Genomic DNA, 71,852 nt, shown 5'->3' with positions numbered 1-71,852 from the left:
TTGCCGCATCAAAAAGCTGCTGCCCGGCACCGTTCCTACAGTATTCTATCATATCCCCTCCGACACGGCGCCTAGCCCGAAAAAGCCTCGCCCCGAATCTGCTCTTCCAAATGCGCTGCCTTCTCAAAAACACACTAAAGTGAAGGACGAACCAGTTGAATTGCTCGACGAAGGTTCGATCGAGGTGGACAATTTCGTCAAGGGAACCGCTAGCATCGGCACTCAAGCAACGAGCAGTGACGCTCGACGAGCAAGTATCTACCTTTGTATGGTCGCAAGACTTCGCTCTCAGGTGGCGTACCTCCGTTCAGAAAGAAAGAAATTACGTCAACAGCTCGCAGCGGTCGCAGCGGAACAAGAGGTGACAGAGTTCTACGACGGAGATGAACACCATGCCTCGCTGGAAAAAATCGTGGCAGACGCTCAGCGAGGCGACATTACCGCAATTTCCCTCCTCTACCAAATAGATAGGTACGCAAAAAGTACGTAGCCGAAACTGAAGATTTAATTTGAGAGCACTTCCTTTCACGAAAAGGCTAATGCCTAGCTCAAGCTTAGCCGTGCTGACGAAAGGCCGGCCTCGTCCAGTATTGTTGACAAGCAGCACTCGCTGTCAACAAAGGTGTGGTGCTCCGTCCCGAAGATGACCCCTTCAGCAGCACGACACACATTTCGAAAGTGTTCACAAATAAACGTTTTGCATCGAGTGACCAGATGTTACAGGTAAACCCGCCCATATTACTTCACGGGGCAACTCTGTGGAAAAGACCTCCTCTGTGAAAAAAGAAAGGAAGCACTCACCATTGTCAAATTGTGCAGTTTCGTCATTGTTGGCCAACACTGACCTTGTAGTGTACTGGTACACTGTACCGCAGTATTTACGCTATTGGGAAGTGGGTTCTTGCACACCAACTGCATATCCCCAGACTGAGCCATCTGACACTATGTTGCACCAACGCCACCTGTACAACATTGTCTGCTGCGTCAGCCGAAAGTGGCCAAACAGCCATTTTCCTGTTGCTTTCTCCTGCCCTTCGTGTGTGCTCCTATCTTGGCCACTGTGCTGCTTGGCAGCACCACTTTGCAGAAACTTCAAGGAACAGTTCACAGGGTTTGTCCAGCTTTTGCAACGAGGTGCTCCTACACATCCATGTTTTCTCAGTGTCTGCCTGTGAAGCTCGAACAGTGAAGTAAGGCAGGACGCCCGTTTCCACACACCACACCTCGGATGAGTGACCAAACTAGGCGTCACTACTGTTCCCATTGAGAAGCGGGTGACACGACAGGCAGATATAGAGGTGGCATGGGCTAGACAAAAGTTTCGTGAAATAAAGCTTAAAAATGCTAGATGGTTGCTTTTAAATGCTCAAGTTACACTAATAAAAGTTCTAACTGCATGGGATTGCTCAGAATTGTAATTTATTGGAGTTTATTTGAATTAACTTTTAACTGCTAGAAACTACATACCCCCACCCAGGATAGTCATGACGGCCGCACTTGTGTGTGCATAGCATTTCTGTTCAGGGTCAGACAAACGTTTTGTGAAATCTGGATGGAGCAGGAAACTAAATATTTGCCCCCCCATCTCCTTCAAATATTCTAGTTAAAGAGTCAATTTTACACCAACACGTGCTCTTAAAGTGAAGGGCCTATCAGCCTCTACACACCACGCTATCAGCTAAAGATAATGTCAAGCTGCAATGGCAAGGCTGAAGGAATCCTTCTGAAAGGTTGTCGATGGTATCATCTACGTGTAAAGGTAGTACCAGGACTGCACTGCAGTGAGGTGGTTTTTTGATGCAGGGTGGGGCCAAGACCGGAGAGAGGCCAATGTGCATAATCATCGTAGCTTCTGAAACACTGCTACCTTGGCTTACTCTATAAAGATCGTTTGCTAAACTCATGGAAATTGGGTATTTGGAAAATTTTAGGTTCACTTCATTTATGAGTGCATTCCAGGTAATTGCGAAGTGTTCTAAGCATAAGGATACTCAAGCCGACATTTTTCACCCCGTATCCCAAATGGGCATGTGACCTTTTTTGTAGCTGCAAACTCTCTGAATAAGTCGCGATGCCAGTCCAAGAAGTGACCTGTTCTCTTGCACCACCCACAATAAAATCTCACAAACTTCAACATAACGAAGTTATGAATTGGAAGCCATGTAGACAGAATCTGAATGTACTGAAGTAGGTGTTGATGTAACACCCAGCTCTGGACTCAAACTGACCCAGAAGTAAAACCTTGCCACGGCAATGACTGCCAAGGGGAAATCATTGGCAGCACAAGTGACTTGGGTAACCGATGCCGACGGGTCTCCCGAAGCGCCCGGCACTTGCTCGAGAAGGGTGACATGCGTGCACTCTCTTCCCTCGTTGCCCCTTTGCTGGGGCCTAAACCAGCCTCCCTCTTTTTTGTGCCAGTGTGCATGCCTGTCTGTTATTGGTGTGTATCTGTCAACCTGTTATCGTTGCGTGGCCACAGCTGGTGCAGTTGCTGTTTCTCTGCTGTTTGCACTGTGCTGGGTGCATCGACTTTCCTTGGTTGCCCACATGCGCTGCTGCCGCGAGTGGTTGTAAACCGAAAGCCCTTTCACCCTAAAGAAGAGCTGTGATTGTAGAGCCGATTACATAGACGCGGAGCTGACAAGCATCAAACAACGACCTTTACCACAAACTGCACTTCACTGGTTCAGCCGGTGGACAAAGGAATCAACAGTGTGAAATGTGCACATTGTTGGCAGCTGATCAAGCTACTGCTTGATCTCAGCTTGAAACCCCGCCAAGGTGGACATTTTTCAAGCGTTGGAGATGTGCTCTGCTCCCTGGAAAGTGACATCGAAGGACACCGTAGAGAACTGCTCTCGGAAAGCCAGGTTCGGGAACAGTGTGGCTGCAGCAGCAAGTGCCCCTGGATGCATAGATAGATAGAAACTTTACTGGTGACAGGATGGTGGGGATCAATCAGCAACCTGGGTCCAAGCAGCCGCTGAGGCCCCTGATGATGTGGGCTGCCAGTTCCCATTCACTCTCCAGTGTAATTGTGTGCTTGGGTAGAGTTGTAAGGGCACTCCCACAGAATGTGGTCCTGGGTAGGGGGATAAGGCAGTGGGGACACGGGTGTCTGCCGTGCCTTGGAATAGATGGAGCCGAGTGGGTGTGGGCCTGGAGAATGGGACAGTGCGGAGGCTAATGAAGGGCTTCAGTCACTGCTCATGCAGTCGGATACAATGAGAAGACAGAAGTATTGTGAGGCAAAGAAAAGACATTAAAAATAAAATGCCTCTGCCTGCGCCACTAAGTATAGCAGGATGACGATGAGGAAGACCATGGAGATGCCTGCGAGTAATGGGATAATTTCTGACGGTGTTGTTTCAGAAAACGTCCTCTATGCCATCTTTTGCATGTTTGTTACCAAGGAAGTCATGGGCGACTCCACCATGCAGGACATACTGACACATTCTCAAGGCGACCCAGGTAGTGACACTGTCGCCAAGGGCAGCCGACATATACGGCCGTCCAAGGCCACACACCTGGGTGATATGTGAAATGATGCCGCTCCGGTGAGTTTCTGGTGGCCCTTTTCTGGTGCAGTAAACAAGGAGTGCATCAGTGGAAGACAATGTGTGCAACCCCACGCTCTCTGTTGTGCAGTCCGAACTCTGAAGGCCTGGAGTGTAGACGTAATATTTTGTACACCGCTTCAATAAATCGCCAGCTGCTATAGGGCTCCTGCGATGGAGTTATGGCAACATTCAGCGCCCCCTCGTGTCCAACGCCTCTGGGTAGTACAAAAGCAGACGATCCTTGCCGCCCTCCATGTGTTTTCAATTACAAGCAAGAGCAAAGTTTCGTTGTACATAATTTAATTGCTATGTGGTGCGTTTAAATGACGGCATACTGAATAATACAGCCCTTAGTGTAGCTGCAGAGGCTAAGCAAAATAATGTCCGCTACAACAAGCCCCGGCTTTTTTTTGAGCGAGCTGTCGCGAGGATCACGACGTGGGACAGCATCGCCAGGTCGGGTGGTTAACTTCCTGATGACAATTATCATTCTTCTTGCCTACGGTCTACAAAGGGACAGTTCACAGGTAGCATAAACGCAGTGTGCTGTTTATCCTACAACCTGAGGTAACCGTAAATAGTTGCTTCAGCGGGAGCATGCAAGCGGACACGAGAATCGCAACCGGCTCGGCTGACACTAATGGGCCAGCAATGCTCGCCTGGGACCACCTTGAAAACAAGTGCATAGTTTTGTATTTTCGCAAACTAAATGATTCTTACTTAACATTTTACGCCCCACGATTTACGAATGGCAGGTTACATGTATACTAGCGAATAGGTGAGGCAACATCGTCAAATGAACTAATTAAGCACCATTAAAGGACACAAAACAAGCACCCAATTGCACGTTCACTGCCTGCAAAGATGTGGACTTCTATATTTACAAAACATAACACAGCCACGAACACGGTGCTCGGCCCATATAGTATTTACATACGATCGTCACTGCGTTGGTTATCTTCTACTGCAGGGGTCAGCAACCAACGGCCCACGAGCCGAATGTGGGCTGCGGGGCTGTATTACACGGCCCCCAGCACGTCGTCGGAATCTACACCCCTCCTCCTGTCACTAACAATCTGAACGCCAACACACCAGTTTTGACCTCAATGGGGTTAGACGAGGAGACAAGAACAGAGAATAGATCGGTTCCAGTTGCATTGTCCCAGATCTTCACACTTAGCCAGATTATTGTCAATTATTGCCAAATATTATTGGAAATTCGCTGAATTTTTTCTCTTTGCCTTCAAAGCCCCCTGCCCTTCCCATCCAATTTGCCGTTCAGCCCTCTGCCATGTCGACTTCATGCAACTTGGCACTAGTACACCTCAAAAGGTTGCCAACCCTTATTCTAGTCTATTAAGCACAAACTGTGAATATATGATGCAAGAGCCACTTAGTTCGCCCGACCACTTTGTTTTTACGGCCACTACTTTCGGAATCATAAAACAGATTTCAGGCTTCTGACTCGCTGCTTTTTGTCACTGAGCCACACAATAAAACGGTAAGCTAGCGCTGCACCATGTATTTGTAACGGCGACGCAAACCAGCAGTGTTTAATGAAAGTGCACGCATAGTGTGCATGTACGAAAAAGTGCAGCACACCGCCGCAGATGAGCCCGCGGTCCACCAGACTCGCTGACTTTTACGCACGATTATCGCCGATTGCATTACTCTTTTGTTTTGTTTTGATCGGCTGTAGTTGAAAAGTCCTTGTCACCAAGTGTATAAGTTTAAACAAGAAGCTTTCACTTTAAATTTCATGTCATAAGACCATCGATAGGTGAACCTGCGAGTGCCAGAGCACTATCACCGTCCCAGCACTTATGCGGGCTTTGTAAACGTACTAAGTGCTGCAAAGCTTTTTTTTTTTTCTAATGCCAAGTTGATCGCCGGAAGAGATCGGACGCATCGGGCATGGGCTGGAGACCATGTTGCAAAACAATCGGGAGTATGGAGCTCATTTTGCTTCTGTCAACATGGCATCCTATGGGATCCCCACAGCTTCGCACTACTCGGAAGTACTGCCCAAAAGTTGGTTGCGCAGCGCCCCCTGCGCAGTGCAGGAGCCCTATTACGACTATGAGAACATTACAACCACCTTGAAGTGCTCAATGCAATCGGCGTGCTGCGGCGCTATGAGAGTTTCACTGGGCAGCATGATGTGATTGAGTCCCTAAGCCTATGAACGCAGTGTGAGGCCATCTCTGATGCAAAAGGAAGTTTCAGAAAAAATAAAGGGTGTCCTGAATGAGTCCTTACAATTGGGATGTATGCTGGTAATGTTTCTGCATGCTAAGTAGAAAATTTCAACGCAACGAAATTTGATTATAGCAAAGTAAAGTGTCATTATTTACAAATTCGTCATTTCGAGGTTTACCTCTATGAGAAAGCGTTCTCGTCATCCTTCGAATGCTTATGTTCTGTTATTGATGCTGCTCGAGTGCGTAAAGGGTGAATCACTGCAAGCTTGCAATAGGAGCTAAAACGACAGACTGGGTGACGTGGTAAGAGACAGGTAGAGGGGGTGTGTCATTAAATAACGTTCTTTCATTTTTTTTATAAAAACAGTTATGACACTTGTGGGGACTGCAAGGAGTACTACAAGTCCTCCACACTCCACTTGTACGCAATCTCTTCCGTTGCTTTTCGATTGTTCTTCAAATCGACCAGCTTCTTCTCAAAACCGTTGGAGCGGTCCACTCCATCCCAGCGGTATCCAGGACGGATGCCATAGCGATTAGGGGGAGGCTCAGGCCCACTGTATTGGGGAACACCTGCAAAACAAGAACAAAGCAAATGCACTGAGGGAAAAGCTAGCAGATACAAAGCAACTAGAGTGATAGTGTGATACTTAGAGCAGTAAATTTAAAAAATACTTTCACTATCGAAACCTCGCTAATGCGGGAACAGGAAAGCCCACACTGGTCTCTTATGAGGAAAAGGGACTTTCAATCCCTTTACATCACTCCTCTCATCACGCCACCAAATAGAGTGTTGTGATGAAGACAACACATCGTTCTGTACATGTGGGCAAACTTGCGTGAAGTCTGGCGTGCTTCATACTCCGTGGCAAAAGATCGCGTTACCATGACACTGGTTTTCTGAAGCTCCATCTTTGATTAAACCTTCTTTTGAAAGAATTTGATACATAGTGTGATGTGAGCACACGCAACATACACAAGCAAAAAGGCAATAATACTTATCTATGGATAGGGTGACAGGTATAGCGTGGGGCAGTGTGTGTCTCCTAGCCTTGCTATAACACCTCAATTCGACAACCAGCACTTGAGACGTACGGCACGCGGCAAGAATGTCATGTTGCAATACCATCATAAACAGCGACAAAGGCAGTCTTTAAAAAATATAGTGATTATGACGTAGTTAAACCTTCATAAATGGTATTCATCAGAATATAATTACCGTAATAATTTCAAACAAACCAAACTGGTAACCTAAAATCAAAACAACCAATTTCCCTAACACCACATACACAAGCACAAGCTGTCGACATCACAACGCAAAATCAGCAAAGCTATGCGCAGATCCTTTTCAGTTGTTTATTATGTTTAAATTAGCACAAACAAAAACAAAGCTAATGGGGCCTGCTGCACTACACAGCTTGCTTCAACACCTCTGAACAAAAGCAATAGACCACTTGCGTTCACAAGTCGCTTAAAATGGCCAAATATCCAGAACATTACCAGAAAGTGGCACCATAATTTGTTTTATGGTGGTGAGAGCCACAATGCAAGCCATAGGCACGTTGCACAGATGTCTTCTGCTTGTACAGCAGTGCCTTTTCACACATCATGGTGATGTGGGGCGTAAGTTATTGTAGGAAAGACTGCATCCCTTGCTGCCTCTGTTCATAAGATCCAGCCACTGCCCCACTAGAGTCATCAATAGCCACATTTACCACAAATAAAGCTGCAGCCCACCACAAAGAGAAGGCATCTAAAATAACAGGGTGGCAACAAAAGCTGCAAGCAAATAATGGTAAGTGGCAGAGATCCCAAGGAGCCAGTGGTGGATTTTCTAACCAGCCAATCAGGTTGTAAATATAAAAAAATCCGGTGCCACATTCCACTCCATGAGGGTGGATGACCAGAAAAGCAGTCTGTTGGTCATTGGTTGGCCACAGACTCTCGCTCAAACCACGCCGTCGTGCCGGGGAAGCAACCTAATCTGGCACTGGAAGTGCAGAGGCTTCAAGAAGAAAAAAAGGCCTCGTCATGCAGTACCTTGCTTCACTAGAGCGGAAGTCAGACATCATCCTCTTGCAGGAAACGATATTAACTTGGCACATCTCTGGATACACGACCTACGCAAAAATGAAGTAACTATCACAAAAGTAATTAGCACGGCCCTCACTGCGCAGGAACCCCAATTTGACCATGAGAAAGGCGCAACAGCGATTACTGTCAGTATTCTGCCACAAAATCCAAGACAAGGAATGCTCCAGATCGCCAATGTGTACAGCCCTCCGAGGGCATATGGGGCCACCTTTAAGAAGGTCTCTGAACGTGCCGAAGAGAGAGGAGTTACCAGCGTAATCACCAGAGATCCGAATGGGGTAACCTTAATGGAGGAACCCTGAATGTGGTTACTCTAGAACGTCTGCAAAAGGGTGTAAACTAGAGATGCAAATTTTTAACTTCAGCTATACCATACTCAACAATGTAAATGACCTTCCAAGAGAAGGATATTCCGTGGAACGGGATTCTAATCCACGCTTTACGCTTTATAAAGGGAAGCAGACCTGCCTATGGACAAACACCAGGGATACGCTAAACAGCGACCATGCTATTCTAGCAACAGACATAGACATCAATGGCCTTAATTAAGAAAGAATGCAGACAAGTCCGCATCACAAACTGGACCGAATTCAGAAAAACAAGCAAAGGAGGAAAAGCCTCCCGAGGACATGGATGAATGGCTCAGGCAAGTTTTGGAACGAATGAACAGAAACACATCCAGTGTGTACACTGATGATAGGCACCCAGGTGTCGATGCACACTTCACTTGGCCCACTTATGGAACGCAAGGGCAGGTCTAGTAAAACGATGGGAGAAGCGAAAACGCAACAAAAAGCTCAAAGAAAATATACACAAAATCTTGAAATAAGGCAAAGAGTATGTGGCACACTGAGCACTGTTACATTCAGGAAGACGAACCGGGCTTCGTCGCCTCCGTCATGTGAGGTAGCGTGGTGGTCGGGCGGTCAGCAAAAGTTGCTGCCTTGGAGATGATAAGAAGCTGAAGGCAAACTTAACTGGTTTACTGCATGGCGAGAGATGAGCCGAGGCAAAACAGAAACAATGCCCTTACAAGCGAGATTACAGTACAGGACTCGAGCTGAGCAACAGCATTGAGTCACTGCTCCAAAACGAATAATCTTCTGCACTCGGGGCCCCGCATATTTATTCCCAAAGCACTAATGGTCAAACAGTACTCCTAGTGCTTTTGACACAGCACAAACATAGTACAGACACACACAACGCTGTTTCCAGAGTTCGTGAGGGGTCGGTAGTAGCAATGCACGTTGAGTCTCTGAGAGGGGGGAGAGGAGATCTCGGCTGCCGCGTCTGCGTCCTTCAGCCAGGTCGCTGCACGCCGCGTCTGCAGCTGCCGAAGTTTGAATCACGCCAACAGCGAAGCGCCCGCAATCAGGCCATTCCCAGGCATGTTGTGACTTGTCCGAGGCAGGCTTGCACTCGCAACTTGCAGGATGCACGGACAAGGTTGCGGCGCGCAGAATTGTAAGAGCACCACAACTACCTCGGCGTTGCTCAGAAGCCTGATACAGTCTAACCAATCCAAGACCGGCAAAGCGAAAGACATAACGTGTCTTCTCGCCAAGCAGAAGGGGAGAGCAGGACAATCTCTTGAGAAGCTAGTGGAACCCGTCGCGGTGGCTCAGTGGCTAAGGCGTTGCGCTGCTGAGCACGAGGACGCGGGTTCGATTTCCGGCCGCGGCAGCCGCTTTTCTGATAGAGGCGAAAAGCAAAAATGCCTGTGTGTACGAGATTTCGGCGCACGTTAAAGATTCCCTGCAGGTGGTCAAAATTAATCTGGAGCCCTCCACTACGGCGCGCCTCATCCCCTGCGTTGCGTCGGCACGCTAAACCCTACAATCAAATCAATCAGAAGCTAGCGGATCGATATTCCCCAAGAAACGACAACTCCTTCTACAAAGACAGTGTAGGGCCTCCAAACAGCCTCGAATAGCTCAACGGACCCATCACCATAGAGGAAATCAAAGCAGCTCTTGACAAAATGAAGCGGAACACCCTGCCAGAACAGCATGGGATGTCGTATAAGCTCCTGCAACATCTCTCCGAAAAGGACTTTGAAAGGATGGCAACATTCATGAACCAAGTCTTGGACCATGGTGACGTGCTGATAGCATGGAAATCTGCAAAAGTAATACTGATACAGAAACAAGGCAAAAAGCTTAGCCTGGAAAATCTGAGACCAATTTCTCTGACCTCCTGTATGGGCAAAACTCATGGCAAAAGTGGTTCAGACACATTTATTGAAGATACAGGAGCGTTCCCTCCTACACACATCGGTTACAGGAACAGAATTTTAGATGCGACTGCATCTCATTCACTCGCCTTGTCCCTCCATACGGCGTTGTTGTCCATCCACACCCCTCCCCCATTCTCCTCGACGCGCGAGCTGCGCTCTCCGTCGCTCACCCCCTCTCCTCTCCGATAGCGAACACTCTCTCGCGAGTGGCATTGGATTGGATTCGATTGGGTTGGCTTGGATTGGATTAAGTGGATTGTGCTGGATTGTGTTGCGTCATAGCCACACCACGTTGCGTCATAGCCGCGGTCGTTCCAGCACCGGCATTCCGATTTCGGGCACGTGCATAGATTTGATCTTCGCTGCAAATTGCACGGTGGTCCCGTTACTTCACCAGCTACTATCCGTGCACTTCAGCGGCCACAAGGCCGTCATCGTTAACGTTACGCCGCGTGTTAAATAAAGAATACATCATACGCGTTCCTCACACGTTTCACGCAATTAGAGAATCAACCCAACGGAAACACCAAGTGAACCCCCAAGATGCATCGCATCTCCACAGGGTTCCCCTCGCAGGAAGGTGGGGTAATTTTAGCCTAAGACTGTCTTCTACAACTCAAGGAGGACATACCCCAGTATGACCCAATTACGAGCTATCCTTGTAGTCGACATGTTGAAAGCATTCAGCTTTGTGTCGCATGACCTCATCTTAACAAACTTACAATCAATATGATTTTAAGAAAAAATGGACAACTACGTGAGGAGCTATCTAAAAGACCAGCGCATGACACTAACACTTGACCCCCTCAAATCGCAAGAAAGACGCACTGGGAACAGAGGTATACCTCGGGATTCGATAATTTCACTGCTCCTGTTCAACATAGTGATGACGGATCTCTCGAAAATTCTCAATAGCACAGAGGGTACGAAACATGCGACATACATGGACGTCGCGGTTTCTATGAAAAGCAGTGTCACCGGGAGATGCTGAAGAGCAACTGCAAAAAGTGAAGCATGCAATCCAGAGCTATGCCTCGAAAGGAAGAATGATCTGTTCACCAGAAAAATCTGAGCTACTGGTCATCACCAAACATAACAAAAATCAAGCGCAGGAACAACTAAAGGTCTATATAATAAATGACACATTTGTTTCTCAAAGGCAATACATTAAGGCTCTGGGATTGACCATTCAGAGAATGGCAAAGCTAACCTAATAATACACAAGCTTGTGATTCATTGCAACCAAGTTATTCACATGCTGGCTATGATCACCAACAGACACAGGGGTCTTAGGGAAGAAGACTCCATGCAGGTCAAAGAGGTTCTTATCCGTTCCAGAATCTTGCACCATCTACCATATCAAAATCCAAGTAAAACAGAACAAAAAACTAGAAACTGTTTTACGCGAAATACACAGTTGCGCTAGACGTTCCTGCCCACAAGTCAAAGCAAGTGACGGAATACATGGGCACCACGAACACGCTCGACAAATTGATCGACTGTGCACAAGATCAGCCGGCTTCAGCGACTGCACGACTTCAAACACAGCATCCAAATTTTGAGAAGTGTAGGGTATGAAGTGACAGAAGAAGAATATCAGCACAAGATGCAGCTCACTCCAAAGACCAGAGAAAGGATAAATATAGTCCCCCTACCAACTAGCATGAGCACCATAAGGCACAGGGGCTGGAGAACTCTGCGCGCGAAGGCCCTCCTGAAAATTATTGAAAAAATGAATCCAGACACTGGCATAGTGTACACGGATGCCAGTCTCTCCAACGGAACAGGTGTCACAACAGTTGTCAACCGGGAATCGGAACTTGTCACAGCAGCCACAGAAAATAAACTGCATAAAGCAGCTGACCTCAAATCCACGATAACAGAGCTGCACAGAGAAAGACTGGGCAATAAGCTTCAGCGACTCACAAGCAGCATGTCACCAGCTCATTCACAACCAGCTGAACAAAACTACGGCACCGGTAATAGAAAAGGCAATGCAAAGCAGCTCAACTCGATACAGGCTGCTCTGGCTTCTTGGGCATGGACACATCCCTGGATATTGAGCGACGAAATGCGCTCGACCATTGAATCAGCACCCGGGCACTAGACAGTCGTCCGAGGATGATGATGATGATGATTTCAGGTTTAATGGCGCAAAGCCGACAAAGGCAAAGAGCGCCATGACAATCATGAATGCAATGAGAAAGAGTCGTCCGAGGACACTGCCCTTCTTATGCAGCTGCTATTTGACGCAAGAGAAGCACTTTGGGAGGCACACCTTTCCAGACAGCTGTTTCCAGCACCTCACAGTCCACTAACACAACAGCACTCACCTATACTAATACAAATACAGACCCGGCTCCTTCCAACTCCTCAAAATACACAAATTCCGAAAAATGGAGGGTACCCCCAATGCCCACACTGCAGGGAATACCCGAGCATATGCCACACAATTTGGACTTGCACCCAGAATTCCGCCCTCCCGCCCATACCTCACGCCACCTTCGCCAAGTGGGAGGAGTGGCTGGCCAACTCCCAACTCAAGTGCTCAAGGCTAGCAACAGCTGACTGAATTAATGGCAGAGTTAGCCCTCAGCTCCATACCCGGGGCCCCGGACGAGGGGGCACCTTCTGTTAATGAGGTTACTTCTCTCTCTTTTCACTGTGCAACACACCATGTTGGAAAGCCAGCTTACAAAGACTAAAATTACAATGGTCTTCTAGACACAAATGCATCGCTGGAAAGAGCAATACATGCCGTCTTATATCAAAATATGAAGCACTGGAGGTGAACAGGTGGCCGAAGTGAATAGGAGGGATGCGGCTTTTCTCAGTCTATGCACGCAAAAAAAAAAAAAGAAGCGAGAATTAGCCTATAACAGGCTATAAAAATAAAATGAGACAACAATGTACAATTTTTTCTTTTTCGGTTGTCCCGTGCAGCAGCACTGCACGGGACAACCTGCTGAGGTGGCTCAGTGGCTAAAGCGTTGTGCTGTTGGGCCCAAGGACACGTTTTCGATTTCTCAACGTTGTGGTTGCTTTAAGATAGAAGCAAAAGGCAAATGTGCCTGCGTGTCGAGATTTTGGTGCATGCCAAAGATCCCCAGGTGGTCAAAATTAATCCATCCAGAGCCTTCCACTACGGAGTGTTAAATTCCGAAATTTGAGTTTTTTTTCCTTTTGGGGTCGGGAATAGACATTGTAAATGATAATCTAATTCTGTTCAGAAAAGGACACTTTTAGTATCAGGGAACAAGCCCTTAAGCCTTTGTGGAAGCTCATGTAATTTCCGAGTACTAAGCAGTACGTACACATTTGCCACAATTTCGAAATGTCTTTCAAAGTCATTTCGGCACAATCGCACGTAGACACTACTAGCAACAATTCAGTGCCTTTCCACTCTGTAAAGAAGGGGTGACCAGCGAAGCTGGGCGCAGTGCAAGAAGTGCATGAAGCAAAATGTTTCTTTGTAATTTGTGATTGGGCACAATTCCTAGCTAATTAGCTGAATGAAACTTGGAAGGACTAGAGTTTTACTCTAGCGGACAAACACAGGGCTGTTTGTTTTCCTCTTACGCCATAGACATTTTACTGTGTAACACGTCAACCCAAACCGCTTGACCGTGGAGAACAGCAGTCCCGCCGAATCGGGCTACGAGACGTCCATGTTGAAATCTCCCAGCAGCACAACAGGCATGTCATGGGTGACTGGGTGACTGCGTGTATCCTGACTGCGCATGCATGCCCCCCAACCCTTTCCACAACAACCCTGTCCCCATCTGTGCATGCATAAACGGGCAATTGGTAATGTGTGTGTGCTTAGAAAGAAAGACAACGACCAAAATGTCACTACAGGATCTCTTGAAGAATAAAGGACAAAGTACTAGCTCGTGGGTGCGAAATATTTCTGTTCAAAGCCGATTTTTTATAATACGTGAAAACCAAGGCATATACACCTTCGCTACAGAAGCCAGAAACTGAGTTAAGCTCCAAATTAAGCATCTCAGTGACAGCGTGCAACACGAAGGCATTGTGTGCCCCGAGAAAAAAGCAAAAAGCCACGGTAATCAAAGCAGCAACTCCAGTGACATATTGCTGTACTCGAGATGCTACGACAAAGAAAAGCAAACAAATGTTGATGCCGTCGGCTGTGTCATCAGCGGTAGGTGCGGAGAGGAAACCCTTTTTAATGTTTGCGTGAAGCGCATCCGGTCTGTTACTCAAGCCAGCATTAGCGTGACTTTTGTCCCCTTAAAGGAGAACTGACACCAATTTTCGGCGTTAAGATTATTGCACAGTTCGCTTCCTTCACTCAACAGAATACCCTGGCTGAAATATGAGCGGCCTGCGACGCGAAGAACATAGTTCAATCGGATCGCATTTATCGCGCCGACGGAGCAGCGCGCGGAGCGGCACTCAGCAAATGGACATCAGCGTGACATCACTCCAGGAGAGGAAAAAGAAGTGACGCGACAGCGCTCGCCAAAAACTCGTGACGTCCCTTCACGCGCGTGGCCCCACGAGCGGCGAGCGGGCGCAGCACCCTCTCAAGCGGGCACCGGTGACGTCCGCACAAAGCGGTGACGTCAAACCGGGAGGCTGTCATATGCGCCGTTCGGGAGGAAAGCGCGGGAATTTGAAACAAACGATTTTCAAGCCGTTCAATGTAATTAACTATCGCGAACTGATGTATTTGAAGTGCTGTTTCAGGTTCGCCAGACCATTAAGCATCGATAAAAGCAATAAAAGTGTAACATAAAATTTTCGTGTCAGTGCTCCTTTAAGAGATTACAGCTAATTTTCCCTAATAGAATCACAAATCCCCTGAGTTTTTCCTGTTTTTCCAGACCCTTCCAAAGCCTTGACAATTCCCGGTCTTCCCACTTCGTAGACACTGCGTTTGACACGTGTTTCTGGTACACTTCTGTTTAAGGAATGTTTAGCCACCCCTTGACGTTTTCCATGAGGTTCCAGCGAGTAGATCATTAAAATTTCTAGACCTGAGGCCAACATACTGCAGAAATCATCTTTGTCGGGAGTATGAGCTATGCCCCAACAAGCTGCTTCTACTATATTATTCGGATACTCCGAGCTGGTAATGAGAGGAATAATTAAATTGTACATTTTGGAAGGTTTAAAGGAGCCATGAAGACAAAATACAAGTTCGGTTTGTTAGAAAGACTGCAAGGTCCCGATAACAATGATACCAATATCATCTCAATCTTCGAACAAATAACGGAGATATTAAATAAAACGTGTGAAGCAGTCGCTACCCCTAGCCAATTTCCCGCAACTTTTCTATGACGCCACGGAACCTTGTTAGTGCGATTGGCGGCCGCCTAACTGACCTGTCGTGACGACACATGACTGGACGTCTGTAATGGGGCCTCTAGTTCCATTTGACCGCATCACTTGAATGCTAACGTGCAGTTAAGGCACTGAAATTTATGTTTTATTGTTGGCCCGTATGACGTCATTCTTGCTCATAACACGTCACTGTGGCGCAAAATTTGGAAGTTTTTAAATACTTGTTGCTTTTTTTTCATTAAAAAAAAAACATCTTTTTTGGCTGTAATGGAGCTGAGTGAGATATTGAATCCTAGTTCTTTTAAATTAAACGAAGTTGTATTTCCTCGTCATGGCTCCTTTAAGCAAGTCGCGGCCTATGCTATGCAAACCTCATTCAATAAGGAAGTTAAATAGTACAACACGGAAGGCTATCCAAATTTGGGGATTTTATGTGCCGAAGCTACACCAGGGGCATGAGGCAAGCTGTAGTGCAGAGCTCCGGATTAACTTAGCAGAGCACCTGTATGCATCAAAATCCTGTACACACAAGCATTTTCGTTTCCCGCCCCCCCATAAGAACGGTCACTGCGGATGAGATCGAATCCGCATCCTTGGACTCAGCAGCACAACTTCTTAGCCACTGGGCCACCACGGTGGGTCGAGGCTAGATATCCACTGCCCCTGATTGCATCTGTGACAGGGCATACCCAGAAACTTGAAATCTTGCTGTAGTAAGCATGGGCATGATGAGCCTCTACAGGAGAGCAGTAAAAAAAAGCTTGCCATTGTGCTATACCTTGATGGCACGTCGCCTGGATTTTTTCCTATTTTGGCTACTGTATTTAAAAAACCTTCGTAACATTGTGTTGGACGGTCAGCTTTGCTGGCAATAACAGATATTCCTACAGGTAACAAATGGAAAATCAGAGTCAGTACAATAGGAAATTTAATGAAACCTGTTTTAATAAAACTGAGTTTCAACTGTAATAGCTTTCCGAAACCGATTTTTTTCTTTGAATTTTTACACACTTCAACAGTCTCCCCAAGGCTCTAAAAGACAGCAACCGACAGCACTCTTACTACAATGACTAAAATCATCAGCTAAGTATACACCTTTTCAACAGTCTGCAAATTCCCGGCCCAAATTTTTAAGCTTTCTCAGTTTACCTGAACGGTCATTACCGAGTGCACATGCCATGCAATTCTGACACCTCGTTGCCAAGTTCCAAATGACAAGACGCATTAAAGGAGCACTGACACGAATTTTCGGCGTTAATATTATTGCACAGTTCGCTTCCTTCACTCAACAGAATACCCTGGCTGAAATATGAGCGGCCTGCGACGCGAAGAAGATAGTTCAATTGGATCTCATTTATCGCGCCGACAAAGCAGCGCGCGGAGCGGCACTCAGCAAATGGACATCAGCGTGACATCGCCCCGTGAAGCCAAAAGAAGTGACCCGACAGTGTTCGTCAAAAACTCATGACGTCACTTAACGCGCGCGGCCCCACGAGCGGCGAGCAGGCGCAGCACCCTCTCAAGCGGGCGCCGGTGACGTCCGCACAAAGCGGTGAGGTCAGGCCGGGATCCTGTCATATGCGCCGTTCGGGATGAAAGCGCAGAATTCGAAACAAACGATTTTCAAGACGTTCAATGTAATTAACTATCGCGCGCTGAAGTATTTGAAGTGCTGTTTCAGGTTCGCCAGACCATTAAGCATCAATAAAAGCAATAAAAGTGTAACATAAAATTTTCGTGTCAGTGCTCCTTTAACTCTTTCGGGACCACTCCATAGGCCATCGATCACATATGATCGATGGTTTCACGAGCCTGCAGAATACAAATTTTCGCTCGATGGAACACCTAGCGACATCTAGGAGATAGTTTGAAAACTATAGTTTTCTCTTTTGTGAAGTTTCTTTTTTTATCGCCAGGCGGCAACGCATCAGATATTTTATTCTGACGGGCAGTGGTTTCGAATGTAAACAAACATGGCGTCATACTCGCGCGAGCGCGATAAGAAATCCGCCTCATCTCGTCTCGCATATCTTCGCCTTCTACTGTGGATTTTAACGATGAGAGTGGCAGTGAAGAGTCGGAATGCGGCTTTAGAGATCGGACTTCAGCTCGAGTGAGGATTCGGGTGTCGATCAGCCTGGAACATCAAATCGCGCTCAAAGGTGGGTGTTGGTTTCGGTTTCAATTGTCTCTGGAGAAGGTATGTGCGCTCGAAATATGTTCTGGCTGGTTTATATTTGTTCGCTAGGGTGTTAACTACCTATGGTGGTGATCGCCTGCCACCATCTCAGAAACGGATCAAGTTTTCGCCGAGACGAGAGCCCGGCGTGTACCTGGGCGACGACGTAGCCATGGCCCTAGTGCCAAAGAGATCACGCACAAAACAAAAAACCAGTTACACCTAGCCGCATCAAACTTTCGCGATGAAGAAACAAAGCATTGCGTTAGATTTTGTATATCCTGAAATAAGTTTATTCTTTTTTAATATTTTTATATTTACGCTTTTTTCTAGCTTTTTCTGTAGTTTTTTTACAAAGTTCTTACTTTAAGATTTTTTCATGGTTCTATCGTCAGTGTTGAAGTAAAACTTGGTATTGTATGTCAAAGAACATATAAATAGCTGCATTTTGGTATATGCTAAGGTAGTATGGTGCCTTTGCTTTATGTAGTAAAAAATTTGTAGCGAGACCTCCCTTTTTCATCACTTTTTCGGGCGGTCCCGAAAGAGTTAAAGCCGGGCTGCCTGTAAATGACGGAGCATCATTTTGAATGCCAGACTGCTCTAAATGCCATTTCTTTAGCTAAGCCAATGGTGCTGGCATAGTAGAATATAAATACGTAGCATGAGTGGCACGTACTAGAAAATGGCAAGTGTAGGCTGGAGCCTGTAGTAAGGCTTAATTGGCCCAATGGAGGAGTGAACAGCGCAACCAAAAATGAGGAACACTATGTCGGTGAGTGTCCTTCCCACCCTTTGTCTTTGGTTGTGCTATTCACTCCTCGGTTACAATGTACCAACAAGCACAACAACACATTTTATTAGACGTAACTGGCCCATTCCCCAGTGTCAACTGCTCGCCGCTTCCAGTACTATCGAATGCCAAGTGAGATCAACAACAGGTGCCACTCCTCTCGACATCACGCACTGAGTGAATGCCAGAGGGCAGCATTTGCCCACCATTCATGCATCCTCACAACCTGGGCATAAATACTACTGCACTGAAATTCTACTTTTCAGATGACAGACCAGATTGTGTCCCCCTGCAAGCCCTGTTGGACCACAAGACTGACTCCCTAATCACTAAGTTCACAATCTTCCGGTGGCAAAGAGGCCAACACAACTCACTGTTGGCGGTGCCGTCGGGGTTCTTCTTCTGCTTCTTCTTGCGCATGTAGTTGAGCATGGGGTCCCCTTCCCTCTCCTGGTCCTTCAGGTGCCTCTCGAGGTCCTCGTCGTCCTCGTAGCGGCTGAAGGGCTTGGCCATCTCGTGCAGGTGCTCGGCCAGCTTCTGGTCCTGCTGCTCCTGCTGGGCAAGGCTGCAAAAGAGGGAGGGGCACAGAGCCCGTGTTCACACCAAAGCCAGAAGACTCGGCTCTCTTCTTGGCACAAGAGCTCTTTGGGATTTCATCCCGGCATTTCCACGGCAAGGGATCGGGTCAGAGTGACAGCTTGGTGGTTTATCACTGCTCATGGGACGAGCATCCGAGCACTGGGAGATGCCACTGCACCATCACCAACACCAAGATGTGGCGAAGAACTCAAAATAAAAAATCCCGGGCCATCTCCACTAATGTGAAACCTGGGGAGGGGGGCGAAGCGTGTAGTGTAGAAGTGTATTCTTGGTGCCTTAGCGTTTTTGCCCACTAAGATGAAACTGCTGGTGGGTGGAGGTATACAGCTTTGCTGTAAAATTCTCTTGTCTTTGAAGCACAAGGCGTAAACGAGTGTCCCGGTGTTGTTTAGCCCGCGTTCCACTCTAGCACGAGGCGTTAATGAGTTTCCTGGTGTTTCAGTACCATGACTACTACATGAAACGATGATTACGACGACGATTACGACAGTGGCCACGACAACAGACGCCAACAGCCCCAGCCCCTAAGGGGCTTCGCCCCTAATGTATTGTAACAGAATGTCAGTGTACCCATCCAGCCTAATGAAGATAACTTATAGGATGTTAACGTTGTTTTAGTTTTCAAGCTCTGGTCCTCTGGTGATATGGCATGCAGGTTTTACAAGAGACGATTGTGCTTCAGTATTTTCGGAGTCCCAAGACTGTACTGCCAGGGTGTTTTGGTATCACGGTGAGTGACCTCATCACACAGATAAGAGTCCGAGGCAGCCCTGAATGGTATGAACTAGGGGTGTGCGAATATTCGAAACTTCGAATATTCGATTCGAATTTTTTGGTATTCGATTCGATTCGAACGACACTTTTATTGTTCGAAATATTCGAACCACCCAAAACTAAAAAAAAAAAAAAAAATTCAGAGCGTGTCTGTATCGGTGTTTATTTACAGTGGACTCTCGATGATACGATTCTGGGGGTGCGAATTCGCGGGATGATACGAATTTCCGAAAAGTCCCGGCGAAATTGCATCGTTTGCAATGGGAAAAATTTCGGCTGTTACGAACGGACCTGCGCGGCCCGGCGGAAGATACGAACGAGCCGGCGAGGCACCCGACTGCCGAACGAGCAAGTGACGGCTCTCGCTCCCCTGTTTGTCACTCTTTCTCCAGAAACGGCCGGGCTGTTGTTTTCTGCTCGCGAAAACGCTCTGCGCACGCCCAACGCGCTGACACCGCCGTGAAACCACCCCCACGCTGCGCGCGGCGCGGCCGGCGACGTCAACATGGCGTCGGCTCCAGCCGCGAAGTGGCGCGGGCGCTCGAGCGACCGCTTCTAACCGCTCTTTAAAATGCGGCTCAAGGGAGACACGAAGTTGCTTGTGCGGTAAAGGAGCTGATAATGCATGCGAAAACGGTACTATAAAACATCATCTGCGCCGCTAGTGAAAGCGCCCATAAAATATTTGCCGGGGTGCTAAGCCTAACCATCTCTGGCGGAGCCAAGCCGGCTGTCTCGATCTCATCGCAAGTAGTCAGGCTCCTCCATTCTGCCGCGCGCGTCGTGCGTCATTTTCTGACCGAGGTAGGCGCTACCGCGGGCGCGAAATCGTCGATGTGGGCGTGAAAATACAGCGCTCGCAGAGCCGAGGCGAGCGAATCGCGTGCAAAAACGCACCATGCGGTTCACGCTTGGCTGTTGCGGCGTGTAGCTAGCTTGGGCACAGCGAGTGAGGAGACGATCGCGAAGCTTTACGTGCTCCAGTAAGAACTGCTTTGCGACACGGGGGTTAAAAAAAAGCAAAAAAAAAATCACGAATTTCTTCACGTGAAAGTAGGAAAAGAAATAAACGAAAACTTTTTTCAGCGCTAAATTTTTTGGTCTGTGTTGGTTCATACGAATTTCGGATGATACGAATATTTTTCGCAGTCCCGCGAGATTAGTATCATCAAGATTTTACTGTATCAGCGCTCGGCAATGTGTACGGCCTCGGGCATGCCAGCTACTAGTGTCTCAAGTGAGCGGCTGTTTTCGACATCTGGTAAAGTGGTGACGAGCAGGAGGTTGTCACTGCACCCCGAACATGTCGAGCAGTTAACCTTTCTCCATGTTAACATTTAAGTGAGTGCAGACCTTAATCTGTTGAGTGCAATGGTATTGTGTAATTCCTAATTTTACTTTGTGTGATTTGTTGTGCAATAGTTGCAGTTTTTGTGTCTCTAGATGGTGAAAACATTAATTTTACAAAAAACAATAAGTATTCGTATTCGAAAAATATTCGAAAAATATTCGATTCGATTCGAACATTGTTTTTATTATTCGAATTCGCTTCGAAATTAAAAAATTGATATTCGCACACCCCTAGTATGAACGTATCTGCCAACATATGATAGTGCTAAGTTTGCTGCTTGACAATTTTCTACTTGTTTTGGTGTTTCCAACAAAAAACAGGCATTCTATGCAGGACTTGCAAAATATGTATACCGCTGTTTCACTACTCACAAAATTGCTCCACTGGCCGGCAAAGGTGCAATTGGCTGCCAACCTCGCAAGACACTAAAACAATGCCTTACTTAATGTGCTCCAAAAAAAAGGCAGACGCTACAAGTTGTCAATCCAGATTTTTTTAATCAGCGGTTTAGTTGAGTTCAGCATACATTCAGGTTTTGACTCGTCGCTAATGCTCGCTTGCTTCCACTTTCAGAAATTAAACATTGTGTCTTGCTATTACTCATGCATTCATGCATTGTGTCATTCAACGTAGCTTCTAATATGCAACATTTTGATATTTAACTGCATCGCACTTACATATCAAAATTGCAAATTGTGCACTCTATACCATTAGGCCTTTAGAAAAAAATATTCACAATGCCATGCAAGGTCCGGGCTTTTTTGCAAGGTAAGGAAAGAGTTAAGCCATTTGGGAAGCCCACAAACCAGGGCCCGCTTTCTCAAAGCCTAATTAGACCAAACTAGTTGTCAGTCTAATCGAGTTGGCAGACTAATTTCAAGGTCTCGACTTCTCTAATATACTAGAAACTCCTTAGAAACTTACAAGACAGCAAATGAGACTCTCAATTAGACTGTGTTGTATCTCAAAGCTAGCCTGCGCCGAGAAGTCAAGTTCACTGAATTGCAATGACTTAGCCAGCCATTCATGTGATGGGGCCTCTTTCGCCGCTTGCCCGTGGTGCGAGCCAATTTGTCCTTCCACACCCTTCAGAAGGGTGAAGGGCAGAAATGTTAAACTCACCAAGCAGATTTTTCTTGTAGTTAAGGTTTTCTACCCAGCACCGTTCTCGCAGCCAGACACACACCATCTCTGACCTTCACCTTAGATTTTCTTTACAAATGCGCAAACTTAGCGCAGTACACTACCATAATATCACAACAAAAAACCTCACAAAATGTGCAGGCAAGATTTGTACATTTCAGGGGTGTTGCTACCTGCAATATTTCATGCAGACACAAGTGACTAATATCAATTACCAAAGTGAAGGTTGCCAAGTGATTGCGTCAACGAAAAACTTATACCCCTTCTTAAAATGCTTCAAGCTTGCCTAAAAGGTCAGTTCAAAGTTCTTTAACAAGCTGACCCAGTATCAGCGAGAGCTTTGCTGTGGGCCAGTTAATACATTGTTAATCAAGAAAACATTGTGCTAAGCTAACATGGACGAAGCTTTTAGCGAAACACGAGGTGCACGTGCAAAAAAAACACCACACTACCAACTGGCTTTATTATTCGTTTTCATATGCATGCATCTCGTGTCCCTGTGCCCTTCGTTTATGTTAAAGGGCAGTGTTTTCATAATTAACCCTGTATCAGGAACTGAGGAGATTAAAATGTGCTTAAAAATTTTTACTTGAAACATATGCTTTTTTTTTTCTTTTCTGGCAAAAGGGATGTGCACTGGCACAGCTGTAGCGCCTGCCAAAATTACGTTTACTATATCACTGTAAAATCACCACACTCTTCACTCTCTCTGCCATCACTAGTGCTCCAGTGTCCTGCTTTACCACAAGAGTTGTGTATGTGCCCAGTCCTAATTGAGCTATCCAGGAAAACGTGCTATCTGGGAAGAAACATACTAAGGGGCATTTTTAGAGATCACAATTGAAAGCGCTGTAACCGGGAAACCGTATGAACCGAGAATGCATCAACGGGGTTCTACTGTACTTAAATTTTCTGAACTGTGCTACAGAAAAAGAAACGATTGATCCGGTCACAAGCAGTGCAAATGTAGTTGTTTGGTATTCCATCAGAGGAGGGGCAGGAGAGAGAAAAGGACACATACCCTTTCCCCCACTTGCTGTATATCTTTGCCATCTCTGCCTCCTTGGCCGCTTTCTCCTTGGCCCTGTCCGCCTTGGAGGTGTCACGAAGCTTCACGACCTCCTGCACTTTTTCCTGCAAACAAAACATAAAAATTAGGTCGGTAAACACAAGAAAAAGTCTAGCTTACTCACCCTTCTCCCCAATACCTTCTGTGAGCGACTCAACATTCAAAGAAAAACCAGAGCCCTCTTTCCTTCACCAGATAAAAGCTTAGCAGCTGCAGAGCATCAGTCTCTCAGACAAGTACAGACGAACACCTATCCCAACATTCTCAGACTATCGAAGATGTTCCCCGAGAAATTCTCAAATGCATGTAATGAGTGTGGTGAAAAATCCGCTCTATTCCATGCATCCAGGGGTTGTCATATTATATGGCCCTCAGTAAACACCAACACCGAGTTATATGAGCTATGGGAGGCACTCTGACCCTGGGTCAAAAGTATCTGGTCTTTAGGGCCACGACTGGGGCAGAGGAAACAGGGGCCCTGGAAGGAGGGAACCTACCCTAGTTCAATCAAGACCCCCCCTCTCTCTCTCTCTCGGGCATGCGCATAGGGTTGCACTGGAGGAGTTTTCTGCGTACACAGGGCTGCTGGATTTTCCTTTTGCCCAGCCTTTTGGCAAAAAAGCAGACCCGTCCCACACCGTCCCACTTGCCCAGCGCTCATCCTTTTTGTTTGTTCTGCTGTTTTGTGACTGCTGCTGCTTTGTTTTGGGGGATACATTTTTCACTGACTAGTCTATCCCGATTCTCCGCTGCTGGCACTGCTACTCAATCCAGAGGGGTACTGATGTCGACAATTTACAGAGCATCTCCCCAAGAGAGTTCCACCTTTCGCTTCACGTGCCAAATTACCCTTTCGGTCTGTAATCGCACAATCGGTTACAAGATTAGACAATGCAGCGAAGGGAACGACGGAGGAGGGGGTCATGTGTTTATTTCTAGTGATGAACGCATCCATGATAGCCATCTCAAAATGAGCTCCAGTGGTCAGAGCAATAAGGCAGCAATTGAGTGTTAACTAAAGCTTACTTTTAACAAAATTTTAATTTACGTTCTCTAGAGGGTGACTGCTAACAAATTATCACAGGTGACCAAACGACTGAATTCATAGGTGGCATTTATGCGGCTGCTGAAAGATTTTATATTATGCTGTAACCAATGAATAAAAACTACACCGCTGGTGTTTGGACATGTCCCCTCCTAATGTACAGAGGTGATGCACTGGAACGCCACCTAACTCTAGGGGGTCACTGAAGGCACCAGCAGGTTGGTTTCAAACCAAATTGTCATCTTCCCATAGCCATTTCAGTGTTGATTCGGTGCCGAAAGATGATTTAACTGCTGAGAACACTAATCAAATGCTGATCAAACGTGACGCAAACAGCAACTGCAGTTGCTAAACCAGAAGCAAGCAAGGCAGCGGTGACGCATAGTGGTATAGAAGCAACTGAATACAAGGCTTACACAGACCAAGCGGTTTGGTCAGTTTTGGTCAAATCAGTCATATTTTTCCGAACTCCCACATCCTTTGCAGCTCTGGACCACTAAGCACTTTCAGCCCTGAATTTTCTCTTTCTATTGAAAAAAAAAATTTCTGTGTGTGCCTGTAATATTTTCACCCTATATGCTTACCAACAAAAAATTGAGCTTGTGATTCAAGTAATTAGCAATTTACGAGCATGACATCTAATTAGGTCATCAGGCAATTAAAATTTAAAATTACAGCAGAAAAAATTTTTTGCTTGTTTTCATAAATTTTGGACAGCACTGAGCCCACATACAAAAAAAAAAAAAAAAAGAGCTGCTAGTGCAAGTATTTATAGATTCAAAGCTATGTCATCAAACCAAGACTTCGGTCCTTGGGGTCACCCTGACGTCAGTTTCGTCTTCACTGCGATGCCTTTCTCTTTCTAGCACTCAGCTTTAGCAAAAGACGAACAGTGAAAATATCTATCGAAAAAGGCATCCTGTTTTGGTTTTGAATCACTAGAGAAGTTTTTGTTAATGTCCTAAATATAGGACAACGGAGCTGAAAGAGCTAAGTAAAATGTTCCTTTGTGGGCCCCGTAATCAGTATAGACGTTCTGTTCAAGAAAAACATGCTGCTTGTTTGAGGCACCACAAATGTTGCCGTTGAACCAACCGCTTGTGTGTAGCTCGCACGCTTCCTCGCGACACTGTGCCGCCGACCCAAGTGTCGGCAAGTATTGCCATCGACCAGTGGCCAGAGAAAACGTCACCAGACGTTTCAACCACTTCTTTTGCAAGTTTCATGGCATATAGCCTGTGGAGGCAACACTTGTCTTCATGTTTTCACTATTTTCTACCTTATTTTAAAATAAAATGGCATATTATTTTAAAAGAGTGGTATATTCATGTTCTCGGTCAACTAGTCTATCAATATCGAGCAACTTGTATTTTGACTTCAGTGTCCCTCTAAATTACAAAATACTTTTTTGCACTTCACTAATAATTTAACTCATTGAACTGGTTTGCAAACTCGTCCAAACCTTCAAAACCAGTTTGTGAACCAGTTTGGTTTGTGATTTAGTCAAACCGGAACTTCACTGGAATGGAGTGAATTCACCTGAACCCAAACTGTAATCGAACTGGTATATTTTTTGGTTCATCACACTGAATCAAATGGTAACACTACAATAGCCCAGTTGTTTCTTGGTAGTGACGTAGGTCCGCAGCTTCCAATTGTACAAAAAAGTTTCTGTGACATCACAAGTTTCTGTGACATCAAGAAAAATTGCCAGAAAATGACTGGGAATTTGCCACTGCTTTATCTGTTTTCCTTATTATTTCCGTTACTTGTTTGAAGTTAGCAATTAATTGGTATCATTGTTACCAGGACGAAGCAATCTTTTTCATGAACTAAACTTGTATTCTGTATTCATGGCCTCTTTAAATGTCACAATGTTCAAAAGGTTGAAAATCCACCTGTTACAAGTTATATATATGTATACATACTTTACCACCTCTATTACCACTCATTTCTATTACTGCCTCCTGCCTCGTAAACTTGTTACAACCGTTTTCCCAAAAACCAAATTTGATTGCAAAAAAAAAGCAAGCAATCTAAAGCCAAGTGATACTACGTGTATGTAAGGAGAATTTCAATTCACCTGTGTTTCAAAAACACCTGGTATATATTATTGTTCCCTCAGGATACAAGTTTTGTGCTTCCACCACAGAAATGAGCTGCTCATTAGCACAATTACTCATTGTGCTACATTAGTAAAAAGTAGCCTATACTCATACATTTCTGGTTTTTGAGTCGGAACACCACTTAACTCGCACTTCTTTTTTTCAGAATTTCAGAGCTTCGAGTTAACGGCAACAAATGCGAAATAATAAGCCAACAGCCTTACTGGTTCTCTGCCTTTTCTTTTCGGGCTTCCCAATTCCTTTCCGTCGGTGGCACGCGTTGTCGGTCTGTGCTTAGACTTGGGCGGCGAGGACTTGTGGCCCGATTTTTTATCGTGCGATGTCCTGCTCTGCTTGTGGTGCTCCTTCCGTGATGCCACAGGCAATTCCTGGCTCCGTCCAGGCCTTGGTGGTGATAAATCACTATCCGAGCCACGACTTTTTATCGGCACCGGGCTTTCACTGGTTCTGCCTAACCTCACTGGTGACAAATCACTGTCCGACCCACCGCGTCTTTTGGGACGCTTAATAACTGTTCCTGAACGTGGCGGAGAAAGGTCGCTGTCCGTACTATGCCTATTCCTCAGCGCAGGGCTTCCCCCTGTTCTCCGTGGGCGCTTTGGAGAAAGATCGCTGTCGACACTCTCAGCAGCATGTGGAGGGCGAGAGGGTGACAGGTCGCTGTCAGAGTCGTGTCTTAGACGCGGCAATCTCTGCTCATCGTGGTCGTCACGCGGTGAAACTGGTTCCTTCTTGACCACTACCTCTGTATACTGCGGAGAACGGCGCCGCTCTGGGACTTCCTTCCGTCGCTTGTGCTTGCCTGCACCACGATCGGCCTCACTGTGGTCACTTCTCGTCCTCAAAGGTGGGTCTTCCGAATCACTTGGTGATGCACGCCCTCTTCTGCGGTTCTCACTGCTTTTGCTCTGCCTTCCCCTGTTGTCAGGTGAATCAGGTGGTTCCACTTTAACTTTGACTTCATCGGAATAGAATCGTTCAGGTGATGAGCCACAGTGCATGCTTATCTGCTCCTTCCTGTTCTTCAGTGAGGTGGATGATACGTCTGCGTCTGCCCTGTGCAGTGTCGGAGTCGAATGGCGCTTCTTTGGAGATCGTTCCTTGCCGCCTCTGCCCGTGGACGGTAGATTTCTTCTCTGTGGGGACGTCTTACTGCTTGAATGTTGACTCGCCTTCTGTGGGGAGCGTTTATGGCGGGAATTCTTAGGCTCCGGTTCTGAAGGCGGCGTCCCTCGTCCCCGCGAGTTTCTCGCAAGCTCACCGTGCTTGGACGAAGGCTCTGCGACCGCGGCCGGTCGTTCTGGGGACAGGTCGCTGTCGGAATCGTGCCTGCCCCTGTAGCAGGCTTGACGCCGTTTTCGCGGCGGCGATTCGTCACTGTCATTTCTCCTCTGCTTGGGAGATGTGCTCGTTTCGTCTCTATCAGCATCTGGTGAAGTGAAAGCATGCAATAACAACAGTCAGAAAACATGTTGAATAGTTATATGAAACGAGATCAAAGCAGTGCGAGTAACAGCGTAGGTTTCGCACGTTGCCAAATCCTTTCCCCCAGTCTGCAGAGCTTTTTGATGCCTACTTACCTTTGCCTAGTTTCCTCCACTGCCCAGGTGTGTACTGTTCCGCCACACGGGCATGCAGGGGTCGCTCGTCGATAACGATGCCAACAGTGGGTTCGTCCTCTTCGGGAGTCGCCTCGCGACTGTTGGCCAAGGGAATCTGCTTCAGATCAACGTCGTCGTCGAGTATCCTTAACCTGTTAGAGGTGGACGAATAAAGCATTACACGCAGCATACTTTACAATGGTTTGTTTGTCATCTGCACACCAGTCGCACGGTAAAAATAAAAACAAATAGTATGGAGACTGCCCGGCCCACCAACAGTTCGGCGGTTTCTTCCCGAATGCACAATTAAAACGAGAACCTAGGACACAAACTATCACAAATGCTCTCAAGCAAGACGTACCTTTGCACGGTAGAGGGTTTTGTTCGCTTTTTCTTTTTCTTGTCCTTCCCGGACATATATTTCTCCAAATATTTGAGTTTGTCGACCGCTTTCGCCGGAGCAACAGCATCGCCGGACGACGCCATGACCGCAAGCGTTTGTTTCCCTTTCTCTCTCTTTCTCTCGTTCCCGCCTCCTCGCTTGTTTACTCCATGATTTACAATTTGCCTCATAGATGCCGCCACTTTGCACACAGTTGAAGGAAGCACATTTTAGGCGGGAATTTCAAGCGGTGCGGCATTCGCCTAGCTGAACGCAAAGCTCACAAACAAACAAGAAGTGGTGCCAACGACCTCGGCACCTCGCATGGTACCCCACCATGAATATGAACTCAAATGGAGCGCGTGAACCACAATTAGTACCACAGTTGCTACAATGCCTTCATAAACAGTAACCACAGCCGGTGTGCTGGGCTTTTCGATATGTACATACGTACCTTTGAAAGGCCTTTCCAGCACACCCCAGCCTTCCTGGGTTGAAATAAAGAGTTATCGTTGCTATTGTCATCAAAGCAAGCTGGTAGTGCACACTTGCAGGGCCGTGCGACGCGGAATAGCTTTTAATGACTGAGATTTTGAACAAGGCATAATGATACGACAAATGCGCAAAGACAAAACAGGCAGTGCTAGCGGAACTCGCAACTCGTAGTACTACAGTCAAACCCGTTTATAGCGAACCGCAACATGCACCGCGATTAGTTCGATATATCCAATAGTTCGATATAGCCGAACCCGCCTATAACGAGCTTATTGTTACGAGTTCGCAATCCGCGAGAGGCCGCCGCCCCCTCCCCAGCTCCGCCATCCGCGTATGCAGGAACGAACACAGTACAGTAGCCATTACCATACCAAAATAATCCATTTATTGGAAGGAATAAAGCTATTTTCCGCCTTAACTGACCACGTTGCAAAAAAAAAAAAAAAACGGTGATTTTTGTTTTCACTTTCGTTTTGGCGGCTTCAACTAGCATAGCATTCTCTACACGAAACATTGCACCACCAGTTCGAGTCCGCGTTCTCAAGAATATAAGAAGCATTGGCGCAGCACATTGACTGCCGAAAGCGCTTTATTATAAGCGTCGGACGGGTTTCACTCGTGACATCACCGGGAACGTTGGCTAGCTCTTCCCACCGTTCACCGATGCTGCTGTCTTGGTCCGGACTCGCTGACTGGGCGGGTTTCGTCACGAGTCCCGCGCACCGGAAAGAGTTACGGAAAGTATTGGGCGTCACGTCGCTCCATGCGAGGCGCAATGTCTCAGTCGCGGCTCTTGCTCCGTGGTCGTGGCCAATCCACATCTCAATCGCCGCTCGAGATCATGCATTTCGGCGGCCATTCTAGGCGCCCAGAGTTCGATATATCGGATGTGAACTTCGTTATAAGGAATAAGTTTCCCATGTATTTCCGGAACTGAATTATTTTTGTTCGATATATAGCATAATTCGCTCTATCCGGGTTCGTTATAGCCGGGTTTGACTGTATAGATAGATCAGTAGGTTTTATGAACTTGTTCGCGGATTCAACGCTGCGATGTCGGCCCCTTTCACAATTTTGTACTAGTCCTTTCGTGCTGCTTTGCCAAAAAATAGAACATTCACAAACCGCAGCACTACAGCTGGGGCGTACATTCGTCTCCAAATTTATTTCTCGTGTCGGTGTCCTAATAGATCTGGCGCCATATTGGCAGCGAAAGGTTTTGAGCAAGGGTGCTCAAAAGGTTTTGAGCAAAAAGGGTGCGTGCTTTTTTGAGCCAGGGTGCTCAAAAAAGCCCGCCACCAGGTTTGTCACCTGAAAGTAGACGCCATTTACAGCATTCCCTTGTCCTGCGGCAAATGCGATGTAGGACAGACGAGGCGGTGCATAAATGGCCGCCTAGGGCAGCATCGAGCAGCAGTGCTGTCGCTTGCTGGGGGGGCCACTTGGCCGGCCATTGCAAGCGGTGCCCTGGGGCCGAATTCTCTAAAACGACGGGGCGTCGTTTTGAAACGACGGGGTAGCGCCATGCAAATGCATGTGTTCTGGGGTTGGGGCCGTCGCTTTGGGGTTCTCTGCAGGTAGAGTGAGCCGCAGAAAAGCGCTTAGACAAGGGCGCCAAGCGACACCCACTGCCCCCCCCCGTACGGCGTTTCACTTGTCGCTTCGCGCCCTTGCCACAGCGCTTTTCTGCGGCTCACTCTACCTGCAGAGAACCCCAAAGCGACGGCCCCAACCCCAGAACACATGCATTTGCATGGCGCTACCCCGTCGTTTCAAAACGACGCCCCGTCGTTTTAGAGAATTCGGCCCCTGGTTGCGTCTCAGCATATGATGCCACTCGCGTGTATTAGGTAGCGGGCGCGGCCAAGTGAAACGAGAGATTTATAGGGACTTACATATTCACAGGGAGGTAGATAAGTGTATAAGCGTGCCTTCCATCGTTCTTACGGATAAAGAACTAGGCTTGCACACGACTATGACTGTACATCGTTTGTTTTTATATTTGTTTATACTTCACTTTCATCCTTGATCGTTAGGGCTATCATGTGTTACGTGTCCCAAGAAAACTTTTCAGTTGAAGTCTAGCGATCTCCCTGTCGGCTTCTTTCTTGGTCCGTGTCTTTTTTGCTGCCAATATGGTGTCAAGTCAAAGCCAACTAGCCCAACTTTCAGCCTTAACTAATAGATCTGAAATCGGAGGCTCAAGGAATCTAACACGATTATTCCGTCTCCGCAAATCAAAGTCTCGTAAGCATAGGTCATCGTCTGCTTCAGGGAATCTGCTTCAGATTCCCAGTGTAGGGCCACCAGGCGCAATAGCGTAAAGGTGGCCACCTTTCTGTCTAGCCGTGCACACAACTGGATAGGCAGACTCATTGTGCAAATAAAACTATGACTATGGCTATAAGATAAGTAAACTTTAGTGTAGAGTAGCGCGCCCTAATCTGCAAGGCAGGTGACTCTTCACCCCATGAGCGGCCCACCACGTGATGGGGTTAGGAACGAACGCGTCACGTTGGTTCTATGGCAACGGGATATGGCATACTTATTCTGCGTTCGGCGCCGAAGTTCTACCGCCTGGCAGCTGAATACTGAGCTCATCGTCCCGATTTGGAGGTGCGCGAACAACGCGCGTATCTGGAAGAGCGCATAGCGCTGCACGCGTATCCTCACGTAAAGTGCCCATTTTACATTGTGGTTAGATTAGTTTTTTTTTTTTTTTGTATTTTAGAAGCGTACCTTGCCGAACTTCGACGGGTTAACTGACGTCACTTCGTAAAGTGAAGCTTCCTGTGCCTCCATTATGGAGTTCGCTGTGGCACCGAAACGCACTGCAGGAAAGCCAACTTTACACAATGGATTTCACAAAACGACGATGAAGCAAGCAAAGGCGCATCAAGCGCTTCAAGAAAAAGAATCCCAAGCCATCTCCACTAACCTGAAACCATGTTGAGGGTCGAAGCACGCAGTGTATAAGTGTATTCTTGGAGCCTTGGCGTTTTTGCCTGCGGAGATGAAACCGTTGGGGGGTAGACGTATACAGCGTTGCTGTAAAGCTCTCTTGTCTTTGAAGCACGAAGCTTTCTAGCGCGACGCGTAAACGAGTGTTCCGGTGTTTTTTTAGTACGCGTTACGAAGCGATCCAGCGCGAGGCGTAAACGAGTGTCCCGGTGTATTTTTTTTAGTACGCGTTACGTTCTAGCATGAAGCGTAAACGAGTTTCCCGGTTTTCGTACAGGGACTAGATGAGACGACGACGACAGGAGGCGCCAACAGCCCCAGCCCCTAAAAGAAACGATTCCCGTGGTCGGAATCAAACCTGGGTCCCTCGCGTTTTTAAGCCAACATCCATCCAATTACGCCATTCCGACACGGTTGGATTCAGTTTAGATTTCGGACTGGCTTTGACTCAGGTTTCATAGGAGAAAGCTTCGCGTTTCAACCATCTTTCTCGTTAAATGAAAGGGGCTTTGTCTTATATTTAAATATACTTTCAACTGCAGAGGGCCATATACCATTGCAAATAGCATTACTGCCTTCACAAAGACAATGAACACGAAGTCTGCAGGGTGCTACGACCATAAATGAGAGTGAAATCACGAGTTGGACTGTAGTCTGTCTGGTAGGGAAAACGCACGACAAAAATTAGACTGTCACCGACGAGAGATATAAAAAAAGAAATTCGTTTTTAGAAACTTTCATGGTCGGTGTCAGTGTTTGATTTTTGTTATAAATGAGTGTCTTTAAAAAAGCTTTTCGTGGGCAAACCGCTTCTCCGTTCTTTATTCCATTCCTCCCCTCCCGCTGCAACTTGACATGAAGGTCGAATTTTGTGGTCTTTTTTGTTCGGTACGAATAACGGCGATGGCACTTACCTGCTTATTAGGAAACTAAAGAGAAAGATTTTAGGCTAACAGTGATTTCCGGTTTGACAACAAAACATGACATCGTTGTTTTTCCTTATGATCAAGACTTCGAAGCGGGAAAAGTCGTACCCATATTGTCAGCTCACGCCCACACGTTGTTATCTCTCCTTTCGATTCCTCTATGAGTGGGGCAGAAAGCAATCGTTATCGCAAGGGATCAGCCGAGGGACGAACTGAAAACCGACATAACTGCCGCCGTCGTATCCATCGATGTCCCTGCCGCGAAATTGAAAATTATGCCACTGATGTGAACGTTTGACTTGAGGCGAGAACTCACTCGTGTGGTTGCTTTTTTTCTTGTAAACAGGGCATTCCGAGAGCACAAACCCGTCCAATAGAGATTGCCAAGGAGAAGCCCCCGCCCAGTGTCAGGGGCCGGGCCGTCCCTCTAGCCCGGCGTGACAGCTACTGCTCAACGTTCTAATAACGTTGGCTACTGCTGGCGCCAAGGTTGCGAGCTTGCCAGCGCTCTGTTCTACTGCTCGCGGCGAGCGCCTTACGCTCTTGACCGATCCGATGCAACCTACAAGGTGGCGTACGAGTACCACACAGGACACCACCCCCGACCTCACCTTTATTCGAAATCATCACCGTTCCGTTACTTGGACGAACACTAGGGTCGACTAGTGATCACTACATCCTGAGCATTCACTTAGAAACGCCGCTGCACAGACCTCTTGCTGGCGTTATTCAGCAACTCGTTGACTGGCTGGAGTTCCGCAAGGCCCGACTGCAGGGCACCGAACTCGCCCAGCATATTTCGGAATGGGCGGCCCAGCTACGCCAGGACGTTCAACACCACACCCGCGCAATACCACAGGAAGCTCAGATCCAACAGGCGGACTCCCGTCTGCTACGGTTGTGGGAAGCCAAATCTAGCCTCCAACGACAGCACCGTTCCCGACCGGGTAGCAGGCGCTCCGCCGTAGAATCGTACAACTTCAATACGAGATACAGAAACACGCCGCCCACGTAACGGCACAGCAATGGTACTCATTCTGCCAACACTTGGGATCTAATATGAGTGCCTCACGCACTTGGCGTATACTCCGTCATCTCATTGACGACACAGACCAGAACATCCCAACGACAGGAAGTCCTCAAACTCCTGCACCAATACCCAGACGACCTCCAGCAACTCCTTACAGCGATCCGATCCCGCTACATTACTCAAGCACCCACGTCGGTTGCACGCACATATCACGGCACAGCCAATCTGACACTTGATGCCCCGTACACAGAGACTGACACCCGCAGAGCCATGGCCCAACTCCGTCCGCAATCGGCGTCTGGATCCGACGGGATCACCAATAAGACGCTTCGGAACTTGGATAACGCCTCTGTCACGGCACTCACAGCTATACTTCAACAAATGCTGGACAGACGGGGTGGTCCCGGATGAGGGGAAAAGTGCCATCGCCGTATTCATTCCAATACCAGGAAAGCCCCTGAAAATCGAGAACCTCCGTCCCATCTCTTTAACCTCATGCTTAGGGAAGTTGTTCGAGCATATGGCTCTCCACCGTCTTACTGCATATGTGGAAACACACCAGTTACTCCCCGAAACCATGTACGGCTTCCGCCAGGTACGCTCCACGCAGGACGTATTGATACAGATACACCATGACATCATACTGGGCACCGGAGCCTCGCCACGGCACACCCGGGCCGTCCTTAGTTTGGATCTCAATAGCGCCTTCGATAATGTAGCCCATGACGCCATTCTACGCGGCCTCACGGACATGAACGTCGGCCCAAGAGCCTATACGTACAGGATATTCTATCTCACCGTACGGCGTGCCTTGCAATCGGGGACCTCAAAACCGACCCCAGCCTGTTGGGCGATGTGGGGACTCCCCAAGGATCAGTGCTCTCGCCCTCCATATTTAATGTGGCGATGCGGGATCTCCCGCCAGCCCTAGTCCAGATACATAATCTCCGACAGTTTATGCGCGGACGATATTACTCGATGGATATCCGGGGGTAGAGACGGCGACATCCAGGACGCCCTTCAAGCCGGCATCCGAACAGTGGAATGCTACGCCAACAGCAAGGGGCTACAGTGCTCTCCACAGAAATCCGAGCTGTTAGTTATCTACCCGGGCCGTCACACCCCTCCACCCCACCAGAGCATTCAGTTACACTCTAGCATGGGAACGCCCATACCTCAGGTTCCAGTTATTCGGATATTGGGGATGCACATTCAAGCAAACGGTCTCAACTCCGAAACCATCCGCCGCCTCGATGTTCATGCCACCCAATCCGGGCGCATGCTCGCTCGGGTAGCTAATCGGCGGCAGGGAATACCCGAACACACTCTACTTCGCCTCGTACAAACCTTCATACTGTCCAAGCTAACCTATGCCACCCCCTATCTGCTGCTGACTCGATTCGAAAAAGAAAAAAACTCAATATAATTCTACACCGTACCTACAAGCAGGTGCTAGGCATTCACGGAGCGGCCCCTACCCACCGCCTCCTGGAGCTTGGCATCCATAATACAGCTGATGAGCTCATCGAGGCTCAGCGCACTTCTCACATCCACTGCCTCGCACGCACGCCTGCGGGCAGAAAAATCCTACAACGGCTAGGCCGCACGGTCCCATTTGAACACCGTTCTGCGCAATCAGTGCCTTCAATTTTACAAGCCGTGATACAGGCACCCCCTCTCCCCAAGAACATGCAAGAGGGCTCCAAAGACGGTCGGCTCCAAAGAGGTACCTCACCCGCCTCCTCAAGACCCATTCACATGTGTGGTATAGGACACCCCGCACTTTGCGCTGCCATATCTAACTTTCCCAATAACCAGGAGTCGCATGCACCTTGCCCCATGGCGACATCCCAGACGCAGAAGAGGCAGCCATCGCCCTTGCGGTTGTTCAAATCGCTCGCAGTGGCTCGCCTAGAATTATCGTAACTCACTCTCAGACCGCCATGCGAAACATTACGAACGGCAAGTGCAGTCCCCCAGCTGCTCGCATTCTACACACCATCCCCGAGACTCCGCACTTACCTCCCATACGTCTCCTTTGGATCCCGCCCACTCGGGCCTGGAGGGGAACGAGGTGGCTCATGAGCTGGCCTGCGAGCTCACCAACAAGGCGTCAGATCATCCGGCCACTACTATGCTCTCAGCGCCCCTCCTTAGTTTTTCAAGATATCCTAACTTACAAGGACGCTAGACGCATTTACCCACACCCGCACGTCTCACACACTCGATACCAAGCGACCACACTACGTCAAATCCAGACGAACACCCTCCCTTCCCCAGCACTGTACAACAGAATACACCCTAGCTTATACAGCCCGTTCTGTCCATCCTGCGGAGTTTGGGCCAAAATGAAACACATGTTTAGGCAGTGCCCCACTATGCAGACCGGCAATTTTATTCACAACGAATCGGACTGTGAGGCCGCACTGCTCAGCCCCAATAAGGACATCCAGAAGGAGCTTGTGGCTCTAGCGATCTGTGCGGGACCTCCAGTGCTTCAGCGAGATCCGCAACAGCAATCTCCTCCATAAATGGCCCGGCCACGGGGGCCACCGTCGGGTCCAAGCTGGGCTCGACCGCCGACTGTCTGAACAATATCGGGCCACTAAATAAAGTTTTAGCTCTCTCGCGCGGGGCTGTACTGAACTGAACTGGATAAACACAATTGTCATTCTAGTTGGCAGCGTTGGGCGCTGCTCCGCCGGGGTCTTCTCCCGGCAGCATCAGCAGGGGTGGTACTCTTGGTCCATGGCTCCGATCGCCGCATTGGGAAGGCGGAGTAAATAAAGGTTTGGGGGAACGTCGAGATACTGTCCATCAATGTGGCAATGCGGTGCGTGGAATTTACATATTGGTGGGAATAGACTATAAGGTCATTTCATGTAAACGGGCCGAAAAGAAAATGTAGTCGAGGAGGCGGAGGAGTTGGGGGAGTCACAAGCCTGGAGTCAAGCTCTCGATGTCACGCTTTGAAACCCCTGGCCTGGTTTTCTTGCGCACCTTTGGTACAGCATCTCGCCCCCTGAGATGTCATGCCACTTTTTTTCTTTCCTCCCCCCCCCCACCCCCACCCCCTCCCAGCATCCCCACCCCTGCATTTTCTCAAAGAACTTTTCGTGACCCAGTTTTTGGAAGACGGGCTTTGCACCCTCCGTTGCACAATATATTTAAATCTCCCCTTCCCTCTCCACCTCCCGCTCATTCTGCATGTATGCCGCAAGATGCCTGAAATACCTCCCACCCCACGCAGCAACGGCTTCAAAATCGTCGTTCCTTCTTAACTGGGCATGTGATAAAGGCCTTTATTGCAATAGGGCAGGCTCTGTCCAGTTGGGGACAGGGGTGAAAGAATTGGGGCGACGTAAGAGGGCCCGAAAGTACAAGGTCTTGGTCTTATCGGGGCTCTTCTTCAAAAGGCGGAGACGCATATAGGTATCGCATCGCGCCTTGTAGAGATGCGAATTTGACGGTGTCTAACAAATACGGCTGCTTTCGCCTTCTTTCCCGCTCAACCAATACCCTTCGTGCTGTTTGCTGAATAACTTACTTTACTGCTGTCTAGTTTCTAGACTCCAGAGCGCTGTCTGACGGGGTTCAAATTACGGAACAGCCACATGTGTTTTAGGGGTTCCGTCTTATCTTCGTGACGTATCTCCGTACTGCGAAGGTGGGTAGTTCGAGGTCGGCTTTCAACGATTCTTTACATAATTCTGTTTAAATTTCAATTTTTATGGTTATATTACGGCGACCTACCTTGAATTTTGATGAGAAGAATGGTCATGAACATAGAAAACGCTCATTTCTTGCCGAGTGACGAGTGCAACGAATTGTTGCGGGCCACAGTATTATTTTGCATATAACCATTCATGTGAAAGGCTATAGACACTTCAATTTACAGTTTTCACCTCAGGCAAATGTATCCTTTGCATTTGTTGGAAGTAAAAACGGGCACTAGCAATTATAAAAACGGCGAGAAACCATAGGCGCATGAGGTGCAATAAAAACTCCATTGTTTAATAATAAAAGTTTTCAAAGAAAACGGACGTTTTATTCAATGTGGGGTATTAGTTCGTCATCTGAAAAATAAATGTTGCGTTGTGAAATTTCAATCCTGAATGCGGATGGCAACCGACATACCCCTAGTAAGCATGCAACCGAAAGTAGTTCGACATCTTCGCGAGTTTGCTTTGGCCATGCATCACGCTTCCATCAGCAACTAAATGCGTTCAATGCCTGTTCAATGCCCATTGTTATAAGAGCGTCAGCTCTGCATTTTTCGCTATATTTATTATACATATTCGCCTGCGCATCCCGAACATGCGTTCCTGGAGCGCATCAATTCAATGTCCGCTGATCCGGCCTTTCGGTTAACAGACCCGTTCACATCCAAATAAGGTGCTCAAACTTGACGTCTCCGTCGGAGAGGACGAATTCTAATAAGGGAAGTTCTCATCGGCGGCCGATGCAATTAAAGTGCGTCACATTACTGGGCTCTGCCGCACACGTAAACACAAACACGTCACACAAAAATCACACAAGGTAGCAATGACCACCGCAAAAGAAGCGGCCGTTGCACATAGTCCGGAAGAGGCTGCGACGCTGACTAAAAATCCTGCTCCTGTTTCGCACGCCGACTCAGGTACTTCATCTCCCTCCCAATGTCTCCCTGCGGAAAGAACATGGGAAGACGCAGTGAGAAGAATCGAGCATGCGTGAGACGAAAGCACTCGTAAACTTTATAGACGCGAACGGAGCGCGTGTGCCGAGATGTGGCTATGTTCAGCATGATCGGTGCTGCCTCAAATTACGCTAACAAAGACGGTTGAGCCTTTTTGTGATCCTCTCGTTTTTATGGGTGCACTGTATACGGTTCACCAAGTCATTTCCACTATGACCCCTGTCCCCAGCGTTCGGATCATCGTTTGACACACGCACGTATTGCTGGCTCCTACCGTCTTCACAGGATCCGGGGTATTCGCTTGGAGGTGAGTGTCTACCATCTGACTTTCGTTTATAGGCTTGATGCCGTATTATATTGTAATAATGTTGCCTAATATTTAGCGTTACAATGCAGATTTCTGAAAGACGCTAAAATTTTTCTCTCGCTGCTCCAGAAAGAAATGATTAACCCTGCAAATGAAGTTGCTATAGATACGGGCTTGTTTCATTTACAGCGTTTCTATAGAACGGTGTCCGAGTTCAGATGGAGCAGGAATTCTCTAGGGCTTGTTGCTTGGTGTTATGGTTTGCAGACTGGAGAGACAGATGGCAAGTAACCTATTGTTTATCCCTAACCCGGGTCGTGTACGATTGTTCGTTCACGTTGAGGGGCTTTTGAGTCCGCTGAGTCAGAGCAGGGTATTTTTGTACTCGTCATGCGACGAGGCAACTCCTTTCTTTTTGTCGCCATTGCTGCGCGAGTCGACACCAATTTTCACATCCTCACTGACCGGCGTGTGCAGGCACGTAAATATCGACTTCAAGCCACAAGGTTACATGCGAGCGCATTATCAGAGAGATAACTCATCGCGTCGCAATGACCTTGAGCCGCCAAAGCGCAAATGTGGCCGGCGTGACGCCACGCCACTTGCTCCGCTGTGGACAGTCGTCGCAGCTGTGCTCGCTTGGCGTCTCGCCGCTGCGGTACCACGTGACCAGGGGAGGGTTTAATGGCTGCTTCGCCGGTGCTTGGTCGCTCAGTCTCGCCATGGGGCGCCTATGCGTGCGCTTTAGCGCGAACGACAGGCTGACTCCTATCGTCCCGTAGCCTGACTTTCACACTACACTGTGTGCATAATCTTCGCAAAACCAAGCCAAACATGCCTATCTCTAGTGATAAATATAGGTGTACAGTTCAACCTGGATATAACGAACCTCTATGTAACGAATTCCTGGATTTAACGAAGTTTTTTTAATTCCCCATTGCCAGCCCAATAGAAACTCATGTGTTTGTGACCTCTATGTAACGAAGGCATTGCGACGGTTAACCTTCATGTAACGAATTCGCTACCCTGATGAGGCATTGTTTCTTGCCCTTTTTCTGAAAAATTGGCTGGTGAAATTAACCCAATTTAGTGAACTTCACCCGCGCCGCAAACTGCCGCGCGTTTCCAGTGACATAGCGGTGTCGATTAAGCCTGCTTGTTTGTCGGCGTCTAGTCATGAGTCTCCACTGCCATCTGTGGTGTCAGTCCGTCGATGATGAGTTCTGCTGCCAGGATACGAAAAGTTTTGTCTTTTCAAGACAAGCTCGCAATTGTAATGCCATCTCTGCCGGCGAGAAAGAAGAACGTACGTCGCCCGATATATACACAATCCGAGCTAGCACCCCCTCAACGATTTTGAGTGCGGAAAAAAGGCATCATGTTCGCGAAAAGGTACCCCATAAGTTCGAACCGAAAGGCATAAGTGATACTTAAGTTACGTTTGTGAATAAGGGGGAAAGTAAACTTGCTGCTTTGGAGTGCCGTGTAGTGACTAAAGAAAGCGGCTGGCTCAAATCACCCAAGTTTCTTACTGTGAAATAAATCCTTAAAAGTGAGTTCACTATTACCTGTGTGTAGCATTTTGGTTTCGTTTCTGCCTCATTTACGTGAGCCATAACTGTAAACCCACATGTAACGGAAACCTGGATCTAATAAAAATTGCGAATTTTTGTCAACTTAGTTATATCCAGGTTTAACTGCACAGGTGTTGAACTTGACCCATTTTTTTTCGACGTGCGCCGTGACGTATTGAAATATCCTCGTGACGTATACGCATGACCAAAGGGCCCACTTGCTATCTGGTGCACGCGCAGCTTCTGTGCGGGGGCGCCTGCAGGGGCATGGCCCCACTTACTCGGCGACTGGCCTCCGATTCGGCGAGTCGCTCCTCCTCCGTGGGGGCCCGGCGAAGCCAGTCGAATTCAAGGGGCAACTTGTAGTGCTTGTTCGAGATGACAATTATAACCGGCCGCGGCCGCGTCATAAAGTCGCCCTGGACAGAGGAGAGGCGCGGGTGATGATATTGTTTCAGCGTCGTAAAGCGTTTTTTTTTTTTTTTTGTAAGTCATTCGAGCCACTGGACCCTCTGCCTATTCAAATCCCGCCGAAAAAAGGAAATCGAAGCAGACGCAGGCGCAAAGCCACTCCAAAAATAAAAAAAAAAAACTTGATCGAGAGGTTCGATTGTCACAAATGACGAACAGGGCACAATGGTTTCCCAGTATGAGCTCTCTAAGCTTTCGGAGATGGAAGGTTGATAGCCGCGACCTATCCGTGGTAATGAAAAATAAGGAACGATGTGTGCACAGAGGACCGAGTAGTTTCAGGAGTAGTTTATATGAATAGGTCTAGGACAGATAGGTCTAGAGGATTGAATGGGAAAAAAATTAGCAGTGGCTTAGCTCGGCTATGCCAGGATATACGTAGCGTGAGCTAAGGTTCATCTGGTTATTCTTAGGTTTTCTGGTTGTCTAGGATTAGCTGATTATCATGCTTACTACTGCTAAAACGATTTCGAATCCAGTGCAATCCAATCCAATCCAGTCGCGGCGGCGGCAGCGGCTCCGGCGCGCCAGCTGTGCGCCGTGAGACGTCATTGCTCCTCGCGCATGCGTAGCACGGCTATCCAGGAGCCACGCGAAACTGCTTAACCTCGGCCAGTGTATCTCACGCTACAAAAGAGGCCCGAACAGGGCTCTCCCAGCCTCGACATACTTCCTGCAACGGGCGCTCACCGGGAAGACGAACCTCTTGACCTTCTTTGGGATGTACATAGGCGCCACGTACAGGTCGCCGCTGTTGACGTCGACTAGCGTGCCCTGCACGAGCAGCACGTCCTCGATGTCCGGGCTGACCAGGAAGTCGTGCGCGCTCGCCAAGTCGGGCAAGAGGAACGAGCTCAGGCGCAGCTTGATCTTCTCCACGGGCCAGGTCTGAAGAGGGCAGGGAGGAGGGGCGGCAGAGAAGGTTTATGATTATCATCACCGTAATCATAATAATCATCATTATCATCATCAACAACAACAACGACAACCAAAGCCCCTTTACAGAGACAAAGATGATTAAAACGCGAAGCTTACTCCCGTGCCAGCTGAGTCAAAGTCAAAGTCCAAAGTCCAAGCCGCTTCGACCGTGTCAAAATGGTGCACGTGGATAGACGTCGGATTCATAACGCGAGGGTGCCAGTTGCGATTCCGACCACGGGAAGCGTTTTTATTTCTTTTGAAGATTTTGATGCGCCTTTGTGGAAACTCGTCATAATCCTGCGCCCTCCAATTGTGGAAAGTTGGCTTTCCTGCAGTGCGGTTTCGTGACGGGTCGGCCGCCATCAGGGAGGCATAGAGAGCGTCGCTTTAACGGCAATGACAACAACGAAGACGACCACACCACCAACAACAATTACCGAGAACAACGTTTGTACCCGCTCCAGGACGCGTGCCTCTATCACGTATATCCAGCCGTTACCTTTTTGCTATGCTCTATAGTCCGTTGTTAGCTTCTGAAGTGTCTGATTTCAGGTGTATACTCGGCACTAACCTAATTCTGTCGCCGGGGAGGCGAAGATTTATACCTCCATGCATCATCGCGTAAACAGTGCATCCGCTTTCCAGCCTCTAAAAAGCGGCAGATCAGCTCACAGCCTGTGACATCTGGGAAATTACGCAGGGCGCACACACTCCCGTACCGCTCGAATGTATAAATGACGCGATTATCCGACGGCGTTAACGGGCTAAGCTAAGACGCAAACGTGACTTGCAGTGGGTTAACTCTCTAACTGTGTATACCTCCCCACTCCAAATGTCCCGCTGTTTCTCTCAGCGTAATAATTCCCTGTGTCTTATAAACATACTTTTCCACCACAAATCTCCCGTCCTCCCTCATGCGTGTTTCTGGAATATCTGGTGAGAATTTAACGCACAGTAATGGACCTTTGCTACTCTCACTCCCAGCAACCAATCCGCCGTTCTTGAAGAAGGGGGGGGGGGGGGGGGGAATGTAAACAAAACGACGCCATATTGGATTAGCCAGTTGCGAACGCCGAGCCAGCTAAGTGCTGCTCCGTCTTCTGCGCCATGAAAGCGGCTGACGGGTAGGCGATACGGCTGCCATCGAAAAATTTCTCTGCCACGAAAACCACGTGTGGCGCCTGGGAAGGCTTCCTGAACTGCGCAGGGCAGACGGAAAAAAATTGGCCGCGTATCTGCTCCTTTCGTTGCAAATGACGTCAAAAGACGACAGTCTTTATCGGCTTTTGCGAAGTAAATGCCTCCCTTCGCTTTACCGCTCACCTCTCATGTTGTTGTTCTTGCGTCGCGCTCCTCCCAAGGTAAAGACGCCAAATGTTTGCTTAAATCATTTTTAATTTTGCGCGTTCCACTGCTCCAAACCGGGTGTCTCGATGCTAACGCTGCCGTACGGCGAAGACGCGCGTTAATCGAGGCACCCTATACTTCAACGTTTATAGAACCGCGTTTCCCTACTCCACGTGCGTTGCAAGCAGAACGTGGAAAATATATCTAGTGGAACCTTGGGTAACTGTTGCCGGTTGATTTCTTAAAATGGCGCCAGAAGCTACAGTGGCGCGGGCGACAGCAGGCGACGGCGGAGTGAATTCTTTTTCTGCAGTTGATGAAGTATTTAATTTCGCATATGTCAAGCATGTTTGAATTTTTATAAAGGAACACTGCAAATATCTGTATAGATTTGTTGTCTCATAATTGCGTAATGTCTTGTTCTTCTTCAACAATGTTGACAAGTATGAACATTACACCGGACCAAGACGGGTAGATTTAGCTGTGACTATATACCTAAGACTATTGCGCAGGTATTGTTTTGCTTTGGCCGGGTGGCTGAACCGAGTCACAGACAGACAGACGGACAGACAGACATACAGACAGACCAAAATTTCTGGGTTTAAGTAGCCCAAGGAAGACTATCGTCAGAGTCCGTCAATGCTTTTCGGACTCTGCTATCGTCTTTAAAAAAAGGTAGGCGTGTTATTCTATATTCCCCCAGGTGTGGTTCGGGCGGCCGCCGCAAGAGGCTACGCTACTGTCACTGGTTGCCATGGGTCATTGCGAGCAAATGGCGGAAGACCAGCGGCCGCGCAGTTTCAGGCGTCGCCGCGAGGCTGCACTCACCTGGTATTTGGCTTGAGTTTGTAAAATGAGGATGCCGAATATGTTGGCGATATAGTACCATATCTGGTACAAGAAGCTCGGAGGCCTGGTGAAGATTTTTATGGCCTCCACGACGCGGCTCCGAGGGATCACGTACGCCTGCAGGGCCCACAACAAACGGACGCGTCCATGTTGATGTAAAGTGTAGGTTGTACTTCGAAACGATTTTGTGCCCCACAAGTCGCTCACATTGACGCCCGTCTCGGTGGAGACGGAGGTGACGGTGGGCTCGTCGCTGACGAGCCCCAGGGCTCCCAGCGTGACGGGCGCGCCCAGGTAGTCCTCGAAGTACTCGTCGCTGAAGAAGAACAGCGACGACGAGGAGTTGGGCAGCGAGCCATCATCGCGGTAGTCCACCGCACCTTTGATCTGCAACGACGACTGCCCTCAGTGACAATTGCCCTGCCAGTGACAATATATTCTGAACAACATACACCTCCTCGAGTCGTAAGGTTTCAGCACAGAACGAGACGCGGTTTTCGAAACTGCTTTCTAAAGGCGTTCTTTTTTAAAAAAAAACGGCGAAGCTGTTCAGCGATTCGTTGATTCCGGCGTTTCACAAAACTCAGTATAACAGTATAAATAAATCACCGATACCGGCAGGATTCGAGCCTGTGTCTGGTAGATCAACGGAGTTAGAGTCAGATAGCCACTCGGCTACGACCGTGAGTTAGTACCCCAGAGTCAAACGGCTTAAGCCTGTGCTACACGGCAATTTTCAATTGCCAATTAAAGTTCATTCTGAAGAGCGCATTATGTATTTAAAATGGGACAATTGGTAGTCAATTGGTTGAAAGGGCTTCGGAAGGCCTTTGAAACGTCCGTGTACAACAGGTATTACTGACTCGGCTGTGACTGTGGGGAGAGGAGTCACGCCACCTGCTCGACACAGAACACGCGATGCGGTACACGTTGCACCTGCGGTCGCCTAGTTTAAGTGTGCGCGTTCCATTGGCTCGTTCTGCTTCTTCGATTTGCTTTTTCTTCGCCGTTATAGCAACGAGGATGGAGTAAAGGTCGTTGCGGCAGCGAAGAAGAAGCGAATCGGGTGTAATCAAGGTCTTAAACCGTCGTGATGGTTGCGAAGGTTGCGTATAGTTTCGCTACCTTAAAGTCTTTGGGCGTTATCGTGAACTTCCTGCACTTTTTTTTTTCATCTAATGTGCGCGCAGTTCTTTTTTCGTCTAAAAAGTGCATCTATGCTGTTGTTATTCTCCATCTTAGTGGAAAAACTTGCTAGCTTCAAGAGTGACGCACAGTGGCAAGTCCGCGGTACGGTACTCGGAAGTTTTGGAGCAAATATGTCTACCCTATATGCAACAAATCCTGAACAAACGGAGCACACTGTAGATGGCGCGGCGAATTTACCCAGCGTTCCCCGCGCGGAGGTGCCTGCTCGCCGGCGGGCGCGTCGGCCGTACGGCTTTGTCGTCTGCTTTAGCGATGGTTATTTTGGGCCTGTTTTGGCGTGGCTGCGCGTCCATTGCGCGCTTCCTTCGCACGGCTTGATTAACATGTTCGACAGCACTTCCTGGGTAACCTGCGCCCGACGGAATTAAGTGGTCGTACGGCAAAGATACGTTTAGGATGGGTTTGCAGGGCGGGAAAACAAGATGTAGAGACCACTTACAGACATCTGGCCGCTAGAAAAACGCTACCTTTTTCGCGCTGCTTGCCACGAACGAGACTCCGTTTTCTAAATTGGGAAATATCATTTCGGTTGTGTTTTAAAAGGTATTACAAAAGGCGAAAGAAGCAACTGGTTCTGATTATAAAAGTTCCCTCAGCTTTCTCGCAATTCTCAAACTTCCTAACTAACTAGTTTTAATCGGCATAAATGACAATCGCTAAGCTCACATGCCGAATTGTTTCGGTGTCTGCACTTGCGTCGCGCAGTGGTGTAGCCACGATCTAGCACATCAGGATAGCTATATTCCGCTGTCTCACCCTTCGAAAGACGCTCTTCTCTGTTTTCTTTCTGCCGACGCACGGCCGGGCTACAGCGGCGGCGTCCGCCCCTCTAGCCCGGCCGTGGCCGGCGCTGCTGCGTTCGGGACGCCGCCCCCGCGAATTCCAGGTAACGGCTGGTAGAATCTCTGGTTTCACTCTTTGTAAAGCCACGTGTGTGAATTCAAGTGAAGTCGTATGGGGAATTGTTGTGGGTGTCGTTTAAGGCTTTACTTTCCAAGCCCCTTCACAGCGTGGATTGGAGCAATTTTTTTTCAGTGTTGCTCACCTACTAGAAGCGAAACCTAGCAGATGAAGGAGGACTTAAAATAGCGTCGGCAAGCATAGACGCGCACTGCTCACCTTAACAATACCCGAATACGTAATGATGACGGGGCTTTCGCCACCCTTCTCGACGATTGTCTCGCCTGCGGCATAAGCCACGGGCCGGAGCTGCATCTGTGTCAGTGGAGAAACGGAGAATGTCATAAAGTAGCATTCAAGTCAATGAAAATTAATACCATGTGGATAATGTTGGTTGCTCCATTTTTTAAAAAAAGAAGTTCATTAGAATCATAGCTGAACGAACTTTACGCATATATCGCTCTATATGTTGTGAAAAGTCAAACCACATACTGCATGCATAAAAAGCCGGATGCTGTGAAATCGCAGGGAAACCGAACTTCAGGTATTGGTAGAAAAGTTCCTTCAGGTTGAACTTCGCTCAACTATGTACTAAGTTCGCAACGAGTATTCGACACATCCTTCAGATTGTTCTAACTTAAGAAAAGACGGGTTGCAATGACGCACTTAGCATGCAGGACTGTACTCTCACCACACATATTCGGGATCAGTTGCGCACGCTCGCTTATTTAAAAGGATGTGTCTGTTACCACGGCAACCGTGAGAATTACCTTCAGAAATTTCTCAAGGCAGCCGCCTCTCATTGGCTAAGAACGCTACCCGAAGATTCTATGGGATAAATATTTCCTAAAAAGCCGTACTTGCAGCTGCCCCTGTGGCGCTGTGATAAAGTACTTGGTTTGAAGCGAGAAAGCTCAGGTTCGAGTCCGGCATTGCGATGTTTTTTTTTAGCTTTAGAAAGTTTTCGGTCATCCTGATTTTGTTAATGCTTTTTAACTCGGGTGTTTACTATATCAACAGATTGACGCACATGACTTCTAGAATGGTTTGACTTACGTTTAATATGGGTTGTGTTCTGTGTCGTTGGGGTGGGTTAGATTACGTTTGTTGCAGTTGGGCTGGATTTGAGTAGGTTATGACGCTTTCGGTTAGGTTAAGTTGGGTTCGGTGAGGTTATACTACGTTAGATTACGTTGGGCAGCCAGCCAGATTTTGTGGAAACTGCCGTGAGAATTTCCCGGAGAATTTCCCGGAGAATTACCTCCGGGAAATTCTCACGGCTGCCGTGAGATTAGACGCAGCCTATTTAAAAAGCAGGCCTGCTAGAGAATGTAAAATATTTCCATTTTTATCACGAGTTGTTCAAATTCCGCTGGTCTCAGAATTTCGTGCTCGTCGAGAAAACCGCAGGCGACACTGGTTTGCCTTGGCTGAAGCTACGGCTGCGCGCCGAGTCTACGATGCTACCGATTAATACGGTGGTAGACTAGTACGATCACCGTAGAAGGAGATGAAACTTCGGCTACACCAAAATAAACAAGGTGGCTGACACGAATGGCCACGTTCGTCATTCCAAAACTTCACTTTTTTGTCAGGGAAAGTTGAGAGACCTTAAAGCGACCCTGCAACACTTTTTTAAACATTTTTTTTAAATCTTAAATGCTTGCAGAACGTAGTCACCCAACACACCCAGTACTTAGATTAGGGGGTCTCAAAGTACCTCAGCCAAAAACTACTGCTCTATGCCCATCAGATAACTTGAAAACTGGCTCAAAAGATATTTCGCTCTTTCCCGATCGTGACGTCCCTCGGCGGCTCGAATTACGTCACTAACGCCATGTAGCTGCTGTTGGCCGGTTTTCTTTCAGTTGCAGCAATGAACGCTTTTCGATAGTAACTTTCAAAATAAAGCCACAAAAACAAAGCAGAAATGGAAGGCGTATCTGGTGCAACGAGCAAATCACTCAGTGCCGCTCCGTGCTGGCGATAGCTATAGCTTCCGCAATGGTTCCACACGCGAAGGAAAAAGTGAAAGCGCTTGTTGCAGGGTCCCTTTAATTAAAAAATTGTTATTTTGAACTAAAATTTTCCGCAAGAAGACCGGGTTTGTTGGAAAATATTTGCGTTAAGTGACATTCTGCGTTTATCGGTTGTGTATTGCTAGTTCAGAAACTCCTGGGAGCGCCGGGACGGTTAGCAATCAGCTCTACAGGACCTCCTGCGGCTCTGGATACACAAAACGCATCTTGCAGTGCCATGAGAATTTAGTAGGGTGTCATGCTTCTAACTGCCATCTTAGAAGCACATAGAGGAGCATGCGCGGACAAGCAGGTTAGAAGACTGTGCTAGGCACCGCGAGGAACTGGCGCACGCTGTCGGAGCCGATCCAGGGGATTACGCGAAGGACGGCGATGGGCTTGTAGCTGGCCGGAAGGCTGTTGGGTGCGCAGATGATGCCCATCATCTGGTCCTTGAGCATCTGGTACAGCTCCCGGTGCTGCTCCTCGGTGAAGAAGCCGTCGCGCTGCATCTCGGCCAGGTGCGCGGACACGTCGTTCAGGATGGTCTGGCCCGCTTGGCGGCTCTTGAAGGCCACCGCGATGCCCGGGAACCGAGACTGGATCTCGACCAGGTTGCGCAGCACGATCAGCCGGTTGTTGGTGGCGCGGCCGCGCGTGTCCTTGGCGATCTCGGGGTCCTTGACGTACGTCATCACGTTCTGCTGCACCTCCTCCTCGCCCGTGATGATCGCCAGCGAGGTCTCGTACGCCGAGTAGATGGTCTTGTCCAGGTACCGGTGCAGGACGCCCAAAAACCAGTTCTGCACCAGCTGCGCAAAGCGCACGACCGCATATGTGTACCTTATGTATCGGCCACTTCTACCGGTCAACGACCTAGAGAATGTTTTTCCCGTCCACGGACAGTTATCTAGCGATTGTTCCAGGTGCAATTGCTGTGGTGGAAAACCTTTGACTCAGCCGAAGCTGATTGCGTTTTCGCTGGTCGACTAGACCCGCTCGCTCAACGTTGATTTTTTTTAAAGCGAAGCTTTAGTGTCCTCATTGATGCCGTTGTACGCTAATACGCCCTGCAGGAAAGCCAACTTTCCCTGACGATGATGATGAATGATTGGGGGTGAAGTGAAAGAAGAAAAAAACGCTTCAGTGGCCGGAATCGAACCCATGCGTCCCTCGAGTTACAAAGCCGGAGTCTGTACGATCGCTCCATTTATACGAAGCGAACGCCAAGCAGCAGGTACCGATTTGCGCCGTACACCCCAGACACCAAACGTTAGGCCTATGGAGTGAACACCCTAGAGTTGCCGTGGGCATCCTAGAAAAGTGGTGCTTACCTCCGGAGTAGCACATACTCGCAGCCTGGGACTGCCCAACCAAAGAACCCATTGTGAGACAGCGTCGTGTTCAACCATCGTCGTCGTTGCACGGAGGGGTGTATGATTTTTGTTCAGTCGAGGATTGAGTTGCCGCTCCAAATCGAACAGTGTCATTAGCAAATATTTTACGCAGCAAATTGCATGCGCCCGCAAATTAAAACCGAGCCTTGCATGACCACAGCAAGTATGTATACGGGACGATATATAAAAATAAATTTCACAATTGCGCCTCCAGCTTTCACAACTCTTATTTTCAGCATTACCGAGGAGCATACAACTACACATCATGCGCCACAAGACAAAGAGGATGCCAACCCGCCGCGGTGGCTCAGTGGCTAAGCCGTTGTGCTGCTGAGCACGAGGTCACGGGTTCGATTCTCGGCCGCGGCGGCTCCTTTTCTGATCAAGGTGAAAAGCAAAAACGTCGGTGTGTTCGAGATTTCGGCGCACGTTAAAGATCTCTAGGGGGTCAAAATTAATCCGTATCCCTCCACTACGAGCGGCTCATCGCCTGAGCACCGTCGGCGTGTTAAACCCCACAATCAATCAAAGGGGATGCCAGCATCAGTGCAATACACCTGCACTTCAAAACACCCGTATTAGCCCGAAATAGCGCTGTTTATTAAAGGGACCCTGCAACACTTTCGATAAACGCTTTCACTCTTTCCTTCGCGTGTGGAACCACTGCGGAAGCTATATCTATCGCCAGCACGGAGGGGCATCATGCGTGATTTGCTCGTCGCGCCAGATACGCCTTCCGTTTCTGGTTTGTTTTTGTGGCTTTATTTTTAAAGTTGCTATTGAGAAGCGTTCATTGCTGAAACTGAAGTAAAACCGGCCAGCAGCCGCTACATGGCCTTAGTGACGTAATTCGAGCCGTCGAAGAACGTCAAGACGGGGAAAGAAAAAAATATTTCGAGCGAGTTTCCAAGTTATCTGATGGGCATAGAGCAGTAATTTTTGGCTGAGGTACTTTGCTACCACCTATTCTATGTACTGGATGTGTTTATTGGCTACGTTTTAGAGGCATTTCAGATTTCGAAAAGAAGTTGGAAGAAGTGTTGCAGGGTCCCTTTAAGGGAAAGGTGACTTTTTAAAAGAAGCTGCGCCCGCACGTCTACCTGAATGTACTTGACGGCGTGTACTAGCCGGACTGACATGACGAGAATGAAGAAGGACGTGAGCCAGGTCTGGTAGGCTTTCTGGTCGGTGATGACGAAGTAGACGGTGAACTGGACGACGAACACGGCGATGCACGTCGCCACCAGCACCAAGTCCAGCTTGTTGTAGTTGTCGAGCCTCACGAACCGGTGCCCGTAAGCCGTTATCTGCGCACGCGCGGGGCTGCCACTTTCCCTCGGTACCCAGTACATATACCCGCGAGTCTGAGCTCCAGCGGCTAGTTTTCCTGACGAATAGAGAAGGGCCATAGCTGTATTGTCATATATACTAAGCAAACAAGGGCCACGATTTAATGCCGTGGCCGCGATTCATGTATAGCAGTGTGTCATTTACCATTGCCCTGTTCCTGTGTAACGTCATCCACGAATTTGGGCTACACTATGGGGGCAGACTGGTCTTCAAGATATTTTCTTATTTACTAATTTTAATGAAACTGCACAGCATTGTGGAATTTTTTGTGCTGATTTCAAATCTACAGTTAGATTTTTTGCAAGTTGATTATTTGTTTAGATAATGATTAATTGCCATTATTTTGGGTCAAAATCACAAAATAAGCGCTCCATACAGAATGGTGATTACCCCGTGGCTAGGCAGACAAATGACTACAGAATACAATTTGGAAGAATTTTTTGATTAAGCTATTTTTGGTCCTTTTACAACACACTGAACTTCAATCCTCCCGTGATCCGCCAGAAATGGCTCAGAGGTGGTGTCAATTAAACACAATAATACTTTTCCATAGCCTCCATTTGAAAAAAATGTGTTCAACATTGTATTCTCCACACATTTAGGTATCAGAAGCAAAAAACATGTACCTGCTCTGGGTGGCGTGATATCTCAGGGCGAAGTGCTGGCTTAGCGTTGCAAGAAAAGTGCCATTTCACCGTCGAATTCTGCGCGAACTGAGCTGCAAGCTGCACTTCAAAACGCTATTTACAATAAAATATGATGCCTTATGATAAATAAATTTGCAGACTGTTATAAAAATGGCCGTGGATGCCGGAAATACCATTTTCCAAAAAAAAAAAACGATTTTTTGACCGTTTTGAAGCCCCAAAGAACCTTTGCCCTGTTCCAGTCTAAAGTCATCCACGAATTTGAGCATACACTATTATTTATTTATTTATTCCAAATACCTACAGCGCCAGGTGGGCATTTTTATATGGGGGTAATTATCAATCACAATAACAACAAGCTGTCACAGAAAAGCCACCTAGAGAATTGGGATACAGGTTTGTCTTTTAACAGTACAGAACATAGCAATGATGTATGGTTAACAACGACAAAATCAAACGTCAGCGCTCAGGAAACACCTTCAATAGCAGCGAAATTTACATTCGATGAGCGCACTATTTTATTTGGGAGCATGTTCCAATCGTTAATTGTATTGGGAAAGAATGAGTACTGAAACACATTGATGCGGCACTAGACCGATCTAATTTTTCTAAATTTTCTCTTCGCGCTGACACGTAATTCGGTGTTTTTAGGTATTTTTGTCAATTCTAGCACCTTCTAGTCCTGCTAGTTGTTAGTTTCTTCGCTACAGAGTCCGTTTTAATGGTTCCTAATCAGGCCTCCATAGAAGAAACAGCTAAGGGGAGAAAAAAAAGACCTCCGATGCAGCGTGTAAGTAAGCGCGAAAGGAACAAAGACGAATGAAGTGTACGGGACACCACGCCGTGTCCGGTCCACTTCACGCGTCCTTGTTCCTTTCGCGCTTATTTACACAATGAATGACCAACTCGCCCAAGAAACCACTCTTATGTAGTATAGCGTGCCCAGAACATTTATTGGCCGTGTACAGTGAATTATATTAGTGCGAAGTAGGGCTGCCGCCCAATCAAGGCCTTGCGTGCTTACCTGTACTAGCTCGCACGTTACGGGTTACATCGGTGTACCTTACTGTCATCGTCTCGTACAAACTACCTTCGCTCATTGTGCGAAGCGGAACGCATCCACACTCTTAACAAAAAAGGTCGTAAAAGGGTAGTAGCGGCTGTATTTACTAACTCCTTTCGGAGTTTACTACCCCCCAATACGGTAGGTAGGTCCTACCACTAAGTGTGGAACCGTTACTAGTCTAGACCGTGCACTTAGTAACCGCTGCTGGTTTGATACTAACATTCACTGAAGTAACAAATTCTATGAATTATTGAAGATAATAACTACAGCTCTTTTCCCACCCCAAATCACGATTAAGAAGTTTTTGCAAATCCACATGCTGTCATGTATATGATCACATTAAAATGCATATTTCTAAAATTATCGCTAAAATAATTGATTTTTACGACGAGCCCACCGACTGTCTCAAGGGAACTTTTCGCTGCTGGCTGTAAAAGCAAGAAGAGCAGATGCATTTCTAAGGTAACTAAGTAATACTCGCTCTCCTCGTGCATCCCGTTGGCTTTCTTACCCAATTCAGTTGTTGATTGTGCACGTGTGGTATGCGCGTGATAAATGTGTCTATGTCGCGCTGCGCACTCAGAAGATCCACATTGTTACGCGTAGCTTTTTACTAGGCCATGCATGACCAGTTAGTAAAAGCAACTGAGTACCTAGTCAATACTGGGACAAGTAACTGGTTAGTGTTCTGTTAGTATGTGCGCCGACTTTTGCACTGATGCACTTACAACGTGGTGAGGAACGAGATTTAAACACGTGTTCGCGGATGCATATTCTTTGCCAAAACGACAATGAATGAATGAATGCATGAATGAATGAATGAATGAATGAATGAATGAATGAATGAATGAAGCAGAGAGGAGACTAAAAAGCCCTGTGGGTAAGGGATGGAAAAGGGGATTGGGAAAGACGTCACTGATTGGTTGTAGTACATCAAACTATGTAATGTTCAAGTTTCATTATCAATGTAGCTGTCTCTCTCTAGGCCTCATTGGAGCAACACACACACAATGGCCTTCCCCTGAGGGCAGGGGTGTCCGGCGTAGTTCTTGAAGGCACATTATAAGATGAAAGCGCACCGGTGTTCATTTGTTACTGGTTAACTTGAAATGTAGTCGGTCAGCCATTACACCATCTTATAGGGGCCATTTTTTAGGGCAAAGTTTGATTTTTTCTAACAATACGGGGTTGTCCCTACCATACTTGACATGCTCTAACGCCGACGTCGGAACAGCGTGGCGCTTGCGAGTAACTGAGCACGGCCGTCAGAGAAGGTTGCACATGACCAAATAAGGTGGAATAAGAACAATAGTATGAAATTTGCCACGTACTATCGCGCTCACTATTACCTACACCGCTCATTAATATTCAGACGATTATATCGTCTAAACAATGACTATGGACATATACGATAGTATAGGGCTTGATTCATTAGGACGTTGTGCTCCTACTGCATGCGTATTTGGTCTTTCACCCGGGGTACCAGACAGAGGTCGTACAAAGCGGTGAATACTAATGAGCGGTGTAGGTCAGAGTGAGCTCGATAGTACGTAGGGTAGTGAACGATTGTTGTCCATGCAAATATCGTTCTTTCTCCACGTCAATGCCGGAGACCTAAAGCCAGCCATTGTTTGATCGCGTCGACCAACATTATTCTGAGGAACTTCCACATAAACCGCATTGCTCTTCAAAAAAGTGCGCCGTCATTAAAACAACAGCAACGAAGGACACGAGTGCACAGGATAGTTGCTTTCTGAGTAAATGCATATCCCGTGTATTGGCGTGTTTACTCCTGCATCTTCCTTGTATTCACTGGCGAGGCACGCATGCACCGTCACTGGTTACGTCGGGCTCCGCTGGATGGCGGTACTTGTCCGTGCTAAGCACATTATTTGTGTTGCACGTTCCAAACTCTACCCCACCTAACGCAAAGTAATGTCTCGATTCCAATGTGAGTGCGATTAATAACATCTCTGTTGACACTGCCGTTGAGAATCGGGTTGCAACGGAGCGAACGACGCACACCGGTGTTTTTTTTTTTTTTAATAGGCGTGCGGACGCAGTGGCACAAGCCGCGCCATGTCTGTGGCGCAGCGGCCATGATCGTGACCGTTTCCAGTGTTGCCAAGCGAATAAATTGACAGCTAAACTTTTCAATGAAATTTGAATACCACCTATAAGAAGGATACACAGGTGCCGCCCTGAGCGGATCTTTTCGGAAAGGGGGCTCACCATGGTGGTGATCTCTGCGGCGAACAGGGTGATGTAGGTGCCCTCGATGACGAGCAGGCAGTCTGAGCGCGTCTTGGTGGGCAAGGGCGAGTTGAGCAGCATGCCCAGCAGGCAGGTGAGGAAGGTGAGCGTGGTGCTGGTGATGACCAGCTCGTAGTACTCGTGCTCGAACAGGTCGATCACGCGCTCCTGGAAGTTCCGCTCCATCTGGCTCTGGAAGGACTCCGTGTCGTCCATCAGGTCCTCGCCGAAGCTGGACACCGACAGGCGCTCCTTCTGCGTACGTGCCCATGCGCGAGGGCTGACGGACTCGGATCAGCGCTTCCTTTTCCCGTCACTCAAACATATTAGACATTTTATTTATTTATTTATTTATTTATTTATTTATTTATTTATTTATTTATTTATTTATTTATTTATTTATTTATTTATTTACAGTACCCTACAGACCCCGCAGGCCATTGGGTAAGGGGGGGGGGAGACTAGCAAAAGAAATTAATAACAAACTAGCAACAGACGTTATACAAAAACTAAGCATATAACCATATACATCAACAAGTCAAGTAACACGAGTGGAAAGAGAGATCATCATCAGAACACGCAAGCAAGAGAAATATAGAAGAGATACAAACATTAAGAAACAGACAGCCGATTTTTGTCGAGTACATTTTCTTTATTTCAAATGAAAGGGCATCAATTAAAGAAAATTCACGCATCCCCACGAAGGGAATCATGACGACTGGGCGAAGCACTGGGGTTACCGTACAACCGTACATCACCCGGGGCATTGCCCACTCGCGCGCGTAAATGAGTGACAACGCGTGTGTACAGTATATACGATTCCAATGCAATCCAATCATATTCAATTCAATTTAATCCAATCCAATCCATTTCAATCCAATCTAATCCAATCCAATGCTCCTCGCGCATGCGCAACACTGTGAACACGGACGCCAAGCCCCGGACAGAGCGACGTCCTAAGGTGCTTCACCCCTAAAATTAAAACACCTTAACCCGGAATGGTTTAGCTGATAGCACCCTATAACTTTTGAAATCGGAATTTTTAGATATACCGGCCGTACGTGTCCCGCCAAAAGGAATGATGGCAACCATGACAGTGCGCATTGCGGCAACATACTTTTACGGCACGTGAGGTTAAAGGATGGTGGTGGCGGTGGGAGTAAAAACATTTGAGTTTGAGGGGAAAGGGAAGGGGGAGTGGTCAGCCTCCCATGTCCGGGAGGCCGCGAGCCCGCGCCGATTCCAGAGCTCGTTTCACCAGGGCGAGTTGCTGCCCCGTAGCCTGGCTGGTCAGAGCGGACTCCCACTGCTCAAGGGTGGGGGAGTGAAGGGGGTTGGGTGATACGGGCAGGAGAAGACTAGGTGGTGGGTAGTAAGATGAAGGTCACAAGCTTGGCAGTTATGGGGAAAGAGGGATGGGGAGATGCGTGAGAGAATCGTGTGATTATAGAAAGTTCCTGTCTGAAGGCGGTGATAGATGTAGGCTTCATGTGGGGTAAGGGATGGGTGGGGAGAAGGGTACCTCCTCCTGTTTGTGTAGTGGGAAATGATTGAGCTATAGGTAGAGTCGAGCGGTGTTAAGGTGGTCCTTGCGGAATCTGGACGCCCTGTGGTGTCTAGTCTTGCAGAGGGGAGTGCCCGGTTGTGGAGAGCGCGGGCTGCGGCATGGGCCGCTCCATTTCCCAGCAAGACCAGGGTTTCCAGGGGTCCAAACTATTGCTGTGTCTATTTCTTCGGGGAGACAGTGAAAAATGGGAAGAGCTTGAAGGGGTGCCACGCCAGCCTGATACCACCGGCATGCTTGCTGAGAATTGGTTTGAAGTCCAGGAACCGATCCCTGGCATGGGATATAATTTATAAATATGCAGTGCATAACCAAGGGCTTGCTGAACTTGAGTTTGAATTACAGGGGTACCAAAAATGTGCGCCATGTGAAAAAAAGGCTGGCGATTGCTGTACTCCCCAATTCGCAATTTGAGCGCAGCGTGAACTGCAGTCTTCTCTGTCACGGTGCATAGCTGCTGCATCTCAGGAAGTCGTCGCGTGATGAGCGAACGTACGGCAGCGCGCGCTTTGTGTCTATCTCGCACCACGTCGCCGCCGCCGCCGAGCGTTTTGTAAATCGCCTTTGAACCTCCCGCGCAAATTTAAGCAATGGTAAGTCACAGCGCCGGCGGCGCGAACTACGTCCCAGGAGGTGATCCCAATCTGCGTCTCGGGAAGGGACCCGCGGACTGCATCTCAGGAAGTGAACGCTTCATGGTCGAGCGCACCACGGCACGCACCGCTATGGCGTCATTTCGCAGAGCGTCGCCACCGCCCAGCATGTCTCACTGCCTCTCCCTCACTCTTTCGCCATGCGTCGCCACCGGGGAGCGTCTCGCACCGCTTCGGCATACCGCCCTCGCCCTCACGGTTTCACCACACTTCTCCGCCGTTTTCTTTCTGCCTTCGGTTCTCCTTTCATTCGCTCGGTAACAAGGACAACGCCGCCGTTAAACTACAGTAGCGGGCGCCAAAGTGCTGCGCACTAAAAAGGCACACTTTACATTCAGCATATATAAGATTACTGAAGGAAAATGAAACAAGCACTATGATGTGCTTGATGTGCTTCAAAAAAAAACCAAGACACCCATGCAACATCATGAAAATGCACGTAACATAGTGTAATGTAATATGTTAAACGGTAATTAAAACGGTAGCAGGAAACTGAGGTAGGTTAGGGATTGGATTGGATTGGAGAAACATTTGAGGAAGTTTCGTCCAGCAGTTACAAGAAAATTTGATGTCTGCCTTTAAAGCGTGCTCCATAGCAGGCACGCCCGCTTTGCGGAAAAGGGTCGTGACAGCAAAACGATGGAGCTACGACCACCACAAAGTTGGGCCAGTACCGAAAAGAGGACTCATGAACCTTAGCACCACCTGATACAAAGTCAAAGTTTTTTTCTTTTTCTTGTTGCGAATGTCAAGACTTTACACTCGCATGAGAAGGGGTTCGCAAGTTCTGGCAAATCCCGCACAGGTTTGTTTTCCGTGGAGAAATTTCGACTATCAAAGTCAACATACTGCGAAAGTTGGAAATAGTATAGCAATTTGTTACTGACCTCTCGTAATTTTCAATGAAAATGCGCTCACGGGAACGCGGCTGGGTAAATGCTTTGTATCAAAGTATTCTCGCAAAGGTAAGTTTAGTTTAAATTATGCGAACCTTAAATTAGACGACCTTAAATTTTGCGAACCGACACAGAGGGGAAGACTGCCCCGTGAACGCCATAAGAATTTTTTTTTAATTTGCACAGCAAACCTCCTGGGTTCACATATGGCAAATCGGTTAAGCGTATGGCTGTGTAAAGGGATTCTGCAACACTTTCAACTTTTTTTCGAAATCTTAAGTGCTTGCAGAACGTAGTCACTAAACACATCCAGTACTTAGATTAGGGGGTTGCACAGTTCCTCAGCCAAAAATTGCTGCTCTATGCCCATAAGATAAGTTATAAACTTGCTCAAAAGAGTTTTCTCTCTTTCCCGGACTTGGCACTCTTAGACCGCTGGAAGTACGTCATTACAGCGGTGTAGCAGCTACTGGAAGGCTTTCCTTAAGTGGCAGCAATGAATGCATTCGATAGCCACTTCAAAAAAAAAAAAAAAAAAAGCCCCAACAGCAAAGCGGAAACTGAAGGCGTATAACTAAAGCTTTCGCAGTGCTTCCACACGCGAAGGAAAGATTGAAGACGTTTATCGGAAGCGCTGCAGAGTCTGCGTTACGTGTGCCAGTGAATACACTCACCATCCACTTGATCCAATCGGGTATGTCGATAAGCGATTCGATGGTGTCCGCTCCCATGTAGCTGCGAGAAACAAGTGACGTCAAATGTTGTAGTGCCCCGAACGCACGCGCTCTGGCTGTGGTCTCGAAAAAACCACGGCGAGAGATTTTGTCTTCAGCTCATGCTTGTTCCACAAAAGTTGCGTTTAGACCTAAGTACTCTGTGACCGGCACCCATTCTCTGCCATACGACCTGTCAATCGTAGACAGGGTAGGCGATCGGGAACCGGCTCAGTGCCGCTACAGTATGCAATTTTAGTAGCACTCATTGAAGCGAAAACACGACGCGGCCCGAGAAATGGTACACCAGGCCATTGCCACCGACCCCCCTCCTTCTACCGTGGATGCACTCTCCCCCTACTCACGTACAACGACGTTCTGACACACTACAAGCACTCTCGCCGCACTTTCCCTTCACCTCACCCGTCTCTAACAAAGGCTGATGAAATCACTCTCCGCCAACTTCAAACCCAGACCTTCCCTCACAATACACTATGGCATTTGATCTTCCCCACCTCTCACTCACCACAGTGCAAGTTTTGCACGGGTACTCTTTATCACACAGTCTGAAAATGCTCCCACACCCGATCTCCCTCCCAATCCCCACCCCTCCCCTTCACAGTGGGTGGCGCAGCTGTCCAACTCTGAACCCGGCTCCCAGCTTAACCTGGTGAGACGGGCCCGGACTGCCGGCCAGAGCCAGGGACTAAGGAGTCTCCCCACTGGTCTGCCTCCACACACGGAGTCGGATTGGGCTTCAATAAAAGTTTATTCTCTCTCTCATGTCTGTTTTCTTTGGTATAATAACTCAGCAGCTAAGATGCTACTCCTGATTACCACCTAGGTGTATACGCGGCCCGCAGTCGCCAGCAGCTGTAGAGCACCTGACCACAGCGGTGGTCAGGTTAGATACACAACAGAGCATAGCTAAGAAAGAATCTCTGAATCGGGATAGGCTGACACTGGAATTTTAACATGGATATACAGGGTGATCAAACTTAACTAGACAGATTTTATAAAAACCAGGCTCTTAGATTTACGTGATTACCACCTCTACAGTGAGATTATGCGCCCAGGGGGATACAGAATGACGTAGTAATTATTTATGTCAGCGGCTTAATTAATTGAAATTTAATAATGAACTTTTTAGTGGCTGCAGTACGCAGACATGTTTGTATTGAAAAGTTCGACACAATCGTGTTTCTACGTAGTTTCATTTATCAGAAATCTTCTAGCTCATCCGTATACTCCGAGATATCGAACTGCGACGTTAAATTGCCGTTCGCATGATTACGCATGCAAAACAGTGAAGACCTGCGAAAGCTCCTCCCTTTTGTGACATGCTCGCGTACGGTGTTTAGATGGACAACGGGCTAGAGGCATAGGAAAAAGTGATAACTGGCATCCTTTCAGTCTCTGCTGGCGTTATCGCAATCAGCAGCACTCGGAGCAGCTATCGAAACACAGCACAAAAGGGAGGAGCTTTGCGTCGGTATTCGGTGTCTAGCATGCGTAATCACACGGATGGCATTTAAACGTCGCAGTTCGATATCTCCGATTACGGAAGCGCTAGAAGAATTCTGCCAAATGACACTGCGTAAAAACACGATTGCGTCCAACTTGTAAATACAAACATGCCTGCTGACTATTTTAGTTAATTAAGCCACCGACATCAATAATCACCACCTAATTCTGCGTCCCCCTGCGCGCAGAGCCTCACTGTAGAGGTGGTCCTCAGGTAAGTCCAAGCACCTCATTTTAAAACAACTTGTCGACTTAATTTTGATCACCCTGTAGGATTGTGTCCAGCTAGGGTAGCGTAGCTGTGTAGGCGTTGAACAGGATATTGCCGCGAACCATACATTGGGTTTGTTTATTTGTGTTTTGCTTTTACCGCCCGGCTGCGCCGGTCTGTGTTATCTCCGTGCCAAGGGAAGCGCGTGTTCCATTCCTTCTTTCTGTGCCGCATGTGTTATCTGTTGTGATAGGGAGAGCATTCCGATTTACGTGAACAGCCCGGAATAATCTTCTTGCATCTACAATGTTCTCGATGCGAATCGATGGTTCCAGAACCACGCGCGCCGAAAGATAAAAAGCCTGCAGAGCAGACGCCGGGGCATTCGATTCTGCGACGCTCTCCGACGCACGTAACGTCACTTTGTTGACCACTGCTTCGCCGCCTCTGTATTCTTTTCAGTTGTTAGGGGAGCACAAGTTCGCTCCAATAAACTTGTTTCTTTTCCAAACAACTGCTTCGTCCTTGGCTACGTGACAATATGATAGAATTAAGTGGGTGAGACGAACAGGGGAAGGCTTTAAGGCGTTGGATAGTAGGTATATTTTGTGTACAGAAGGCGTGGAGAAATGAAGGAGTCGACAGCCGTACGCGCAGTAAAGCGTCGTGTCGGCATGACGCAATCCCGTCCTTCCAGTTCGCAACGCAGCCACACTGGCCGGCCTGCTCGCGTCGCTGGCGCATGCCCGAAGAACGAGGTACGCCGGTATTGTGTTTGCTACACACACCGCCGCTTTCAGCAACCGTAATGCGTTGCCGCCTCTGGCAGCAGATAAGCGTGAATGCGAGCGCGACCACTGCAGCCACCTTCCTTCCACTCTGATACTTCGGCTTGACGGCTGTTGCTGAAAAAAAACAAATTCGGTGGATGCTTAGAAGTTTCTGTAAAGGCGAAATCATAGTTGAACCGTCTGTTTATCTGCTCTTAAACGATCTGTTAACTTTGCAGCCGCACCCTCCACTATTTTACCGGCCCCCTGAACAGCACCTTCCAAACCTTGTTCTACTCTTAAGGAAAACAAGCGCTACAAACCAGGAAACACACTCAAAAAAAAAAAAAAAAAAGAACGTCGACGAGAGAGATGTGCATCTCTGTCGTCGTTCTTCATTTTTTCTGTCAAGTTTTGCAGCGCTCGTTTTCCTTTAAGCAATGCACCAACTAACCCAACACAATATTTCACTGAAGTATCTCGTCCTACTCGCTAGCTTTCGCAAGGAGCCTCCTGTTGCACCCCCCCCCCCTTCCCCCCCCCGTTACCTTTACAGTCAAACCCGATTATAACGAACCCGGATAGAGCTAATTATGCTATATATCGAACAAAAAAAGAACAGTTACGAAAATACACGCGAAACATATTCCTTATAACGAAGTTCCCATCTGATATATCGAACTTGGTGCGCATAGAATTGCTGCCAAAATGCATGGTCTCGGAGCGGCGATTGAGATGTTGATTGGCTGCGATGGAGGTGTTGAGTGCGACGTGATGCGAATCCCTGGTGCGACGTGATTCCCGGCACTTTCCGTAACTGTGTCCGACGCGCCTGACTGACTATTAAACCCTCCCAGTCAGCGAGTCCGGACCAAGAAGGAAGCATCGATGAACTGTGAGAAGAGCTCGCCAACGTTCCCGATGTTGTGCAGAAGGGAGTGCCCTTCGAGGACAGCCCGAGTGTCGACGGCGATGTTGCCTTCACTGTGAGCCCCTCGGACGCCGACACCGTCACCGATGTCATGGCTGCTGGCGCTGCTGGAGGCACCGAAGAGGCCGAGGATGTCGCGAGTGAAAGCCGTCCGATGCTTAATGAAGCGCTTTCGGCAGTCAAAGTGCTCCACCAGTATTGCTTCGATATTGAAGGACACGGATTACAACTGATGCAAATGGTGTCTTATGTAGAGAATGCTGTGCTAGCTGACGCCGCCACAATGAAAGTGAAAACAAGAATCACAGCTTTTTGGGAAAGTAGGTCGTTACAGTGGGAAGTAGCTTTATTGCTTGCAATAAATAGATAGTTTTGTGTATGGTAATGGCATACTTTATTGTGTTCGTTTCTGCGTGCGGGGATGGCTGGAAGAGGGCGGTGGGGGTGAGGTGGCCCCGCACATTGCGAACTCGTAACAAAAGAACTCGTTGTAGGCGTGTTCGGCTATTTCGAACTATATCTAACTAATCGTGGCGCATATTGCAGTTCGCTATTACCGGGTTTGACCATACCCCTCAAAACGGTTCGTATTGCACATCCGGCAGTCGCACACCGTCCTTTGCGGTGCTGTTTCCCTTTCTTGGCGCGGGCTGCGTTTCTCAGAGCCTTCCTCCGAACCTCATCCCGCTTTCACCTTAAAAAGACGTGCAGCTGAGGCGCGTGGTTCTCGGACAGCGTACTCACACTTTCTTGTCGAACGGATACTGCAGCGCGGCGAGCAGGGTCATCATGGTGCTCTTCTGGATCATTCCTTCGCGGTACTGCCTCGAGTAGCTCACCTGCGCCGCACGGAACCGTCTGGAGTATCGTCGAGCGATGATTTGGCTGGGGAACGGCCAGTTCCCCGGGGGACACTCACCTGCTCGATCCTTAGCACGTTTTCAACCGCGAAGTGCTCCCCCCGTACCGGCTGGTCGCGGTCGAACGGTGACCGTCTCGTGGCGAATCGGAACTGGATGCGCGAGTCAAAATGAAAGGCCCCGGTGAGAACCAAGAGATCAAAAATTACGACGTCACGTGTGTAACAGTTGGGCCCAGAGGTATCTTAAAGGGACCCTGCAACACTTTTTTTTCATTTTGTTTTTCGAAATCTTAAATGCTTGATGAACGTAATCACCCAAAACACCCAGTACTTAGGTTAGGGGGTCGCAGAGTACCTCAGCCAAAAATTACTGCTCTATGCCCACCAGATAACTTGGAAACTTCTTCTCTCTCGTCCCTTCTTATCGTCGTTGTTTTGTTAAGCGCTGTTTAGGATGCACGCAGTGCCGTTCGGTGCTGGCGGTAACTATAGCTTTCGCAGTGCTTCCAGACGCGAAGGAAAGAGTGAAAGTGTTTATCGGAAGTGTTGCAGAAAGCTATAGTTATCGCCAGCACGGAACGGCACTGCGTGATTTGCACGTAACCGCAGATACGCCCTCCGTTTCTGTTTTGCTTTTGTGCCTTTCTTTTTAAAGTGGCTATCGATAGCCTTCATTGAGCACTGCAACTGAATTCGTCATTACGTCATTACAGCAATTACGTCATTACAGCAATGTAGCGGCGAATAGCCGCTACATCGCTGTAATGACGTAATTCCGGTGGTCCAAGAATGACAAGACCGAAAAAGTGAAAATGTGGTGGCCATAGAGTCGTAATTTTTAGCTTAGGGTGCTTTGCGACCTCCCATTCTAAGTACTGGATGTGTTGATTGAATACGTTCTGCAAGCATTTAAGGTTTAGAAAAAAAAATTGAAGTGTTGCATACAGGGTCCCTTTAAGTGAAAAATGTTTAATGAAACGTATAGGAGGCAACGCTATAGTTTTTCGCAGACACGGACACAGCGAACATGCGGATAGAACAATTGTTGAGCGGGACAACTTGAACTAGAGTGTATTTCGAATTTACAACAAGGGTGGCTTTTAAGGAAAATTTCGAAGCGTTTCTCGCGTGAAGTAGTGTTTTGTATTCCCACCCCGTATCAGACCGGAAGAACTCACAGTATATTAAAAACAAAAATATAACAAACCACGCTTCGTGTTTTGCTCGGTTTACACACGACACGAAGGAGATAAGCTATTCAGAACCCACCATCCAGTTCTAACAGACTATTATTTAGAGATATAAATTCGTGAAGGTATCACGTTTTCAAAAACTTTACATGCGCTTCTGAACCGCTAAATTCGATCAATCACTCGTTGAGCTCCTGTACAACGACGTGCAAGAAGCACGCTGGGGCAATATACTACGACTTGTTTTATATCATGTTCTTTCGTAAACGGTAAGAAGGCGTTTCTTAGATAGTATTTTTACTTTGCAGTTCGACTCTTGGTGCATGAGTGATACTTGCTGGATTAGACAAATTTGCTGCAACATGGGTTGGCGGTATCATCATTAGGAGTCTGGTAGAAATGCGAAAAAATCTTTTCTGAAGTGAAGCGTTCCCAAAGACCATGACGTGCCTAAAAGATTTAATATTAGCTATAAAAGTTATAGTTTAAGCAGTTACGCCGGCGCTGCCATCATTCAGGCATCATCGCGTCCCAGCCAGCATACCGATATACTGGCGGGATGACCTGCCCAGATGGATATTTTGTTCATTAGTATGGAAGTTTGATGTGGCCGAGTGCACATCTCGCCCCCGTCTGGCATCGAGTCGTTTCGTCCAGAAGGCGGAGGGAGTGGGTGGCGCTTTCGACGGGCCTCGCTTTGACGTGGAGCTACTAGCCGTAAGCCCTACTTAACAACTGCTTCCTATTCTAGTCTCTCACGGCCAATGTGTAAAGTAGTTCGAGGTATATGTAAAAAAATCCCGCCTGGTACTAGGCCGGTGGACAGTCTCTTGGCAATAAAGTGCTGTTACAGCAGGCCTCACATTGGCTCGCTGACTTGCATTGTTGAAAATTACAATGGTACTCGAATCCGTTTTTATTCGCCTACTATATTTATTTATTCAACGGTTTCGATATTGCTCCGCTTTCAGCACATTAAAAAAGAGCTCTCAAATCGGCCTCCGCTTTAGTTTATGGATTTGACTCATGCCGAAAAAAATTGTGGTTGATTTCTCTGTCATAGGAATCAGTAAAATACGGAAGTGAAGTGCTCAGCGAAATCAGCGGCTGAGCATGATTCGCGGGTCGGCGGCTGTCTTGTGGGTGTGCTTGGCGATCAACGTCCTGCTGGCGGGTCGCTTCGACAAAGGTGTACTGGCGTCATTTCCATGATGGATATGACGTCAGTGAAACCTTGGTGTATACCGACATAAAACGCTCTCGTGTTAAAATATAAAACCCAGAAATGAACACCCTAAGCATAACGTACTCTTTGGTTCTAAAGGTTGCTTCCCCGCAAGAAGACCCTATGTGCACGGGTGCACCCTTTACAGGCCGCTTGCTTCGTTGTACTGGCGTCACTTCCTTAACGGAAATGACGTCACTCAAATGTTTGTGCACCCCGGAAAAAACACTTTCGTGTTAAAAGAGCCCCTACCATCTGTATACTACAAATGTTAGCCAAAATCATTGATGTAACGTAGCTTCCCCGCAAGCGTTCGATGTTAGAGCGGGCGTTCAAGACAGCATTCCCGAGTTTATTGTAACAGAGTTAAAACCATTTTAGGCGTACCCTTTTTGGGACCTTGCATGTGCGATTTGACTGGTCCACTCTAGCACCGAACCACAACAGGGTCCGTACAACTACTCTTGTAAATAGTACTCCCGCCACCGCAAAGTAACGTCCGCAGTTAAATTGCAGACGTTCGAAACACAAGACCAGTGAATGTCTAGGCAACGACACACGTGGCCTGAAAAGCGGCCTTCGGCCTCGCGTGCTTTAATTTCGCCATCATCATTGTCTAGTTGACGGTCGAATAACGCGCGTTGCTCGTTGCTTCGCCGTACGCGGAATACTGGGCTGCCTCCCCGACAGTTACGCCGTGTTGCAAAGTCCCCGTAGGGCAAATGTGCGGCCTCACCCAGGGTATGGGTGACGAGGCGAACGGGTTCTCGATCACCGTGTGCCGGACCACCCACTTCCAGTCGACGGGCAAGAAGCTAGGGTCAGCCTGCTGGATCCGACTGGCCACCGCAACCTGGTCGCGCAGGTAGCTCACGGCGCTGGCCATGGTCTTCTGCTCGATCTCGGACACTTCCAGTATCCCTGATGATTACGCAAATAAATAAATAAATAAATAAATAAATAAATAAATAAATAAATAAGACCGACAGATATACAGACAGACAGACAGACAGACAGACAGATAGATAGATAGATAGATAGATAGATAGATAGATAGATAGATAGATAGATAGATAGATAGATAGATAGATAGATAGATAGATAGATAGATAGACAGACAGACAGACAGACAGACAGACAGACAGACAGACAGATAGACAGATAGATAGATAGATAGATAGATAGATAGATAGATAGATAGATAGATAGATAGATAGATAGATAGATAGATAGATAGATAGATAGATAGATAGATAGATAGACAGACAGACAGACAGACAGACAGACAGACAGACAGACAGACAGACAGACAGACAGACAGACAGATAGATAGATAGATAGATAGATAGATAGATAGATAGATAGATAGATAGATAGATAGATAGATAGATAGATAGATAGATAGATAGATAGATAGATAGATAGATAGACAGATAGACAGACAGACAGACAGACAGACAGACAGACAGACAGATAGATAGATAGATAGATAGATAGATAGATAGATAGATAGATAGATAGATAGATAGATAGATAGATAGATAGATAGATAGATAGATAGATAGATAGATATAAACAAATAAATAAATAAATAAAGCGTGATTGGTTAGTAATTTGTTAATTTATCGATCGGAAAGAGAAAGAAAGAGAGAGAAAAGCGATTGGAAAGAGAAAATATTTTGTACTGCCTAATTAATACAAGAGGTTTATCTAAAAGCTGTCCCTTAACTAACTCACACTAAAGGAGCAATCGGAATTCGACGAAACTGTCTTGACCGAACGAATGATGTAGAACGTCGTCAAAGCGAAATAACTTACCGAATACCTTGAAAACAAATTCCAAGAACGCAACGTTGATGACCTGGCTTAGAAATATGTCGCAAACGATGTGAGAGAACGTCTGAAATAAGAAAATGAAAGTTTCGCTTTAATGAACTGAGAGGCAGAAAGAAAACGTTTATTGAAACAATATATGAAATACATTGTTGCCAGTAAAAAAAGCAGCGATATTACAGGATTGTCGCGGAAGGTAATATGGGACAAAAAGAAAATCGGTAGCAAAGGTGTTTAAGGCAGGCTGGCCACGGGGTTATGAAGATTGTGAGGCCGCCAACCTTTCCGCATCACCAAACACCAGTCAAATGCTACTGAATAAAGCGCTAACCGAAAAACATGAACCATATCGCCTAAATTGAGCCATTTTCCTCCGTGCAGATAAAAGTATAGCCCGAAGAGTAGCCATACTAAAATAAAGGTAGTGACAGTTTTTAAACAGGCCCCGACCACTCAAGTACCAGACGCCCCCGAGACTCAATATTTCCATTTGGTGTGTTAAATTCTCGTGTTCGCGATTGAACAAACTATTCAAATTATAATTATTGAAATTCGTATACTACGCAGTCTGCGCAAGGTTGCATTTTATTAACGTCATCTTTGCTTTATGAAAAAATGCTTCTAAGAAATTTCGAGTGCTGTAGCATCATATTGCGTTTACTTTGGAGTGCAAGTTTGCGCTTTGCTGCTTGTGTTTATCTTTATTGTGCATTGCTTTGCAATTGACAGAATACGAACTTCGTTTCGGGATCGTCTGTAGGTTAAGGTGTCGATTTTATTGCGCTTTCAAAGCCAGATTTGATTTTGGTGACAGCACAAACATGTAGTGCGTACAGACAATACTTCAGGTTCTTTCCAGGTTCAGGTACGCTGCACAAAATAGCTCGACCCCCAACTGAGATTTTGCAACGAAGCTGTATATAGTTTCCCTGTGGTGCTGGTCGATGTCCAACCCTATACGCGTCGCGTCGGCTGAAAAAAAAAATTTCGTCTCCAGTTTCGCACGAGTGCTGTGTAGGTCTCGATCTAATGTGGGTATGTTGGGAGAACTCGTGCTGAAATGTTTGTCCATTAGAATAAAACTAGCCCTACCAAGTTTCACTCAGCTCATTCAACTCATTCAGCCCATTCAAGGTTCATTCAACTAGTAAGTACAAACTACACATTCTCAATTACAAATTAAAAAGCTCAAATGAAGCTCAATTACAAATGACAAACACGTGTTTTGTTTGGTACATATATGCGTCGATTGAGATAAAACACCACTGCTTCGCCGTCTGTCTTCCTTTCCAGAGTAAAAGGACTGATGGATGTTTTTATTTTAAGTAAACACCATAGTGAGTTGTAAGGGTTACCTAATTACCTCACTGGAATCATCTGTACAATGCGTGTACCATGTACATAGTTTCTCGACCTAGTCACACGTATTTCGAAAGATAAAAGTTCATTCGAAAGTGACGCTTAGCTCCCACCGTCTTACCAGCCGATTTGCTGACGTCAACTATATATGCTTTCACACTCGCAGCTGACACTTACGCTGACGCGGACGCGTCAAACGCTTCCAGTAGACTGGCGATAATTCAAATTCGAAGGGACCCCGGGATTTTGTTTTAATTATAGGAAGCTTGATTTGTTGAGCCAACACACCAACTTCTGTTGTCATTAAAGAGTCACCTGTATTTAATAATACTACATTCACACACAACCCTGGAGTGCTATTCAGACTTTGAAAAAAAAAAAAAAAAAACGAATGGATGACTGCATTGTCTGGGTATGAGAATTCAAAACCAAACTCGCGTTTTCGATGCCAGCGAGGGTAGCCAGTTCATCGCTATGACACGTGTATGCAGGTAATCGGCTTTTTTTGTTGTTACTGTTGGTATTAAAGGATGCAAATGTACGGCTTGAAGAGGCAAATACAGCAGATATTTTCCGGCAAGGACGGGCAAAACGTTCAAATTAACCGAATGTACGCAATGGAGCCGTTTGAATTAAGCGGCTTTAAAATACATTGAGAACACAGCGGACCAAACAAAATGTTAAAATTTGTTTGAATGAACCGAAAGTTTGGATTATCCGAATTTGAATGATCGCGAGTGTACTACTGTATGTGGAAGTTTGCTTTTTGTACGTCGCCCTCGTTTAGGAGAACGTTTACCTTGCTCACGTAGTTGACGTTTATGGTCGACTGCAAGTGGTAAAAGTAGGTGATCACGGTGACGTTGAGCGGGCCCTTGAGGCCCATCCAGATCGTCACCACGGCTTGACGCCATGACACTGGATATCCGAATTGCTCGATGATCGGGAACAGCGCAACCACCGACAACAGCCGCACCAGGGTACGCAGACCATATGCCACCATAGCCTGCAAGCGGGCAGCATGCCGGGGCCTAATCAGCGCAAAGAGAGCACGCAAGAGATACATCTAATCGAGGCGAGGAGGAAAGCGCGGAGGAGGAGGGAACCGCGTGTGTCAGCCAATCGCCGGTACCCCTTTTTGAGGAGGTTGTTATGTTATGTGCACACGCAGTCAAAAGTAAACGGAGCACAGGTTCGTGATTCCGAGCTATCTCTCCTCTGTGTGTGTGGCTGTCAGCATAAATTTCGTCTGTGCGGGCGGATTTTAGTTTAGAACTTCCAAAAAAATCACTTAAAGGCTGCTAGTCAGGCACATGGTGGAGAAATTATCTTAAAGGGACCCTGCAACTTCAACTTCTTTTGAAATCTTAAATGCTTGCAGAACATGGTCACCCAATACACCCGTTACTTAGATTAGGGGATCGAAAAGTACCTCAGCCAAAAATTACTACTCTACGCCCATCAAATAACTTGTGAACTCGCTCAAACGATTCTTCTCTTTCCCCGTCTTGACGTTCTTCGACGGCTCGAATTACGTCATTAAGTCCATGTAGCGGCTGTTGGCCGGTTTTTCTTCAGTTGCAGCAATGAACGCTTTTCGATAGCAACATTAAATAAAAGCCGCAAAAACAAAGCAGATAGGGAAGGCGTATCTGGTGCAACGAGCAAATCACGCAGTGCAGCTCCGTGCTTGCGACAACTGTAGCTTTCGCAGTGGTTCCATACGCGAAGGGGAGAGTGAAAATGCTTATCGAAAGTGTTGCAGGGTCCCTTTAAATTCTCGGACCTGTACTCCGTTTACGTTTTATTTCACATGCGCGTGTTTATTTAGCTTCGCTGTATCAAATCCACAAACTACGGTTGACATGCTGCTGCAACTCATTGGTATAATCTCATTGGTATGTGCTACTTCGGTACTTTTTCTCGCAGTGCTACGAATGCATTCCAGCCGAAATAAACCTCGCTGAATATTTTTTGCGCGCTTGGCTCGTGCAGCTCCATTTCTCTCGTCATTTGTTTCGCGTCTCTCTCTTCACCGCGAAGAAAACGTAGCGGTTGGCCCGACAGCGACCCCTCCACCTAAAAATGTATGCACTGCTAGTAAAATATGATTGCGCACCCGCCGCGGTGGCTCATTGGCTAAGGCGTTGCGCTGCTGAGCACGAGATCGCAGGTTCGATTCCCGGCCACGGCGGCCGATTTTCTGATGGAGGCGAAAAGCAAAAACGCCCGTGTGTACGAGATTTCGGCGCACGTTAAAAATCCCAAGGTGGTGAGAATTAACACGGAGCCCTCCGCTACGGCGCGCCTCGTCGCCTGCGTTGCGACGGCGCGTTAAACCCTCAATCAATCAAATACGATTGCGCATTGCGGATCGGTCGCGGGCGCTTTTGCTTATTTATTGTAGACCCATCGATACGGGTTCGCGTGGGTGGCCCACGTGGGTACTGCCTTTCACGTCTGCTGTCAATGTAATTTAACAATAGCCACGGTCATGGCACAGCCGGTCTATCCCGTTCGTATTACTACAGATAGCATCGCATGAACACGAGTCTGATGGCAGGTAAAAGTAAAAGCAGGAGGTTTCGGAGGCAGTGCTACTGTTTTCCTGCTCTTCATTGGCGTAAGCCGGAAATTCACAGTTGTGCTAATTAGCGCAGCTTTTTTTTAGCTCAGTTTGTGTTTTCTACGTTATTTGTCTTCGGTCTAAAGCGCCGTTTTCTAGCAACCAGAGGTCACGTTTCGGAGAAACGACCCCGCAACAAGGCAATCGCGAAATGCTTCTCGCCTCGTCCTTGTTTTCGAACACGGGACAGCCACAAGACGGGAGTTTTCGCCCCCAACGCACGCTGGCGACGCTGTTTGTGCGGAAGAAGATGACGAGCAGCTCTCCCGTGTAGAGCGACGACATGAATAGTGAGAAAAAGCCGGACACGTCGTAGATGGCCGCCCAGTACTTGTGCAGCAGGCCTTCGAGCTCGGTGCAGGCGACCAGTCGGTGCGAGGTGGTGACCAGCGTGAAGGCCACCACGCCGTCCACGCCCGACACGCTCATCGCCTCGAGCAGGCAGAAGGTCATGTACGTGAGCACGATGTGCAGGAAGGTGTTGCTGCTCTGGCTCTGCGGGGCCAGGCGCAGCGACAAGATGGCCACCCCGCCCATAACCAGGCCGCCCAGGGTGCCGGCCAAGTGCGACACCAGCAGGTGGTTCACGATGGACGCGATGCCCTTGACATCCTGGGCGCGTGCGAGAA

General features: G+C 47.6%; 2 protein-coding genes across 2 annotated transcripts; both read right to left on the bottom strand.

Moving 5' to 3' along the window:
- Positions 1-6,085: 6,085 nt before the first annotated feature.
- LOC144178721 (uncharacterized) lies at positions 6,086-28,608 on the bottom strand. Its single transcript, XM_077706792.1, has 6 exons — positions 28,447-28,608; positions 28,065-28,237; positions 26,688-27,913; positions 23,266-23,378; positions 18,751-18,941; positions 6,086-6,337 (listed from the first exon to the last, which is right to left on the bottom strand). The coding sequence occupies exons 1-6, from the start codon at positions 28,569-28,571 to the stop codon at positions 6,162-6,164; spliced, it is 2,004 nt and encodes a 667-aa protein (XP_077562918.1). The 5' UTR covers positions 28,572-28,608; the 3' UTR covers positions 6,086-6,161.
- Positions 28,609-37,941: 9,333 nt separating this feature from the next.
- On the bottom strand, positions 37,942-69,483 carry LOC144179754 (sperm-specific sodium:proton exchanger-like). The gene is made up of 15 exons (XM_077708193.1): positions 69,397-69,483; positions 67,224-67,305; positions 66,142-66,326; positions 63,048-63,140; positions 62,873-62,967; positions 58,654-58,714; positions 54,846-55,121; positions 50,651-50,857; positions 48,489-48,965; positions 46,355-46,450; positions 44,234-44,413; positions 44,006-44,143; positions 41,600-41,797; positions 40,720-40,857; positions 37,942-38,545 (listed from the first exon to the last, which is right to left on the bottom strand). Exons 1-15 carry the CDS (start codon positions 69,481-69,483, stop codon positions 38,483-38,485), a joined length of 2,376 nt encoding a protein of 791 aa, XP_077564319.1. The 3' UTR covers positions 37,942-38,482.
- Between the last annotated feature and the right edge of the window lie 2,369 nt (positions 69,484-71,852).

This window comes from Haemaphysalis longicornis, unplaced genomic scaffold (genome assembly GCF_048455015.1).
Source record: "Haemaphysalis longicornis isolate Haplotype H1 unplaced genomic scaffold, Haemaphysalis longicornis Haplotype H1 scaffold_4, whole genome shotgun sequence".
Classification (NCBI taxonomy): Eukaryota; Metazoa; Arthropoda; class Arachnida; order Ixodida; family Ixodidae; genus Haemaphysalis; species Haemaphysalis longicornis.
This window is presented reverse-complemented; position numbering and strand designations above follow the sequence as displayed.

Bases quoted from the DNA above. Each gene is read 5' to 3' on its own strand.
- LOC144178721 (XM_077706792.1), bottom strand. From the start codon at position 28,571: ATGGCGTCGTCCGGCGATGCTGTTGCTCCGGCGAAAGCGGTCGACAAA. The intron at 28,238-28,446 runs GTACGTCTTGCT...CACCTCTAACAG, and splicing joins AAACCCTCTACCGTGCAAAG to GTTAAGGATACTCGACGACG. The intron at 6,338-18,750 runs GTGAGTTGTGTT...CTTGTTTTGCAG, and splicing joins CCCCGACGGCACCGCCAACA to GTGTTCCCCAATACAGTGGG.
- LOC144179754 (XM_077708193.1), bottom strand. From the start codon at position 69,483: ATGGGCCTCAAGGGCCCGCTCAACGTCACCGTGATCACCTACTTTTAC. The intron at 46,451-48,488 runs GTGCCTAGCACA...CCACTGACACAG, and splicing joins GCGTGCGCCAGTTCCTCGCG to ATGCAGCTCCGGCCCGTGGC. The intron at 44,414-46,354 runs GTGAGCAGTGCG...TCGTCGTTGCAG, and splicing joins CGTATTCGGGTATTGTTAAG to ATCAAAGGTGCGGTGGACTA.